The 72,089-nt window shown below is 39.9% G+C and overlaps 1 protein-coding gene across 2 annotated transcripts; it reads left to right on the top strand.

The window, feature by feature from the left end:
* Positions 1-480: 480 nt before the first annotated feature.
* On the top strand, positions 481-55,169 carry LOC111230274 (alpha-1,6-mannosylglycoprotein 6-beta-N-acetylglucosaminyltransferase B-like). Of its 2 annotated transcripts, XM_022756956.1 has the most exons (19): positions 481-548; positions 1,977-2,089; positions 12,292-12,436; positions 16,390-16,478; positions 17,527-17,550; positions 18,130-18,203; positions 19,922-20,089; positions 21,454-21,618; positions 29,927-30,096; positions 40,867-40,998; positions 42,855-42,988; positions 44,103-44,233; positions 44,961-44,966; positions 46,917-47,072; positions 47,265-47,411; positions 47,623-47,739; positions 50,136-50,210; positions 53,616-53,887; positions 54,521-55,169. In XM_022756956.1, the coding sequence occupies exons 1-19, from the start codon at positions 481-483 to the stop codon at positions 54,717-54,719; spliced, it is 2,385 nt and encodes a 794-aa protein (XP_022612677.1). In that variant the 3' UTR covers positions 54,720-55,169. The 2 variants fall into 2 exon arrangements, with proteins under 2 accessions (XP_022612677.1, XP_022612678.1); XM_022756957.1 differs by lacking the exon at positions 44,961-44,966.
* Positions 55,170-72,089: the final 16,920 nt, after the last annotated feature.

Consider the following 72,089-nt stretch of genomic DNA (forward strand, 5'->3'; position numbering starts at 1 on the left):
TGGCTGCACACAGAGAATAATTCAACTTTCGTATTCCAGTATGAATCAATAGATGGCGCTATCAGTAAACGCGCCACAACTAAAGAGCTGCTCATAAAGGCTAATGAGAAGAGAGAGTCCGTCAGTGCTCCGTCCACTCGGAGTAATTCAAGAACTCAGCTCTCCGTTTCCAAGACAGTCAACCGTATCAGCGATACAGTGAGAGCCGATTAAAGGACAGTCTTCAAATAGTTTTTTCCCCCGTTTGTTCCTCTGCAGAATCGGACTAACCGAGCCGCCGCTGCAGGACGCACCGGCGAGGTGCCAGCTGAAGTTGTTCACAGCTCAGCACGGGCAGCAGTCGGGGCTGAGAAGTTGCTCCCTCCATCGCACCCTCATCCAATCTTAGGGACTCTGGCTGAAAGTTATGCTTCTGACGCCGGTTGTCGCACAGACTTGCACAATGATAAGGAGACCCGGAGCTTTCTACGTGTGTGGAAAATGATCGCAACCAGCAGCGACCTTTCCATTATGGTGAGGAGATGTCTTCTCACTTTCAAACCATTCAGGTAAGAACATGCTCCTTCCGATCTGACGCCGGTTGAAACCATTTTAGTGTTCACTTACATTCAAAATGATGACAGCAGACTTACATTTTTACTTCTCTACACTGTTTTACTTTTTACTAATACTTTTTGTTATTATTATTGCTGCAACATCATGAAAAATTTGATTAAAAGGAATACAGCAAAAACTGCTAAACTGTCGCAGTGTAAACATTTTTTGTAGAACATATGAGATGGGGTTCCTACATAGGAATACAGTGCTGGTCGTTTCCCTTAGTGGAACAAGTCTTCCAAGCTCAGAGCATTGACTTTAATTGGAACAACTGGATACAGGCTGTACAACAATTGCTTATGCAGCTAAAAGTTTCACCACCAGCAGCTGGAGAAACAGTGAAAGCAAATCAAGCAGCTACAAACTCATTAAAAAGTTTCAAGTTTGACCTGATAGCTCAAGGACTCATTAGCATTAAGGAATTAGTCATCACAAGGGCAGCGATGGTGTCCATGCCAGCACAGGCAGTCAGTCTTTCAGGCGTAAGGTTCCCTGATGTTTAACAGCTTTCTGAGTGAATGTAACGGAGTGCATGCCCTGCCAGGGCTCCAGACCTGATTTAACATGCCAGTGAGCAACTCACATGCTCATACTGCACTTGAGTGGCTGGCACAGTGAGAAGAGGTCTCACCTTAGAATTATACGTACAATACTTGTGTTTCCTCACAAAGCACACATGCTTCCTTGCACAGCAAATCCCTGTTTGTCACCATTACTGCACATTTTGGATAGTAATGCATTCCTATCACTCACTCAGGCTCTAGCTGAGTGACTGCAGCCTCTCTGCTGTCAGTTTTCTGCCTTAAACATTCAAGAAAGAGAGCTGAGGTCTGCAGAAGTGTGACAATCTGTCTCGCAGTTCCACTCCATGAAAAGCTTGTTTCCAAACATTTCCTAACATTTTCCCAGCATGGCATTTGGTGTTTGTTTAAGAGCTGGAGAGCTGGAGAAATGTTTGCTGTGTGTTTACTGTTCTCTCCAAAGCGTAGCCATTCACCTGTAATTTAATGCTTTTATTTTGGATGTTTTGCTCACTGAGTACATCGTGATGTAGAAAAGCCACCCATGTTATGGTTCATTTGAGATGACACAGTCAAGCGACTACACAGTTCTTTTCTGTGAGTTGATTAATACAATATGAACTGAAAAATGTTGTATGTCCACGCTCCATAGAGCTCCACACAGACTTTGAGGGATGTTATCTCAAAGAGCTTGATGTGAAGTCAATTCTCTTGTGCCTATACTGTGAAATTTCCTCCTCTACTTTCTTGTCCTTCTCTGTTCTTTTTACTCTTTTTCTTTCTGTCTCACAAGCTTTAACCCTGTCTCTTGCTCTTTTGTCACTTATTTATCCTCTTGTTTCTGTCCCTCTCATGCAGGATCTTTGTGGTGGGGATTGGCTTCTTCAGCCTTTGCTTTCTAATGACCTCTCTCGGGGGCCAGCTCTCGGCGAAGCGACCCGGAGATTCCCCCTTCACCGTTCGAGCAGAAGGTAAGCCTGTGGTTGCACGTCAGTGCTGCTTGGTAGCCTGTGACTACAGTGGCTGTGCCCTGCGCTGGTAATGAACAGGCTGGAAACATGCTGAGAGCTCTGTGGGGCTTCCTTGATTGCCGCCAGCGGGCTGACAGACCTGCTCACTTTGCTCATCAGGAGTGCGTCAGAGGGTGCTGTCGCCTGCAGAGGCTGCTCTCTTCTCTCATCTACACCTCCATCTTTTTGTTACACCTACTTTCATCTCTGGTCAGTGCCCACATGACCTTGTTCTGACCTGCATGAATTAATTTTTCTTGTAGTTGGCTACTAGTAGTTAAAACTTGTGGAAGCTGTTGGGATTTTATGTTGCTGTTTTGTGCATATTTATATGTTGGTTATGTTGACCCTGTATACACACTACCGGTCAAAACACCCAGTTAGAACACCCCCATTTCTTCAAGTTTTTTTTATTTTTTTATTTCAGCTGCTCAAGTCCAGTGAATAACATTAACTGGTCCAAAGGTAAGTGGTAAACTGTCCAAGGTAATAAAAACAACAATGTCACCAAAACTGAAAAGTTCCCGCAGCAAAGGAAGTAAGTGAATCCTTGAAAGTTAATCCAAACAATTCCTATAGGTGATGACTTACTTGTACTGTTTGTACAAAGGCAGTGCTGGAACAAATTGTGTTACTACACTCTTTGATGCATTATTAGGACAATACTGTACTGCAGGAAGTAGTACTGTAAATTGCTAACTGCATAGTGAGAAAACAGTAACAATGGAAGACAGACTGGTTGGTCAGGGTTCATCCTACAGCAAGATAATGACCCAAAACATTAGAAGAAAAGAACCAGACAATGACTTCACATGATGGAACAGACTCCAGACTTAAACCCCATGGAGCTGGTTTGGGATGAACTGGAAGATGAAAGCAAAGCAGAAGTTTATCTTTTATCTTCTTTTTTTTTTTAATCTTTAATATTTACACTGAGACATTGCACTATGTAACTGTCTCAGCAACAACTGGAAAAATTGAGGTGTTGTAACACTTTTGACAGCAAGTGTAGGCGAATGTGTTGATATACCAAATTTATCTGTTTCTCTGGTATGCTATATGGTTCAGCGTGATGTTTATCACAAAGCACAACTGATCATGTGTTGGTGTCTCTTTAAGAACAAGCTGATTGACAAATTTAGATAAAAATCTTATCTTTAAAAATGTTAAATGTCGGTTCAGAAATAGCAGCACTGACCAAATCAAAGCTATGCCCGAAAGAAATCAACTTTTTTTCTGAGCCACCATCCCTAGAGAAACTTATCTTTCTCAGCACGTTTTCTGTGTTTGCGCAATGTGCCTCTGCATATCAACCACTATAGCACAATCTATGTGGGAGAGTTGGTGTTAGCTTTTGGACTATTGTCTCTCACCTTTTTTTATCGCTGCCTGACACAATGTTGACACTGCGTGTCATCCTTTGTGACTGATACCAGCTGGCACGGGAGAAAGCAAAGTGTCTATCTATCACAAACCATCCAAGGACACCAGTTGTTTGTAGTTTGTATTTGTAAAATATTACACTGATCTCAATTTATTTCTATTCAAATGAGGCAACAGTAATCGTTTCATCCCTGTTGAATCATGCAGTCTGTTTCTGAGCCAATCAGTAAACAGCATGACACCCTGTGGTTGTTTGTTTGTTTGTGTGAGATGTAAAGATACTGTTGAGTTGAATGATTGTACTCAGTTATTAAAAGCTTTAATATTGACTCATATTCGGAGCGCGTCCTTGGGAAAATCAGTGTAATTCTGAAACTGTAGTGATGCAGGAAATGTTGTAGTGAGGTGCATCAGGTGTCATCATCGGAGACAATTACAAGGATCTTACTCATTTATGAAATAGTATATGCAAAGCTGGTTCAGGGTAAGGGGGGAGATGGGGGGGGTAGAAGACAGGAGAGCTGTCTGATTAATTAACCACTCACAGGCTGCAGTCAAGGGAGGGCATCCAGCCTCTAGCTCATTAAACCCTGCAATACCGCCAAACAGGGAGAGTCAGGCTATGTAAATTCTTGTCCACTGTGTGCTTGTGTACACGTGCATGTTTGGGAATGAGGATTAGCGGCACGGGGAGTTAGCATAATGAATGAGCTGGGGTGAATTGTTCAGTGGAGCAACACCTTGATAATGTTTAGCACACACACCCATCCAGCTAATGCTGCTGGACACTGTGATAACTGCAAGCATGCACCTGCTCATGCATTGTCCCCCTTTACACTGACATGTGTGCATCATGCATCCGTGCAGAAAATGTGACAAAAATCACATACAAGCAGCAGAGGCACCTTAAAACTCACAGTATTTTCAATCCAAAACAGTAAATAAAATGGCCAGGCTGTGCTGACAGCAACCGTTACCCTTTCTTTTACTCACCTTGTGAATGGCAACTACCTGAAGAGCAAATGCCGTGAGGAAAAATGTGTAATTATTGTCCTGCTACCTTCTGTTTCTCTCTCCCTTCTCTGCTTTTCTGTCTCCCTCATTTTCTCTTTATGTTTTGCTCTCTCTGTCTCTCTCACTACTTTTTGTATTATTTTGGTCAAAAACCTAACCTAAGATGCACCAAGCCTGTCAAACGTTCTTTTCAGATGCTTTTCAGTCAAAAATAGGCTCCATTTTCTGCATAGTTATAGATTCCTGTGTACTGTGTATAATGTAATGTTGCTCTCCTTGACGTTTGAGAGCCAGAGACCCAGAATAACAGAGTTGCATTTGGATACCAAGCTATATCCAGATTTAATGTGCATGCATTTCCTTCATTACTTTCCTTTGAAGGTACAAGAAACTAATGATGTGGAAAAGAAGTAAGAGGGGGGACAGAGGGGCACTATTTCTAGTGGAGTGGGAAGCATGAAAGGCGGAGGCGTTTGATCCTAGATATCTTAAAGGCTCCAGAGGTGTACTGTAGCTTTCTAATAAGCTGTTTGAAGACCACCTTCACAGGGTGTCCTTTTACCACAGGGGTCTGAGTGCAGCTTAGTCACAAAGGGGGAAATAGGCCTAGGATACTTTCAGGTTTTAGCCTGGTCAGAGCAAGACTAAATGGTTCAGATGTAAAGGTTCTCTATTCCTACCTGCAAGCCCCATTACCCATCATTCTCTAAGTGCTGGAAAATATGTTTTGCTGCAGGCAACTGGACTGTTGCATCTCTCAATGAAGGCAGACATTTTCTTAAATCTTTATGCATGTATTAGACCCCTTACATTTACCCCTTTATATTTGCTGTGCTGAATGCATGCTGCCAAAAAATATGTTTGAACTGCTCTTGAATGAATAATAAAGCAACTACTTACACTTTGGTGGCTGCAACATTGAAAGTTTTCAGGGTTAAATCTAAAAGAAAACCTGCCTTTTCCACACAGTTTTAATCCCTCACTGAGTCAGAGCATCAGGTGTGCAAGGAGCATCGTGTTCAACATCCAGTTCGCTGCGATCCTTTCACAGACACTGACGGAACTTTTTTATTTCATGGCTCAGCAATCTTCACTACGTGATGCATGAAAATGAGTCTTTCCTGACATCGCTCATAGTAAGGGTGTGGCATTTGCAGGTTTATCAAAAGCTGTGAATTCGAGTACTTGGTTTGAATAAAAAATGGGATAAGTAATCTGCTTGAAATAGAAGTGCTCTCTCTCCACTGTGTGTAGATGTTATGAATAAAATAAAACTGACCTTTGCTGGTGATGGAACTTCACCTGTAGTTAAGAGTAACTGGAAATGAATGTGCGGCGGACTGCTTGGCTGTATGCCTGACAAAGGAGAGGTGTGAATAAAAGATGAATGCTCATTGTTCACCCTTTCGTTAGCTTCTGTCACCTGGTGCAAAGACCAGTGATTTGCTTGGCTTTTGATTTGCTTTTTGTGTATGTGTGATGTGTGTAGAAGTGCTGGTGTAGACCGTGCAGTATTAGTAGATTAAATTGTCTCCTGGGGGAAGCAGTTGGAAAGGAAGCACTACAGTTTTGTTTGCAACTGTGTCTATAAATTAGGTCCTGTAACATTACTACCTTTAGTAAAGAGTGTTGCCGTGAAGCATGTGCATCCAGTTGGACATATCGGTGCTCATATATGCTGAACATACAGAAACAGGATAGTTTTCAAAGTAGTGAATGCACAAGCAACATTGCTACTAATTTAGTGACAAGGTCTTGTGCTGTAATATTATATAGCAGAGAATGAATATGATAGGCTGCTTGATTTCAGCCTCATTTGGAGCATGTGTTTTGTTGATCAGGCATTGTTGGCTCTGTAGGATGAGCTGCAAACTGGGTCAGGAAGTTCACTTCCAGACTTGGGTTAGGTAGCATTTTCTATTCTTGTTGTTTCTTTTGCACTCACGCAAGAGTTTTCTGTGTGAAAACAGGAAATATGTTTATGCAAATGCTCATCATATTTTTATGGTTCGGCACAATCTGAGTAGTGAAAGGATAAAAGAGAATAAAACTACTAAAGTCCCATTCTGGAAAAAGGTTGTATGCTGTGACACTCACACTTATGCATTGCAGGGTAAACTGAGAGCTGATTGTTTGACTGGAAAAAACAAACTCCACACACTAAATGACGGTATGGTTTATCACTGTGGGGAATTGATAAAAAATGTTGGTCTACATCTGCATAGTGTGGGGAAGAGGGGAGATAGCCAAAGGAAGACACGGATTCAGGTTTTAATTGAAGCCACAGAAAGCCACGCTTTTGATGAAATAAATAAATAAATAGTGCAGGTAGTTTCCCCTTTTTCCAGGCTGTCAGGCACAATAAGATGCCGGAGCCACACAGTGGATAAGTCGCAGAGGTTTTCTGCTCTAATAGCTCCTGGCAGCTTCCCCAAAGGTGACAAAAAGAAAAGAGAAACTCAATCTCAATCAGCCTTTTCTGTAATGAATATTTGAATTAGGAGTGAGGAGACAGGCAGAGGGTTAGTTGTGCATGTGTGAAGGTAAAAGAGTTCAGAGCGGGAGGGAATATATGAATAGGTCCTGGTGACAGATGAGATGGAGAGGTCTGACCCCGGGCTCCCTCACTAAGAACACTAGGCAGCCAGCATGCATATCAGGGATGACAGCATTTATTTATTTAGCTTTCAATGGCCCCAGTGGGGAGGAGAAAGAATCGCTGCATATAAATCAAACATGACACACAGCTACAATCAATAGTTTTGGTGATGCATAAATTACCAAATGTCAAAACACTGTATTTCCATTTTAGAAAGCTCAATGTAAAATAAGGTTTTATACAAGGTGTTACAGAGCTCTAGTTTATCTCTGACTTGATTCTGTTGATGTTTACATTGCTGCCAAGATATCTTATCAACATTCAGCCTGTGGTAGGGAAAAAGGAAGAATAAAGAAAAATGTAGTTTAATCAATAGTGTTCAGTTTGTATAATCCACCTGCGTACAGTTCTAATGACCATATATTGATACCATACCTTCCACATACCAGTGACGCTCAACACCTGCATTACACCTGAGCCACCAACTGAAATGTGTTTTTTTTTTTTTTTTTTCTTTTTTTTTTATGAGCCTTCACAAGTTACATCTCAAAATATGTGATAACACATTGGCAGTGACAGCTCTCTGCAGCATATCATTTTTGGGCTTCTTCTCTCAAAGAGGTCTTTGTGTTACTTTTGGTGTGAGATCTTCATGTTCTTGTTAAGTTGGTCATTCCGGTGCACTTCTTTACCTGATCTCCTTGCACTTATTGAATGGAGTACTCTGTATTTACACCAAGGTCTCGTACTGCACTGAAGCTTTGGTGAAGTCCATCACTTGTAAGTTGTTTTGGATAAAAGTGTCTGCTAAATGAGTAAATGTAATTAAATGTAATTTCACGTCTGCTTGCCAAAATAATGCGTGTGGCAGTTTTGCACAGTGGTAGAATCTAATTAAGTATACAAACTCAACTGTAATTTGTATAATTTTGACTTTTGGACTGAGTATATCCACTTGGTGCGACTTTATATTTCTACTCCACTTTCAGAGGCACATATTATGCCTTTTCACTCCGCTACTTTTACCTCACAGCGATAATTCCATAGCTGCCTTACAGATTCAGATGTTACATACAAAACATATGATCAGTTTATAAAAAATGATGCATTGTGACAGATTAAGTCATTCAAAAGTCTGCAGAGCAGTTCAAATTAGCTCAACCTTGACCAGCTACAACAATAAAGTGCTGTTTACATTTTAATACATCCGTATTAGTAGTAATGATCCACTAATATAATAATAATGTAACACTGAAAGAGCCTATTCAGCCTAATGAGTACTTTGACTTTGAATTTTTTAATTAATTTTGCCGATAATACTAATTTTGAATTTAACTTGTAATTGAATATTTTCATCTTGTGCTTTTTCTGCTTATTTAAGTATATGTTTTGAATACTTCTTCTACCATTGGTTTTGCATGCATGTGTCTACATGTCTGTGTCGTTTGCTGATAACTTTCCTGGCAAGTACTGCTACATTGTCCCTATTTAAAGAAAAGCTAAGTTACTCATACTCGGCATAAGGAAACAAATCATTTTATGCACCTTCAGTTTAACTGATTTTACTTTGTGCAAAGATTATATATGTATATCATCTGATTATTAGAGGAGCTAGTGGTAGAATTAGCCCAGTGTAGTGAGAGACCATGCTCAGAGCCTCCCTGTGAGATAATGTCGAGCAGTGTCTAAATCCACACACTGCATGAGAGCCGAGGTACTGAGATGCACTGTCACTCTTTTAAAGCCTCCCAGATGGCTGCATGTTTGAAGGCAACAACAATTGGATATCACGCAAAGAGGGTGGATTGTATGATTTGTCAGTCCTGCTTTTTGTCAAGCTTGAAGAGACTTAAGGTGGATTATTGGGCAGTTTTTGTTCACACACTATACTTGACACAGTATATAAATGACTTAAACTGAAATATTGCTATGTCCAGAGTCATGCATGCACCAGGCTGTCCTTGCAAATCTGTTCTCTATAAATTGAATACCACTATTTAAACATCCAAATCATAGCCTCCAACTGAGGGACTCTCTGGTTTTGACATTGATGTTGATCTGTGAATTCAGTTTTGAGAGGCCATGTCTAAATGAACCATCAACAGACCCGATCAATAAAAGCACCACCACCTCTCCCTGTTTGACTTCAGACACTCGTAGCCGTTCACATCCTGGACATATAAACAGATAATTGGCTCAGATCAAGGGTCTTTGGAAATGCCTGAAGGATGAGCTTTATATGCCAGCAGACGTTCAGCGGGGAACTTTTGAAGCTTAAGAAAATACTAATCTTTCAGTCGTGTAAAACTCTTCGGCTGCAGTGGCTCAGTAAAACAGGGTGAGGACATAAAAGCAAGACTTGCAGACAGAATTTTATTTAGCCTTCATTTAACCAGAAAGACCTGCCCAAGATAGCACAGCCAATTATAGAATAGAGCATATCAAAAACAGACAAGGAACAGAATGGGTTTGGTAAAAGTGAAGTGAACGAAGGTCAATGATAAGAGCGGTGTTCGCCAACAAAAGAGGGCAGAGGGCCCAGACGCTAAGACTAGAATGGCACAATGGACTTTCTTGTGGAGAACTACGGCTAGCGGTCTGGTTCGTTCAGTGCTTTGTGGAGCTGATGAGAGAATTAGGGGCAGGAGTGAAGGTATGGACTTCAGGTGATGGAGAAAGGCGGGGACAAACTGAGGACAAGTGGTGAACAGAGAGGGGAATGGCAGGGTCTGAAATGACAGGAGGGTTACTGGCTTTCAGCCAAACAAGAGGTAAAAAGCTGTGGCCTTGATATAGGGAGACTGGTGTGGAAGTAGTCGATGAAAACCGCTGTTTTGATGTCGACCAAGCAACAACAATTGTTGTTCACAGTTGAAATTGATTATGAGGGACAGTAGCTGTATTCAGTGTTCATTTCTTCATTCTCATCAACAATCTTCAGCGCTGAAATTTGAGTAGCCTGTTGAGGCAGAAATTTTTTCTGCCTGGCCATGCATGTAGCCAGTGAGTCTCCATGGGCAGCTGTTTATAGCTGGCTGCCCAGTGTTTCACTGTGGACACAGCAGGCTACAGTACAAATGGTGATCTAATTGGAATTTGTTCATAACATCGATTGTGCTGTGGCTCTTCCGAAATTGAGTCGTTAAATGAGATTAGCTGCTGCTAAATCCGCCCTTGATTAACCAGCAGATGATGAATGACATTAGCACATTGATACTATCAACTCCTGGTACACACCTCTGTCGACACGCTGGACTGTCCATTGGAAAAAAACACAGGAGCCAGTGTTTCCCAAGAGGCAGCAAGAGTAAAAGCTAGCCTGATGAACAGTTGATTGTAAACACATATAAGGCTCAGTTCTAAAAATGTACTGTGTAGGAAGGGTGTTTGGTCGCAGTAATGGTGATTTATGAGCACAATGTGTGCAAGGAGCATTACAGTGAAGAAATGTGAGTTCTTCTTCCCACACTTTAGCCCAGAGGCTTTGTTTAGATTTACTGCAGAGAGTACACCACAACTGATAGAGGGTCCTCTGAACTGAAAATATTCTTCTTCATGAGCCCCCAGTCTTTTCTTCTCCACAAAAATCCTGACAAATAAATACACATTAGGATGGTAAAATAATTCTTTATTAAGGATTTTTCACTCGATTTTGGTTCACGCTAGTTTGGACCTGCATGCAACAGGTTTTGGACAGTTTGGACAGCACAGAAATAAGTTACCCTGCAGTGCTTTACTCCTTAATGGAATGGAAATTCATTTAGTCTCTTTCTTTCTGTCTGTGGAAGGAAAACTTGTTGTCTAACTGCTGAATTATTCAAAGGAAGATTGTCTTCAGGCCATTTTGACTGAAGATATTCTGGAAATGACTGGAACTGTATTAAGACAAAGAAGAAAATATTTACAGGCAATAAAGGAAAGAGATTTGGGGAAATATCTGGGCTTTCCCTAATACAATTCACTTGTAAGCTGAAGTCTACCTGCAATTTTCTTTTTTGTGATTCTTGATCCTGTTGCTGAGTGCTTCCTTCCTTTTTTTATATCTCAACAACAAATATACACACAGACTTCTCTCTCCTTCTTTTATTTACTGGTGATTTGATAAAAAAAAATTTCTATGAAAGGTGACTTTCGCTTGGGCAGTGATAAATGAACTCTGGCAGGGGAAGTGAGCCTGCACACATTGCAGTTTCTAAAGGCTAATGCAATTGATGAGAGAACACTGAGAGGTGAGGCTTTATTTTCACTTGCAGTTACCAAGAACGATATAAGGCTGTTGTTGGTTTCTACTGTTTTTCTCGGGGGTTCAGACCACAAGTTCACTCCCAAGTCCCGAGAATGGAATTATTTATCTTCATTCTTTGAATTTTCTTCATCAAAAACGACTTAAGACCTTCTGCCTGAGGCAACAAGCTAATTGTGTTTTCTTAGCAGCAAAGGCGCATGTGAAGCCTTTGGTGAATGTGAATTCTGATGCAGTTACGGGTTAATAATTACATTCTGCATTGAGTGTAGAGTTTAGTGTGATCAAAGAAAACAGCACGGGGTCAGGACCTCGACACAGCGGCAGTGCAGTCTGAGACCTGCTTTGACCTTATTGTCTGTAGCTGCAGGCTGGTTAATTGACTGGGTGTTTGTTAACAGCATCTTTACAGTTCACCACCAGTCAGGTCGTTAACAATTTGAGCCCAAGCAGGAAGACAGAAACCAATACTGTCAGGCTAATTTGCCCATCCCTGTCTTTTGCAGCAGCAGCGCCGTTTCCCGGTGAGCTGCTGGTTTAATAATGAACAAACGAAAATAGAAACTAGACTGAAGTGATGTTTTAAAGGAAACCAACAGTAAAATGGAACATGAAATAAATGTGGCCTTGACGTTCTACATTGGTGCAGTCAAACTTTTAGCAGGTACATTATTTCAGAGACGATGATTTACTGTACTGTTGTTTTGCTCCTGTGACCTTTTTTCCTACATTATATAAAGCTAAATGTTGTTATATAAAAAGTGACTATATAGAAGGACATTGTATCATGCCATAAAAATGTCAAAGTCATGAACTTATTCATTATCTTTGCTGGCTCGTCTGTTTATCCTCACTCTTTTTACCATCTGCTATATTGGTAACATAAATTGCGTACATTAACTGTCTGTCTCTGTGTTTTTTTAGTACTTGGCGGCCAAGAGTCTCGTGGGGTGCTGAGGAAAATCAGCGACATGCTGGAAGTCATTATGAAGAGGATGGACACTCTGTCTAAACTGGGTAACACTACAGACACCCACAGGCTGGATGAGCTCAGCTCTGCACTGGACAGGTACAGCACTGACTTGCTGGTTGCTTGTATTTTAAAGAAAAATTTTCCCTTTGTAGATTATTGGTCCAACAGCATTGGTTTAGTAGAAGACAGGGTTTATGCAAAAGGTCTAGGTTCCAGGATGATTGAAGGATGTTTCAGTTTTGCTTGTGCAACAAAACTACTTCTCTAGTGTTCGAGCTAGTTGCTGTGGTGTTTTCAGTAGTGATCGAAAGGTGTTTAAAAAGGCTGGGAAGGAACAGCAGCTCAAAGCTGTCAAGGTTGTACTTGAGGTGAGCCACAAAATATTCTGTCCAGCTCAACCCGTGTGCCAAAGGTGAATTTCATTGGCACAGTAATGGTGAGATAAAAACATGGAAGCTGAAGTGGACCTGAGAGATACAGAGTGAAGAAAGGAAGAAAGCCAAGTATGGAGCCCTGGGGCATCCCAGTAGAGCAGGCGTACGCAGTGAAAAGAGCCTCGTGTCGTGGAAGCCTGGTGTTGAAGATGATATGTGTTAGAACAAACTCCATCCCTCTCCCTGGGCAGCTGGAGAAAATGAAAGAGACTGTCACTTATGAAAAAAGAAAAAAAAAAGGAAGAGCAGGGGTCTTGCTGGACAAGTTGAAGCTGCCTGCACAGAGTTGTGTGTGTGTGCTCCATGGTTTCCATGGCAACAGACCTTTTCTCATGCCAGCACCTGCTCAGAGTTTGAGGAGAGGATGCTCCCTCCTGTTTCTGCCTTTACTGTCTGTTTCCCTCCTGGATACCACCTCCCTCTTCCTCACAGCCAGGAAATATCTTCTCTGAAATCCACTTCAATAGAGTCTGCACTCTAGCACACAATAATATAACCACCTCTCAGAATATTTTGTAGCAATCTTAGCAATTTTACAATACTGCTGGCCACTATGTGTCTGTTTTTGACTGCAAATAATGACAGAAGAGATGACTTGACCTGACAAACTGCTTTTCAGATGCCTGGGGGAAAATATTTATTGTACTTTGGCAAAAACTCTGCATATGATTATTTTTACCTTTGATATTACACTTACAGAATTAAATTTTCTCTACAAAATGCCCTGTGGATACACTCTGTCATATAGTTCTAACAGTCATTTAATTGGCCTCTCAGGGACTAAACTGGAAATGTTACAGTGACAAAGGCCAAATAGTTTTTAAACCAACTTGGTGGTATAAATGTATCTAATGCTGAAATGTCCTGGCTTCGGTTTACCTCACTCAGGTGATTAAAAGAAACTCTGCATGGCTCAGGGTTGACCCCGGAGATTAGTGTGAGATCTTCAGGAAGGAAAAACTTTGGCCACCTGGTACAACGTTCAAGAAGTAATTAGGTTGTCCTCTTGCTCTTCAACAGCTGATAGCCTCTCCTGGGTCAGTGTCCCAGCAGTGTGAATATGGGATGGTTCTGTGTAAGAAAACAACACTGTCTGCACAACTGAAAGCTTTTGTGCCACTGTATAATAAGTATTGGTCTGTGTGTGTACTTCACTGTATTGTGTGCCAGTGTGACTGTGTAATTAGCAATTAATTTATGCTGACCTGCCGATCTACAGGGTACAAGAAAAGGTTTGGCCACCACTTGCCTCCTGGGCACTGCATGGAAAAATTAAACTGGGGTTTAGGATTATGTTAAGTTATGCATATAAGCAGTTAGATTTGTTTTCCCTTGGCAAACACACAGAAATGCATGCTGCCTCAATGAAATCAGACTTTTACTGCTTGATCTGCATCTGGCCCAGAACCACTGTTCCATTAGTTTTTCAGAGTTTCCTGAGTTTACATATTCAGAGCTGTTTAACGAGCAACATAAATTCCAGAAATACTACTACATATTTCTGAGAGCTCATTAAAATAAGTCATTTAAGTGTTTGTTTTCATGTAAAACAGGCCGAGGCCAGCAGTTCCATCGATTCATAACAGTTGATTATAACATAGACATGATGTGCAAGTTTGAGGTTAAAATTTACATTTTTTATCTTTTGTTGTTGCATGTCAGATGTTATTCAGTAGGTTGGATTATGTGTAGAGTTGTGTAGAGACAAGAATAATGCTGCAAAGGACTTCACCAATTTAATGGGATCCACCAGCAACTACAGACATTAAGTATTTAGAAGCTTTCCTCTTGCAAAATACTCTCTGCAAAATAAAACTAAAACAAGTACAAAGCATACAGTGTGAAAATAAACTAAACTTCCCCTCTGAACACTAAACGTTTACTTAATTGTATATGGAGACTCTACGTGATAGATTATCATATACAGTATACACCAATAAAAATATATACTGTATATCTATGTGTAGGAAACTATATCTATAGTTTATGTTCAAAAATTAGTAACAAGTAAGTAAAAAGTAGTAGTCTCCACTCAGTAACAAGAGGGTTTTACAGAAACGTACACCTCTAGGTTTTAGTTCTAGTTCTTTTTGTCAGTCAATGGAAAAGTAATCATCATCATCAGTTGTCCAGACTGTTGTTTGGACAAACAAAGCACATCATATGGGGCTCTGGGAAATGGTAATGGACATTTTTCACTATTTCCTGACACAAAATAATTGACACATCAATTGACAATCAGAATAATTGTTAGCTTAGGCAAGCGCTGCTTTTTTAGATTGACAGAAAATTTAATTTCGACAATTGCTTAATTGTTTAAATTATGTTTTAAGCAAAGGCAGTAAAATTTCACTGGCTCCAAGTTCACAAATGTGAATATTTTCTGGTTTTCTTAGTCTTCTATGACAGTACACTTAATATCTTTAGGCTTTAGAGTGTTTGTCAGACAAACATGATGTTTAAAGACATCACCTTGGCATATACTGTGGGCATGTCATAGATGAAACAATTAATCAAGTACTTGAGAAATCATCTTTTGATTAGTTGGAGCCCTACAGTATTTGTGGCACTACCAGCTTCCTAAAGACAGACACTGCACACACAGTAGATATTTGACAATTCAAGTCAACCTGACTTTTAAGCAGATTTTTTTTTCTTTAGGATACCAGTAGAAACTCATATTTTTTTTTCTCAAGAATATTTATAATTGATTGCATAAATCCATTAACCATTAATGGAGGTAGTTGTGGTGCATTCCTAAGGTGCTGAAGCAAATGCTAAAACATTTGCCCTCTTTCCTTTGAAGGTTCATTTTTATCCAGAGAGATCAAATTTAGAAAGATGTCTTTTCTCCTTTGGTGTTTGCACCTTGTAGAACAGTTGATGTGTCATGGGCTTGTTTCTGGTAAGAATGCACAGTAGCAGGTCTTAGAAAATGTTTTTATAAACATAAAGCTCTAGAGTGAAATGAAACTTTTACTGAGACTGGGACTAAACAAAGGTTCAGATAATTTGCTGTTGCTCCGTTTCTCTTTGACATGGTAGACATTTCCAAAATCTCTTGTAGCTGTAACCCTGCACTATAATGTATATTGCAAACCTCCTCCTCCTCTTTTTACCCTCTCTATGTTTCATTCCTCCATATCTGCCTCTCCATTGTAAATATAGCTTCCTGATTGTTTTGCCAAAAGCTTTTAGGTCACAGAGGTCAAGTGCAGTGAAACACATTTGCCAACAATCTAATTGACTTTTGTTTTTATTTCCCCCTAGGATGCGCTTTAATATGCTGAGTCACTTTTTTTTATCTGAACAAATAAATTATCTGTCAATGTTTAAAAGCTTTTTCGATTTCACGCCTCAAGTTGTAGACAATTAGCATTTTTATCCCACTATTTCACACTCAGAACAAAGGGTGGGAAAACAACAAATACTGCTGGATGGAAGGAGGCTATAAAAGAAATATACTGTCCTCTTTCGTTTGAAGACGCCTGATTGCAGTTTATAGAGAATTCAGGTCAACAACAAGATAGTTGTTGTTGGAATATTTTTGGATATTCTCCTTCACTTTGTGTGTATGTGTGTGCGTGTGTGTGTCTGTGTGGCGTGCACAATCAGGATTCAGCCTATAGGGCTAGTGGAGCGCATCCAGGCCATAGCCCAGAACATGTCTGACATGGCAGTGAGGGTGGAGCAGATCCTGCAGCGCAGCATGGCCAGCAACAGAGGTATGATTTTAAAACACACACATGCGCACACACACTCGGTGCCCAGTCACATACCTGGAGAATACCAAATATAGCTGTAGCCCTTTAGACAATCCCCTCCGTCCATTTCAAATCCATCCAATCTAAAAACACTTTCCCACTCTGCCCACATAAGACCGACTGTCAAGCCTGAATCCAGTCAAACACTTGAATGCACAATTTCTGTGTGTAACATGCTCTTGCTGGTTGATCATATAGAACATGACAGACATTATTCACGGCACATTACGTGTCCAAATAGCAAGCCGCTGTTGTGTGTCAGGGTGAAAGAGCTCTTGTGCGCCACAGCACAGTGCTCAATTGTTGCTGCCATGTCATAACCACACAACTGCAGGATGTTGAAAGCACAGTGATGAATTACTGCCTAGTTAATGGGATCGGCGTCTGTCAGCTTTCTTTATTAGCTTTCACTCTCAATTTCTTTATTGGGCACAGAATAGAAACTGGACAGCACAATTTAATTTACAATTCAATTCCTCATTCCTGTATCCACTACGTTGCACTTTATGACTGAAAGCAGTTCAACTCACTGTCTCATTAAAATTTGTGAGATAATTTGTCTGTTGTCATAATGTCTGATATCATTTAAATGAGGCTGCTCTGAACCTGGCTAAGTTTTGACAGTGGCAGGCAGTAGCACTTTTCATCGTGAGAGGTCCACCGTTATCATGCTAATCAGACGGAATGGATAGCAATTATTTGTCTGTGATTGTGCTCTTCGATGCTTGGCAGGATGCTGTTGGAGAAGCTGCAACTACTCCTTTAATTAGGCTCACTAGCGCTGGGCTTCAAGGGGAAGAAATGAAGGGAGAGGAAAGAGAGAGGAGAGGCAGAGAAAAAAGGAAGCTGGGAGAGAGTCAACTGAGCAGCAGAAAGACACAGGAAAAATGAGAAGAGAAGTAAGGGAGTGGGGGGGGGGGGTTAGGATTTTTATGAATCACACTAATACAGTCTATCTATAGTAAATCCAGCATTTTGGTTGAAACAGATAATTTATCTGTTCATCCCAAAGGTAGGAGGATATATCCTCTAATGCCAAGACAAACACTTAATGCCCAAGGCAAACACTTCAGACTAGATCAATCAATATTAACCAGTTAGTCTTATGACCAACATGAAGGTCCATGGGGAGTGATGCTTCTATCTATTTATATCTATCAATTTTATGTTGCTGGGTTTTATGTTGCTAACTTAAACCTTACTTAAAATCTGATGTACTGATAGAATTTCTAGGTAATGGAAAGATTCAACAGTATTCATGACAGAAATACAAACCGGACGCTTTATTTTTCTCGACCAAAGATGTAAAAACACAGTAAATATACAGTATAGGATATACCTTGCCAGCATGTTTTTCTCACCTTCATCTTTGTGTGTGACTTTTGTCTCTATGCACTGTGAAAAAAGACCCAGTGTTTTTTTTTTTGTGCCAGTGTCTGATATGTGTGTTCTTTTGTCTAAATGTGTGTGTGTGTGTGTGTGTGTGTGTGTGTGTGTGTGTGTGTGTGTGTGTGTGTGTGTGTGTGTGTGTTTGTGTGTGTGTGTGTGTGTTAAAGCTTTGATAAATACCCTGCATTTTTCTTTTCTTCAGGTAGGGACGGAACATTAGGACAATGTGAGATTCCTAAAGATCCCCGTTATCCAGACTGTCCCAGCAAGATGGATGTAAGTCTTCATATCTCACTTAAGTCCAAACAGTTTCACAGACAGAACAAACATCCCCTTGTCCTCTGTTGGTGACTCACCTTGGTGCAACATGAATTTTGTATAATAAGATAAGAGGATGTTTAAAGGCTCCTTGTGGAGAACTGGGTTTTCTGAGTAAAAAAATTATATTGGGTGACAGCAAAGAAAAGCAGGACACAGAAAAACAAACAAAAACAAAATATGGTTTTATAAACAAACTGTATATAGATACATTATATGAATTATGGATTCAAAATAGCAGCAGTAGCAACAAGCAGTGTGTACAACATGAGCAATAAACTGTACAGTGTGCTTCTTTCTATTAATTGCCTAAAGAAATGCAAGGAAAGCTCATGATTTGAAGACAAAATGTGTGAAAAATATGTACATTTTGTTCAGTATTCAAAAACTGTAGCTAAGAGGTGTGTATGAGGTGTCTAGTATATAGCAGTGTTTCCCCCAGGATTGTTTTTCAGCAGTGAGGTGTAGTGCTCTTTGTTTAAGTACACGAGCATACCTATGACACAAGCGGATTCGTGCATGCACACTTTTAAGTTGTGGCTCGCTTCAAAGATTATGTAACCGCTGTTCCTAATGTGGTAGGTTTACACACATTAGTCAACTGTAACTGACAACATGATTAAATCTTAGTCTTACTAAATGAATAATTTCATCAAGTTGACAATACTACAAGCAAGCCTTTATTTCCAGTAGCATTGTGGATGCAGCACAAGCTGTCCAAGTTTAATAGGTTGTCTTTGTCATTTTTCTTTGCAAATGCATCACAGATAAAGAAACCGTCAAAAGAGTGACTGATGAATGAAAGGATGTTTTGCTTCCTTCTCATAGTTAATGATAGCTAGGTAGCAAAAATAATTTCACTCGCTGTGTCTCTCAAAGGCTACTGGCAGCTACTGGCAACTTTTAAGGTGAAATGTTTTCTTGTGTGTTAGTCAATGCATTAGTTGATGTTGGAAATCAATCAATACACCTTCAATGTCAATATGACAACTTTGATCATTCCATTAGTTTTTATGGACTCTCTTGCATGATGTACACTTTAGTTATGATTGGAAATATTCTATCTCCTCACTGGAGAAAAATCGTGGCAAAGGTCAGTCCACTGCCCAAATACTCAAGTCAGAGAAGTGAACCCAGTCATGGCACATGTACGTTGTGAGATCTCATGTGCAACCCGAATGACAGGCACACAGCAGGCCTATAGAGAGACTTACTCGTTTAATTACGACTTCATGACATTGCAGCAGTGGCAATCACTTTGGTGAAAGTATTATATGGGAAACACTGTACGGAGGTAGCATATGTGTAGAAAAATACACATCTGCAAGGTGCAAGGTGTATCACAAATAATGTTTATGGATGTCTGTTCCACACCATATGAGTATACTCTATATATTACATACACACATGCCTGTACAGGCAACCTACTTCAGTGTTTTTAAACAGTAAATGATTTAAGTTCTGTCAGCAAATAACAGAAGACCCACTTACCTGGGGGGAAAGACAGATGTTTCTTTAGTTCACTGTTAAATTTACCCAAATAAGGTGTTATCAATATAATGTCAATAATGCCAGGTTTTTGCGAGACTGCAAGCCACATTAAAGAGGCCACCAGAGAACATGTAGGAATGGCATTAAACTGAAGTTGAACAACAGTTTGGGTCTTTTCCTTCCAGTGGATGCGAGCTCGTTGGACATCAGACCCTTGCTATGCCTTTTATGGTGTGGATGGCTCCGACTGCTCCTTCCTCATCTACCTGAGCGAAGTTGAGTGGTTCTGCCCCCCACTGGCCTGGAGGAACCAGACTGCTACACCCACCTTGAAGCCTCCACCCAAGAGACAGGTAACCCACCATTTCAATTCAATTGGATTCCACAGCAACACCACTAGCTCAATAAAAAAAAAAAACATAACAGCAGAGCACAGGTTAAACAATTTCCCACTACTGCAGAGACGTTTGTCCAATACCTAGGAAGCTGCTACTGTTCTGTGGTGGGAAGCCAATAAGGGAACTTTCTCTTGTCGCTGCAGTACAGACTCTTGCTGTTTTTTTTCAGACCTGTTCAATGTGAGGAGGAGGTCTGGGGGAAAAGTATCAAACTCTCTCAAGTTAAACTCTTTGCAGGCATGTGAAACAAACGGAGACAACTTAGAACATAGAAAAATTATGACATGACCAAATTAGGAAGAAAGTGGGTGAAAGGATGAATAAAAACAAGCTTTAGAGAGACTCCTGCCATAGACTCTATTATTTTCAAAGTCCAAGGGATTCACTGGTACTTTTTGTTGATCAGTTGCTTCTAGAAGAATCTGAAGACCCTACTGTACATCATCTGTCACTGGGTGCTGCCTGTCACTCTCAGTTTTCATTGCTGTTTGCGCTCCTGCGTCATTTGATTTTTATTTTCAGCAAAAACACATTCGCCTCTGTCCCCTCCTCCCTCTTTCTCCCCTGAGTAATGTACAGCAGCCCCCGATGTGTGTTCGGTCTGCAGCTCTACCTTCTGCTTTAATTGCCAGCCTGTATTCAATGAGTCTAATCCCAAGGCATCCCTGGGGTACTCTGCATTTTGCTGTGCCATACACGAGTTGCTCCATAGAGCAATAATTCACCTGCATTATGAGAGTACAGTACAGCTCTGCATACTGATTTTGCCTTTGAGAGAATTTCAGTATCTTTTATATTGGATGTGTTTGAGAGAGACAGACAGTTTGTGTTTGAGTGTTGCAGTTTCTCTTGTGTATATTTTTAAGTCCTCTGTGCTCCTCCAATACAGTTACTCCATTGATTAATACTTGCATAATGGTATTGCGCTGTGATGCAGTGATTACAGTGGGCAGAGGAGGGGATGTAAAATGAGAAGTGACTATTTATGAGGATGATCCAGGAATCCCACAGGCAACCCGTCTGAGAGGCCTCGCCTCAGGGCACGAGCAGATAACAAGATATAACAGGCTCTCTGTGCTCTATGTAGTCTATCACCTCTAATAAAAACTAGTTCCACTTGTACAAAACAGCCTAACAATGTCTATTTTGTAGAATTTTTTCAGTATGCCTGCCCTTCTGCTTCAGGGCAAGTTATAAATCTGTGTGAATTCTTGAGGAGCTTCTGTTGCAGAACATCTGCTTAAGTTCTACATAAAGAAATCATAAGCCCTCCATACCTATGATCCTTTCCATTGATTTTTATTGCTCCTGTCATCCAGGCTGTTTTCCAGTCTGACATCGGGACTCTGCTGGAGCAGGTGGGCACCGGGAAGGAATCACTGAGCTTCATGAAGAGACGCATACGCAGGCTGGCAGCGCAGTGGGCCTCTGCTGCTAGACGGCTGGATGACAAGCTCCGCAACCTCTGGAGAGAGCAAAAAAGGGTGAATATGAGGCATTTCCACAAACAAATATGCATCCGCACACACTGGAGGATGAAAGTGTAGGACGGGTGAACAAGTTTGTGTCGTGGTTTCATCTTTTCAAAGTGCTGTGGTTAACATACTGCAGAGGATGAGCCAGTAAAAAGTGCTTTTCTTAGTTTCAACAGATTTTCTTTCTTATTTTTCTGTAAGCCTGGAAACATATTCTCTATCTCCCAATTTGATGAAAATCCATCTGTTTAGTCATTAAAGAAAATAAACTACTCTTAGCACAGGATTTTTTTTGGATCAAACGGTTCTACACAAGCTAGACAGTCCTTTATTGCCCACATGCTAGGCTACTAAGTTTCCAAGAACAGCTGTCAAAATTTGCTCGACTAACATTTTCTTCTTTTATCTTCAGCTTCTCTGTGTGAATCACAGTATGTTGAGTTACCAACATAAGTAGATAATGATGGAGAGTAGCTCCTTGCAGGCCTCAGTTGGCTTTAGTGCACTTTCACTGCTGACATTTACATGGACATTATCACAAAGTGTTAAAGACTGCTGGCTGCTGGAGCAGATGTCTGATGAAATGTCAATGACATTAGATCCCTCCTGGTGTATATATTAAATAGCTTCACAATATATTCCTTATATGTAAGTAATTAAGCCAGAAAAGTGTTTTCTTTTTTTCTTCACAAAATCTTTTTTATCCTTGTAGTGGCCAATTTGGATTCCATATTAGGAAATACACAGTAAATGTTCAATATCTATCATTAATTTTTTTATAGTCCTACATTGTGCAGAACACCCACAGCAAAGTGCCAACCCTGTGTTCCAAACTACTACACTTTCATCCTTTGATTGCAGTTATTTTTGCCTTTTTTGTGGCTGTTTTCATGCGTTAATGACACAGTGAATTGTATGGTGTTGAAATGTTCTTCTCTTGCTGCCTCTGACATGTCTTCTTTGCCTTAGGCTGCTCAGTGTTTTTTGGTCCAGAACACAGTGGTAAAAATAACCCAGTGTTAAACTCTACAAGTGATGGTTGACACAGTCAGTAATTCAACCAATCATTCAACTCACTTTGTTTCCGATCTGCAGAAAATAGGTAACTCCAGACATAAAAAATTATAAATAAATCATTATCTATTGTGTATCACAATCCCTATTTCTTATTCTAACCATAACCTTGAAGCCAAGCCTTAACATTTTGGCTCTAGTCAAGATATGGGTGTCTGCTTTTTGAATAAGATGAAGCCACTGGATGGATTTAGCAAGAAGACCGTTAAAAGGTAGTCTAGTCTTCTGGTAACAAAGGCACAGTCAAGAGTTTCTGAATCTGCCCGCAAGATGAAGTTATGGTTTTTTGAGATATTTCTGGGATAATAGTTTGGTGATGTGGCTAAAGTGTGAATGAAAATTTAGGTCAGCATCTATTGTTACTCTGAGGTTTTTGACTTGGTAAGTGATGGTAAAGGACGATTGATCAGACAGACAGAGATGGATCTCCTTGAAACAGCAAATCTAATCGTCTTTAACGAATGAGGAAAACCTTCAGTATTGAGCAAGCAGGAAACAGTGGTAAACATATCACCTGCAAGGTGGCACAAAATGGAAGCGGATCAAGTGGAGAGATGGATGATTGGATTTGACTCATAGCATCAGCAAGCTCACTGGGGTCCACCATGGAGAAATGTTTGAAGGTGATTTTGCCCAAAGTCATAAAACCAAAGTCCAAATCACACTGGTTATGGAGAATATTGTCCCTGATAAGAAAGTTTTTAATTGAAAAAAATCTCCAAAATCATTACATTTAATTGTGGAAAAGAAGTCCCTGGCAGTAACAGTAATGTGTTGAATTAGATCAAATTAATAAATTAGGTTCATGAACTGAGCTGTATTCATGGAAGCAGAGCTGCCAACATGAATATTTAAGTCACTACTTATAACGACCTTATTCTAATCTGAGCAAGTTTTAGATAATAAATCTGCAAACGCAGAAATTCACAGTCCTACCTTTTGGACCGGTACACAGATAAAACTGGCACATCACCTTCAGTAATCAAAGCAAGGTATTCAGAGCTGTGTACATCACCAAGTGAAATTTGGCGACAAATGAGGCAATTTGAGAAAATGACAGCAACAGCAAAACTCCATCTATCCTGCCTAGCTGTGTGAAAAAAATGTGTAAATGGGTGTTGAAGCTTTAGCAAGAGTAAATGCATTAGCTGCATCCAGCCATGTTTCAGTAATGAAAAGGATATCCAATTTATTATCATCTGTGAATCTTGGCCATAAATTTCTTATTTGTGTGCTCAGGTGTGCAAAATGGTAGAAAATTAGTAAGTTTAAGTAGGTTAAGATTAGGTTACAGAGGTGGCTACAGTTTGCAGCACAAGCTTTCTTTAATTGAATGTTAGAGATAGTTACAGGTACAGTATATCAGTTGGTAATAAATTTACCTGAGGGCATAAAAGTAGGATGGCTACATACAGCAGTGGAATTAACTTCAGATAAAGTATGTTCCTTAGAGGCTCAGTTATTTTCTGACAGTAGAAAGCGTATGTGTTAGGTGAGCATAGGATGATGTTTTTAAGAATTTGAGATCTGTGCATGCTTGTATCGAGGCTTTCAAATAGTTATCTACAAGGAGGTTAAAATGATCAATATATTCAATATTGTATTTGCCTTACATAGACAATATCCACGTACGCAGCCGGCACTGCAACTATAAACAGCAATGAGGCCAGCAAAAAGGATTTGGCCATCAAAACAGTCATGGAGGGCAGTGGAAAGATAAACAAACTCAGCCTTCACAGCTCCGATTGTATCATCAACAACCAGCCTTTTAGCAATAGGCTGCTTTGAAGGGATTGATGGTACCCTTTCTGTCAAATCTTAGACCTTTACACCCACAAAACAGTATGTTTGCACCAGTTTTAAGTGAACTTGCCTTATTAGTCACCAGTGATCAAAAATAGACAAATAAACTCCAATTGCCAAAATTCTGATGAATAATGCTTTTAGTGCAGTTCTCTACCTCATCCAATCTACACATGCTTAAATATAAGGTTCCTTATCACCACCTGGCATATGGGATCATTTATGCTGACAAGCAAGCTGTATGACTAACACTGTAAAAATCTTGGCGCGCTCACAATAACAACCTCACAGCATCACTATAAGTGACTCAGTATACTGCTATTTTTATTCCCACATAATAGGTAGCAGTAAATGGGGGCATATAGTGTTTTGAGAGATAGAGAGACTTTCAAATCTGTTGAACATGTGAAATATCTGTGCAGTATTATCCAGAGCACTAGTCATATTTCTTTTCATCGCCATTGATTTTTATACGTGAAGTTCAGTTTACTCGTGATAAGGAGCGCCACTCAGCCTGTGAAATCAGTTGTATAATGTTTTCTGTGACTCTAGAGGAGCTTCCCAAAGTCTGAAAAAAATATGACTGTGTTACAAACTAGAGGTGTGGGGTTTGACAGAAGTGGGCATTTAGTAAGCATGGTCTGTCTAATGAAAGATACTATCCTGTCTCTTGTGAGTCCCTCAACATTATGGAAGTGTAACACAAAATCACTGGAGTACCCCTTTAAATCATTAGCAAAATGATAACAAGATACTTGACCTCACAATATTATTTTTTTTCTTCTCTTTACATCTTACAGCATATTATGTTTATCTGCTTCTTTTTAGCATTAATTCTGATGTCAAAGTCTGCACCGTATTCAGAACATACATACATATTCATCACCTGTTAAAGACCAGAGCTGCTCTGGAAAAATATACAGTAACCAAATCATTTGCATACAATTAATTATAAAAACGAAATAAACCCAACATTCTGGCACATTTCAAGTTTTTTTTGCCTGATGCTATATTCATGTCTGACCCTTTTCGACACATTTGCATGCATGCTGTATGCAGGACTTTATGGAGCATCATATAAATATAGCACAATGTCATTATATGTGGGTTTGCGTCTCAGAGTGATGTGGGGTCAGAACGCATGGCTGGGCATTGTACTATAGATCTTGTTTTACCCAGAACATGTGCACTGCTTTTCACAATTCCTCAGTAGCTGAAAAGCATAAATGAAACATGAGCTATGGAAGAAATGAATTTGCTCAATTTTGCTCTCTGTAAACAAATCGACAGTACCCTTGCATTCTGCAGTGTGTATGTGTGTTTTTTTTTTTTTTTTTTTCTGATCAGTTTCTTTCATCGGCCAGTTTTCACTTGGATAAATCAAAGCCCGTTCTGTTAATAAAATTACACTCTTCCCAAAAGCCTGCTCTCTCCCCACTGGGGAGAGGACTTTGTTTATTGTAATGGATTGTTGACAGTAATGGTTACTGTCCATTAACCAGACCCTGCAGGCTTGGATTCCATCGCTGAAACTCTGAGTGCTTTTGAGAAACAGAAATGGAATGATTTGTAGAGAAGACAGATGTTTTATGGATCATCTCTGGCCAACCTGTCCATTTTTTCTGATCCCTTTAACTGTTTTTCTGTTCTTAGCGTGTGCTTCACTTCTAGTGTTTGCGTGAACAACTTATTTTCGGTCAGACAGCAGCCTGCTACACAATACAAGAGCCACAGACGTCGAACAACAACCTACATCAGCTTTCCTGCTAAAATTTCGTTCTTGCACACATGGACACAAATCTTGTCCTTCCTGCATCTTAGCTTGTTGAATGAGCGACCAAACAAACATTCACTGGGGAGAAGTGCTCTGCTAACATCAGTTTGCAGACTAGATAGCTAATTAGCTGCTCATTTGCGGCACATTAAACATCATGTAAATGCTGCAAATGTCACTTTGTTCCATTTAGATGCTGTTGTGGCTCTTACTCTTCAATACCAATGCTAACAACTGCTGCTAATAACAACACACTGTCTGCCTGTGGGCAGACTACTCTTATTCAACTGCTGGTGCTGGTGTTGTGTCAAAGACTGTTTCCATGTCAGAATGTGTTTCGCTTACTTAAACCTGAACTAAGCCTTATCCCTAACCCCAACCAGTCATCCTCTGAGATGCTTAACGTGACCCTAAACCCAAGTAGTTATTTCTGCAAGGGCATAGGTTTGGTTTTATCTTTGGTAGGCACAGTTTTTGCCAGATGGCCAAAATAATATTGTGAACTTGTTCTCTGTCTCTTTATTCTCATTCATATGCACACGTATGCGCACACGCATCCACGCATAGTAGCTCTGTACTTTCATTTTGTTGATTTGGGTGACACAACTCGAGTGTTTCATGACAGAGATCCAGTGATGCTCAAACCAATCTTAAAATAATACATTTTTCAAAATCTTATTATTGTATTATTTTTTATTATTACTTAAGGCAATATCTTTCACTGGGTCATCAGAGCTCACCTGAGAGCCTGCAGCTCACTGTCTGTGTGTCTGTGTTGCTCAGGCTGCTGCTGACAGAATTTTCAGAATAAAATGATGTCAAACAAATCAGTTGGGCAAGCTGTTACTTATTTACTTTATGAATAATCCTTATGTCATAATGACCCACATGTAGTAAGAACTGTGCACGTTTGGATTGATTACAGATTCTTGTTAGCTGAGCTCAGCTGTTACTTTCGCTTCAGTTCTTCTTTAAAAAGGACCTGAATTCCTACTTTGATTCGGCAGGCACTTTTGGCTCACAAATTAGCAAATATATAATATCAATTGATGTTCATTTTGTCTGGTGAAGATGTTTTAAATTCGGTGACATTTGAAACCTGTGCACTATAAATACTTACAGTTTCAGATTCACCACCAACTCATCACGAGCTCCACCACTGCTGGGCTGCTGCTGGTCAACAGTGTGTAATCATAGAATGTAGTGTGTAATGCAGTTTGAAGTTGCCTGATCATAGTCAAGTATACCCCATATCCCAGTCTTTCACTCTTTATCATAATAACTAACATTTTGCAGAAAAAACACAAACCTGGCAGCTCATAGTTGCTGCATAGATCTTCCCCACAGAGGGGAGTTAAAAGATTTTTTGAGATGGGTAAAAGTATTGGAAGGGACAATTCATCAACATTTTGACATTGGTAGGGAAATGTCCCTACTGTCCATACCCATATCTACGCCCATGCTGCTACGCCTACCCATATCTTAAACTATAAACTAACCTAAGATAACCTACCCCTAAATCCAACTGCAAAGGGGGGCACTATGGGAAAGAAGAGAGAAACACACTGAATGACTGAATGACACATCTAGTCATTCAAAAATGAACGACTGGATCTTTTCTACTGGTATTTTTCTGATTTCTTTACGTATCAAGTCTACACTTAGGTTAGGTTCTGCCTTCAGGAAATACTGTAGTCATATGCCTGCACTCTACAGCACAACATGGCAAAACTTGGTTTTTATATGTCTTCTGCCAGCCATGTCAATGAAAGTAGTACAACCCTATATCGTATTACAAGCTCACTTGAGTACAGTGTGATAAAGTTTAGCCTGTCTTAAGCAGTGCAGGTGGTGACTGACTGACACGTTTTCCCCTCAGGGCATACCAAAGCTGTGTGCACTTGATGCTGACATCGTTTAGTACTACAAACCTGTAAACTCCAATCAACTCGCCTCCTGCTTACACCAGCTCTTGTACAGACTTGCTGCTGTAGCCACTTCCCGTGCACTGAACAGCACCTGAGAGACCACTTGGGAGCTCTATGTAGCTGACAGCTTAATATAGGATAATGATTTTTTTTTTTTCTTCCACTTGATACAAACAGATCATATTAATTACACTTGTGGCCTGAAAGGGGCGCAACACCTAACACTTGAAAACTCAAAATACTAATTTTAAGGTTCACAACAACTGGACCTATATAAAATAGCACTTGAACCTTCCGGAACTAATACACTAGTTGAACAGGGAACTTCAGCACAGCTCAGCGCTCTGCCTCCCAGCTGCTGTCAATCAAACACGGACAGCGACACGCCCTCCCAGATACTGAGAGCAAATGGTGCAGGTCTAATATTTTTTACTGCAAAAAGGGATGATTAAATATGATTCTAATGGTACAAGTTTTGAGGCCTGTATTTTTCCTACTTCTATAAAATGACTTTATAATGATTATCATTATGTTGTTTTTCTTTACTTTGTTCCTTAACAATGTGTGTGCGCATCAAACGAAGTGATGTCCAAATACAAAACTTTTAAAAATTAGATTAATGAAGCCTTCCTCATTAAGGCGATTTCTGTGTTGTTGGTTAGTGATGAATTAGTGGTGAATTGGTAAATTGAGCGTAATGTCAAGACTAAAAGAGTATGTCATTTTACAAGACAATCCCAACAACATCCAAGTTGCTTGTAAATAGCTTATTACTAACTTTACAAAAAATTGGTATCAGTACCAAAACTTAAAAATTGGTATTAAGACATTTATTATGATAGCATTTAAATCCAAAACTCACCCATGTGAAAACAAATTTAGTCCAGTCAGTGAAATATGGGAAGAGTTTATATGCTAATATGACTTGACGCCTCTCAAAACCTCATTAACATCTTTTTAAACGAGTGGCTGCCTCAGGGTCTGTTAGACTCCTCAAAGATATTCAGAAATTGATTTTGGAAGATAGTAGGAGTCGAAGCAAAGCCTCACAACTAATATGTCTTTTCAAGCAGGTGTAGGAAGGGGTTCATGTTGATGGCCAAGTGAAAAAGTGTCAGTTATGACTCACTAAACAAACGGGTGAATAAATGTGTGGTCTAGTAGATAAATGAAAGTATTTTCATGACAAAAGTAGAGAAAAAAATTAAATGCTGCCATCTGTTGAAAAATCTAATTTCATTATGTATTTAACAGTCTAGAAATTCCATCCTTCGCCATCAGCAATTACAGTGCTCGTGTATCGTTCTGCATATCAATTAGCCCTCAGCAGGTCAATTTTCATTTCAACTCAATGCACAGCCGATTGTATTTCTTGAGAGTTGTGTTGGTGTGAATATGCTGTCACTTGCTTCCTCGCTTTCATTAGATGCTCAATTATATTTAAAATTTGACATCACTGATCCATACCAAATATCTGAATTTATTCATATGTGAATCTTTTGAAGCGTTTGTGAAAATCACTCTCACAAAATGTCAATTATTCACCATGTAGGACTGGAGATTGAATACAAAAATCAAAAAATGTATGAAAATAATGGCCTGGTCTCTATAATGACAGTGCAGAGATGGTTTTTTAAAAAAAAAAAAAAAAACCCTCTATACACTATAGTAATGAAACACTGTGCTGTAGCATGCACCTCTCTTCTCTTGACTTTCCTCTTTTTCCTTCTAAATTCAGATTCTCGTCCATGTGGGCTTTTTGACTGAGGAGTCTGGTGATGTCTTCAGTCCCAAGGTGCTGAAGGGGGGTCCTTTGGGTGAGATGGTGCAATGGGCCGACATCCTCACAGTGCTCCATGTGCTCGGGCACAACCTCAAGATCTCGTTTTCTCTCAAGGAACTGCACGGGTAAGTCAAAGTTTGACTTATTCCTCTCTGATCCTGTTATTTTCTCATATTGCTTTCAAGCTGGAGGCAGAACTGCAGTCAGTGTACAATACGCAGCTCTTTGAGATGATATTCCTTCCATCCAAATTTAATGTGAGATTCCGTGGGGCATCTATGCAGGAATCATCTGTTGTTTTATGAAAATGCAAACCATAAAGCATTGTCTTTAGCTTTTTTTGTTGAATGAAAATGCTCTGTTGTTCTCTCTGGATGCTCTGCAAGTGATCAGCGGTCCAATTGGAGCGCTTTTTCCCACACACTGTTTTCGATCACCTTTGGCCACACACAGATAAGCTATCTCTCCTTCCTGCAGAGTGCCATTTCAGCCTGAGGGCTTGACAGCATCTCTACAGCTTGTGTACCTCCTTCCTGCTGCAGCTCACTGACTCCAGAGTGATAACAGCCTTGTCGCTTGTCATCACGAACATAAGTCCTTATGCCAGCAGACACACACGTATATACACAACGTGCCTTCCAGTCACACAGACGAGATGGTTTCATCTAAAAATATAAGTCTATTGATTGTCACACTGGCGAGCTGTGGTAAGAGTTCAGAAGGCAGACGGGTCCAGTTCTGCCTTGGACATTTTCTGGGCGCCGTGATCTTTCAGAACTGCTCCAGCTTCACGCTGGCTGGTCAGGAAAATGACTGTACAAGACGAGATTTGCTGTCGATTCCTTTCTGCCAGTGGGTGGTGTGAAGCCGGAGCAGACAGGCTGATGATAATGTGCGCTTGTTATTGAACACTGTATCCATTGCTGTGGGGAAGAGGTGAGGGCATTGATGAGTTAGAGCTGCCCTTTGATCTTAAATTTCAGGCTGTGAAGAAAAGCTGCTTTGATAAGAACAGACTGTGGAGATCAGTGAGGTGGGAAAGATGGCGCAGTGGGAATGCTTCTGTTGACCGTGCTATTATTTACCCCACTAATTGGTGTCATGGTGTATTGAATCACTGCAGCCTGTCTCCTTTGGGTGCACCGTCAGAAATGTTTAGAAAATTGCAGAAGTTTTGACTGAGACTCAAAAAGAAATATCAGCCAAGGTTAGGGCTAACAACTGATTATAGTCTACTGTGTGTGCGTGTGCTTGCGTGCATGTGCGTGTGCGTGTGTGTGTTTATGCTACAGCAGAGAGAGACAGTTAAGATTTCATTGGTGTATGTACATTTATATAAGTGTACAGTGGCGTTCCATTAGAGCTGATATTGGTCTCTGTTCTTTAGGAAATTAAATGTTCAGCATTAGAAAAAATATAAGTAAAATATAAAATATAGCTAAGAGGATTCATCAGGCACTGACTATATTCCCTCTTTGCTTTGCAGCCACACAAGGCACAACCCAGTGTACATATCCCATTCTTTTAAATGGCCTTCGTAAATTGGCCATTTAATGGCAGATGCCGAACATCCATAAATCCCTTTTCTGTGACTATTAATGAATATAGAAAGGGAACATTTCTCTCCATCCCTTACTTTTACTCTCCCACATGCTATTAAATTGACAGATCGTTATGTGGGCTGTGCTCCCACAGATTCCCTTAGGCTTGTATCTATTTACATTTCCCACTCTTCACTTTCCCACCCAGGCTTTGGAAAGGAGCTTAATATCACTGAATGGCCTGCTGTGGTTCTGGTGTGGACAGGATTGTTGATATGTTTAGTGTTTTCTCCGATAGACAGATTAGCCACACTGGGAGCGTAGTTACAGTGGGAGTCCGACTGTTGGTTTGCATCACATAATTGACTCTAATTGGCAGCACTCATGCTCTCTGGTGGCTTCTGTGAGTAGTCACTTTGGCTGCCATCTTCCCTGTGCAAATCAGTTACGCTCACACGTTGTGTTTTCACAGTAAGATTCTAGTTTACTTCCCCTGCAGACGTCTCTGGACAAAGACGTTGGTGTCTTTTCTCTTTTCACACACTGCAAGATTTTCTCAAGGGATGCACCGATCACACCTTCATGGGTAGTTGTGATTATTCTATTGACGTAATTGTAATTATTATACATTTGCAATTATTCATTTTTTCTATCAACCTGTTGCTCCTTCAACCCCAGTCACCTCTGTAGCTGAAATTATACCGTAACTATGCAGTAGGTGAGGTTCCATCCAAATATAGCACAAATCTTAACTCAATTTCGACGAAATCTGCGAAAGAAAAAGAGAATTAATGCATGTTTCCATCCAATGCTGTCATTAGGAGTTGCTTTGTAAAGAGAAACAGCTGGTTCCAGCTCCATTTTATTATGAGCAAACCCTAAATTGCATAAAAACATGTGGCTGGAAACCCACCTAGTTATAAACTTCTTTCAGAAAATGTTTTGCATAGAAGGCAGGGAAATTCAAACATAGCACTGTGCACAACAGATGGTGTAGCTGTCCATGTAAATCATCTAGATTGTATCAGGGAACAGTGATACATGTCATTTTGATGAATGATGTCCTTACTCAACTTACTACCCCCTGGTAGTACAATAGAATTCATTGCAGTAGCATCAACTCTGCCATCCGGCCTAATATTGTTGGCTTCACATAGCTTTTAGCGCGGCTGTAGACTCACGTTAATCACCATCTAATCATAAGCTGTGAAAGTCAAAACACTACTCTGAGCGTCAGATGGATGTCCTGATGGCGCTATGAGTGCTGCAAAGTGACACAACTTTTAAGGCACGTGGTTTAACTGTAGGTCTGATTCAACAATGGAAACTAATCAATATTTAATCTTTTGAAACAGTTTGAAAATCATATTTCTTCACATAACTCCCATAAGTACATTTCACTTGATGGTAATCATTCTTTCCTTTGAAAAGGACCATTGTTGCTCTGCACATAATTCACTCTGTTTACAATCTTTCACTAAGAGCATTACGCATTAACCGTTTCTCCAAACATTGTCTTGCTCTGTTGCAGTGTTGATGTGAGAGGTGGTAGCAGTGTAGACACTGAGTCATGAAGAGAAAAGTAAAAGACAGGTCCATGTAGAAGCAGAGCGGTAGTGATAAAAGAACAAGAGAAGCTGTACAGTCTCTGTCTCTCATCTTTCCTTGATTTACTGTAAGTGAGGTGGAGACTATGACATCATTTCTGTCTGTAACACTGGCACTTTTAGCGATCTGAGGGGAGGGGAGGGGAGGGGAGGGGAGGGGAGGGTCCCACTGCAGTTTGCAGTGTGGCAAAGACAGCTGTCACTTCCGCTTTGGGATCTCCCCTCATCTCCTCCCAGAGCGACACGGGTAATTAGCCTGCGACAGAGCATGGCGTCTCAACACCTGAGGAGCAAAGAAACAGATGAGGGGTGGGGGGGTTAGGTAGCTGCAGCCTGTCAAATACAGCAAGTTCTGTCAGCAGAGTGGAGGAGTATTGTACTTACTACTGTTATCATCCAGAAATAATCAGAAGAAACCAATATTTTTGATTTGCCTCACTCTCTCACAGGATGATTCCAACTCCACTCAAAATGTCTCTGTCAGTCTTTCTCTTTATGTCTGACGCTGTTATCATCTCACTGTTTTTACATACTCTCAGGCTCTCCCACTTTGCTGTTCCCTGGTTTGACGTGCAGGATGTGAGAGCTGCTTTGCCTAGATGCTTTGCCGATGGCGTTTCTATATGAATCATGTCTAGTGGGCTTTTGTGTTGCACTTGACAGAGCATATTAACACAGCCACCAGGTAATTTCCTCTTGTTTCTTGCTGCAAACATACAGAAGTGCCAGAATTGTGTGATCAGTAACCTTAAGAAATTATTTCAAAAATGTCTAATTGGGACTCAAATGTGTCTGTAATCCTCAAACCTAGCCTGAACAGTAGAAGTAATGACAGGCGTGTGCAGGCATGCTGAAGTGTAAAATAAGAAACTTGAAATCAAAGTGTTTTTTTTTCCTCGAAGCATCAACAAAGAGCCTTGTTATGCTGCCAGTGTCAGGTTGTGCCTCTCCATAAGTGCTGATGCACTCTCACCCTGCAGCCTTCTGATTGATGAGACTGTGTTTCTGTGCTTTAAGATGAAATGCAAAAACAGCAGCACTGTTAAAAATAGCCAGTGTGGGCCGACGCCGGGATTCGTCTTCAGTACAGCAGAGTAGTATGGTAACTAATCGAGGTTAACACTGCAGTGCTTTTGTGTTGCAATATGTTGATATTCCGTAATTTTTATTACTAAAATACAACTAGCCCGTGTTTTTAAATATATAAACATACATAAATATGTCACCCTAAAGACTGTCGTTTACAGATTTTTTTACAGAAAAATACAGAATTTTTTAAAGACCAAGAAAGATTTAAAGGAGCTTTATGTAAGTTTTGCTATTGCTAAATAGCCAATGCTCTGTTATTCTGTTCTGTTTACTTGCCAGTCTTGCCAAGAGCTTCGGCCCTTAATGAATTTACAGTACAAGAGGTTATATCTCAGCCCGTTTGGAGAAGTAGGACATTACCCGGCGCCCTGTGGTCGTTTTTGCCTGTGCTGTTAACAGTCAACTTGACCAGCCATAATATAACAAGCTGGAATTAGTTGACTTCACCTGCGTTTGTCAGACCGCCGCGCCGCCTTGAATAATGGACTACAGTAATAATAATTATCCATTGCTGATGAGTGGTTAGAAAGGTGAAGAGTTCAGAAAGCAGTCACATGATTTTTGTTTAACCTCCTTTAGAGTGTGTGTGTGAGAGAGAGAGAGAGAGAGAGAGAGAGAGATGGGATTTCTGCTATGACTATATAGAACACATGTAGCCTCCACTTTCTCCTGTAATAACATGCAATCGTGAAAATTGTAAATTGAACATAATTTTTTTCCAGAATTGATGATCAGTCACAAACATTTGTATTTTGTTATCTGGATAACTTTCCTCCCAGACGAACATAGTGGCCAAATTTGTAACTAGCCTCGTCTCAGATAGAGTCTACAACATCAGCAGTCTGATGGTTTGTGAGGTTGGTCTGGGATGGTGTCAAATTCCCAGCCTGAAACATCCCTTCAGTCCGCCCCTGAATACACCCCCTGAGCAGCGCTACTTCTTCAGGACAAACTGGATGCTACAGTGACTCAGTATCAGAAAGTGACAGGATGGGCTAACTGGGCATGAGCTAGGTGGTTGACAATGTAGATATAACAAAACTTAACTAGACAGACATATTTAATGCCCATACACACCCAAAGTTGTTAGACTTTCTACAGCATAAGGACTCTGTTTACTAGAGTTTTAAGGAAATTAGGCCCTCTTGTGATGCTGACAGCTCCGAACGTACTTCCATGAAAATACACAAACAAGCTGATGATTTTTGCACTACAGTCCCTCTTAGTAAGTAAAAAAACAAAGTTAAAAATCCGATTTCTCCCCAGATGTTTGTATTATTGATTCTTTTCCCCATGAACGCAAAAATATTTGCAGTTTTTTTTTAAATAAAAACTGAAAATAATGAGCCCCAGTTACTTTTTATGCATACAAAGCTGTCCAACACAAAGGAGAGACTGTTTCTTATGTGCTGTGATAGTGCCATTTGCATGAGCTCTTTAAACATGAAATCGGAGCCAGATGCAACACAACAAAGTGGCACATCGGCTGTATCTGATCATGGCTGCGACAACGTCTGAGGTTTCGTCTCCTCTCGCTATCCTGCTGTCTCAAGTGATCGATTAGCATGCCAGACCCCGCTCCCTCTGCCAGGCCGGCTTTACACTCAGTGGCACAGCAACTCTCCTCTCTGCCCATGTCATTCACTTCACACTGTGAGCCCTTTCTCCAGCCTGCCTCCCTGCAGCCATCAGTAAACACCATGCCCCCAGCTTCAGCCCCTCATATGTACCGAGAAATCTGCCTCAGCCAATTACCTTTCCCGTTTGATATACTTTATGCTTCTTTCCTTTAAGAGGTAATGCAGTGCGAGCGTGGAGTCTCATGCGCTCATTTGTTTGTCTCACTCTCTCCTTTTCTTCAAACTGGTGAGTTGCCATGGTGCCAGTGGCCAGCTGTGAAAGAGAGAAATTGTGCCTGATGGTGGTTATCAAGTGGTTTCAGGAAATTCATGCAAGTCTTGCACCTTTGTTCTTCTCTTTGCAGTCTTTCTTTTGTGAAATTTGTCTTCCACGACTTATTTGTCCTCGTTGAAGTCTGAGCAGGTTATTAAAGCACAGATCTTTTTTTTCTGTAGAACTCAGTTTGATGCTATGTTTTCAAATATCTGATATTATTTTATTTTATTTTATTTTTTGAATAAAGTTTAATTTATCCTATTACACTCATTATGTGTGTAGCCAAAGCAAGATAGAGCTTACGCCTGTGTTGTCCAAAACCTATTAAAAACACATTTAGAAGCATAAAGTTGCGTTGGGTGACATTCCTTCATTATGATGAACTCGGCCAGAATGATTTATCCTGAAACAACTCTCTAGCTGCATTGTCATCATTTGAAGAGGAGCTCTGTGACGGGAAGATATCACTGAGTATGCTCAGGGATGTGCTGCCTCTTTATACTTCTGAGAAGATTAAACTACATTTGCTATCTTCATCACAGTGAAGCAAAATGTCACCAATATGCAACGGTATGGCTTTTGTTTAATGTGTTTTTAATAGTTTCCGGATGATAATGAAGTTATACATCACAGAGGCATGGGCTGTATCAGACTATGGCTGCACAAACAGTACTTGTTAGTAGAATAAATCCATTGTTGGTCTTGGTCTTTTCATGGGATTTGTTGGTAATGATAAAAAGATAAAATAATGCCATCCGTATCCTTTAATCTTGTGCGCGTGTGCCTCTGCGAAGGAGATAAAGAGAAAAAGATAGAGTTGTTTGTGTCTTCTTTCTATATATGTATGTGTGCTTGTGAGCTACAGTCTGTGTGTACTCCTATTTTCACAGTCTTTGCTCCATAATACACTTTAATCCTTTTACTCTTCCCTTAAAGTTTCTCTGGATTTGCATATATCCAATTAAACCTCTGAACAGCAGCACCTTCACTGAATCTGTGTGGAGTGGAGTCACGTACAGTTCTGCACTCAGTCACTGTAACACATCTTTTCTTACATTACTGCATGTCAGCATTAAACTATGAGGGTCCATAAAGACCATAATTCAAACTAAAGCTCACAAAGTGAAATCTCACACACACAGACTGATGAAAACACATGCTCATTTATACTACATACGCAGAATAGTGGCAAGTGAAACGACACACATACACACACTCAAACAACAGAAGAAATTTATTTTACGTACATTTGAATTTATTACAAAAAATGCTGTGGCAAGTGAGAGCTGTTTCAGTATAGGGTATAATGTGGAAGAGTTCATTTCACTGTTTTCCCATAATGTGTAAAATATGGAATTTCCATATTTGATCTTATAACTTTCATGTGCTTTTTCTCTATATGAATAAAGTTTATTTTCTTGCCCTCATCAAGGCCTTAATATAGTAAGATTCTGTCAGCTGGACTGTACTGTGTCCACCTGGCTGCATACTGCACACAATATAGAGAACAGAAAGCTTAAGTGAAGAGCCTTTTGTTTGTGTAAGCACTGAATTGCCTGGGTGTGTACTTTTGACTGATGAAACCGCAGCGTAAAGCACCGTTGGCTGACACACTCTTGCTCATTATCCCATCTATTGTAGGGGAACGGGCCGCCATGCCTGTTTCCACAAGGCTGCAGTGCTGACTAAATACGTTCACTGTCCAAGGGAAGATCGATAGTCTCTTGTTTTGCAGGTATTTGTGTGTGTATGTGTGTGTGTGGTTGTTGGGTCGTGCAAGATTTGTTTCCAAGCCAGGTACTGAGAGAGTGTGTAAGGTCATGGGTCTGTGACTCCTGCTGCAAAAACTTTCATGAAGTGGATGCAGTTTGACAACACTAAAAGCTATTATATTTCTCAACCAACAGTGACTGAACACAGTCTTTTCTTTAGTATTTCCTGTGCTATTTTGATCATCTCTATCTTTTACAGAGGTGCTTTCATTAACATTGGTTCACTTTTCTTTCTCATTCATATTTAAACAGAAGCTCTGACAGTGTTCCCTTTTTTTTGGATCTCCTTTGATCACAGAACATTGTTGATATTTAAGATCCAGTCCATTTCCTGTCGCAAGTAATTTGGTTGCCATATCTACTTTGTAACCCCATTAGTGTCTCAGTTACACTTTGCACGAGAAAGCTCCAGTCGATGAAGCAGGAGCATTTTTTACATTGACAAAGTCATTGGAAACTGAAATCTTAAACAAGGAAGACGACTATTAGGTTAGATGGGAGTTAGTTGGCATTAGCTGTGTCAATAGTCCCTCCACTGACTCAGAGAAATGTCATCAAATGTTGTTTCCTTACCTTAACTTTAAAATCCTTTGGCCCAGAACCAAAGAGCGATTGTAAAAAATCATATCCACCGTGCACTGCAGTTCATGTTTGTCCTTGTGTGTTCTTTTTGACATGGAAAATAGTGCACATAAAATAAAGATGTTGTGTAGTGCGTCATATACTTCACATTATAGGTGTGTAAACTATGCATAGCCAAAATGGGTCATTGATTATTTCGGGAGACAAAAACTAGATCTTGTTACATTTATAAATCAGATGATTTCACATGCAGGTTCTGTTAACAGGTGACTCTAAATTGCCTGTAGGTGTGTATGAGTGATAGCCTGGCGACCTGTCCAGGCAGGGGGTACCCCGCCTCTTACCCACTGTCAGCTAAGACTGGCTCCAGCGACACCTCCAGTGTGTTTGTGTGGTATGTACTGGTCCTACAGAACTTTATCACTGTATTTATGAAATATTTTATACTAGAGTTTGTTTAACAAACTGCCTCAAAGTGTTTAATGTCACATTATCCCGACACACAGTAAAGTACATTTAGTGCACAAAGTACATCCACTCCTCTCTTCTTCTACTGTTGTTTTGTGTGCTGCGTGGCTCTTAAGAACTGCTGAAGTTTGACAAAGCACTACTTTCTCTTGTAATGAAAACAGACACGCTTGATTGTGTTTTCCTCAAACAAAGTGTTACCTTGATCCCAACTGAAAGCAGAGCACTCTGAAGCGGCACTGTACTTTGTCATAGCAGACAACAAATTTGCATCTCCTGTCTTTCCTTTTTTTTATTTTTGGTAACAAAAGGCTCTTTTTTAACTGCTCTCGTCTGGTTTTATTTATACTGTATTTTTTCAGGCAGCAGACTCTTGATACTGAGCCTGATCAAGCCAGGCTCATTCACTGCAGAGAATAGCAAAGCAACGAGGGCAAGTTATCTCAACACAGTGCTGACTTCTAATCTCTCACATTTAATTTATGCCATAAATATACAAAGAATATAACCGTCATTCACACACATGCCCTGTGAGCAATATACAGGGCTGAATATGCAAGGCGATACGAGCCTTTTTGCAATCAGTGCTTTCCTCATTCACTTAATTGTCATTTCTTCATTATTTTTCTCAAAAAACATCTGGTAAGAGAAGTAACAATGCAAGAGATGCCAACATTTTTTCATTCATTCACCCTTCATTTTTACTCGTAAATACATTGAGGTAGAGACTTCATTTAAAATATAGCCGCGTAAAAGAACAATGCGCAAAGAAAAATCCAATGGACGAAGTAACTCAGGAAGGAAAGATAAAAAGATAAAAATGGCAATACATAGTAAAAACTGATAACAACCCAAATTATGATAGTGAATCCTAAAGAATAATTAAAGCAATTAAAATTTAAAGCCAATAAATCAGCTCAAATAAGAATTTATGTAGTGCTTTAGATGGTGTCATGACAAAGGCAGATGCTGCACAAATAAACTTGAAAGCGGCCATTTCTCTGCATCTGTCAGAGATGTTTGGTTAAATGAACATGCTGCATGTCTCATATAATATGTGTGTTTCTGCGTCTGAGTCAGAACAAGTTGTGCAGACAAACCGAGTGACCCCCCCAGTGTGAGACATCACTGACTGGTAGTGTTGAATTGTGGGTTGTTCGGTTGAATGGCTCTGCCGTCGTTTCGCTGAGAGCGCTGAGATGCTTCACGGTGCAATTGGGCTCTTTCATTCCTCCTGTCTTCTACTCCCTCTCTCTCTCTCTCTCTCTCTCTCTCTCCCAACCATTCTCAATTCTTACATGCACCCTTTTCCACACTTCAGAGAAATGGGAGAAATTGCAGCACACAGCTATGAAAAGTAGAGCTGTCCCATCAAAATCAATTACTCTCCCGATCTGTTGTTTGCGTTATGGTGAACTGACTGTATTTTAGTAGATTTTTTAGCTTTTTTAGTCCTTTTGTCCACAATGGTCTGTGAATCACAGTAATGCTCACGAAAGTTGTCAGATTCCTCTGCAAGAATTCATCCACCTGCACAGGTATGATAATACTGGAGTGACAATATTAACATGTTTTTATTAAATGAACTAACTGATCATTGACTGTTGGTCGACTACAGCCTTATAAGTATCAGTGTAAAAGTGTTGGACTGAAGGCAAGTGAACTGAGCTTTTAGATGTGCAGAACCTTAGTTGAGATTCTGTTCAAGCACTCAGTACGTTAGACCTGAGTGCCCCTGGACTGCTTCACTTTTGCCAAGACATTTTCTCTTTCCACTTATGAGATGGCCAGTCAAACTCTCTCAGGTAGTGACATTTGCTCTTTCTCTTCTTTTGTGTTCTTCATCTCTGCTATTGGATTACAGTGAGTGTTTTTATGCCACCGTGCACGTTTTTTCGACTCAGTATCACAATAAAAGCACATCTGATCCGTGTATGCAGGTTTTTGGGTGTCCCTCCAGGAAGAGGAAGCTGCCCTTTGACGGGACCTCTGCCCTTTGACCTTATCTACACCGACTACCACGGCCTGCAGCAAATGAAGCAGCACATGGGTCTGTCACTGAGGAAGCACAAGTCAGTCTTCTCTCTCTCTCTCTCTCTCTCTCTCTCTCTCTCTCTCTCTCTCTCTCTCTCTCTCTCTCTCAGGACTGTCATTTCTGTTTGTTTAACACGCTCCATTTATTTGTTGCCTCAATTTTGGTTATCACTAATTGCCTTTCTGATGAAATACTTCACTATTGGCTTATTGACTTGCTGGCATTACAGGCTGGTAGACTGGGCGGCTAATTTAGCCTCTTTCCATGCTGATCAATGAACAGGGTCAGACTTCTGGGCTGATGTCACTTCCTTTTTCTCAGACTGTTGGTTATATGCATCACATAGAGAAGCTTAAAATGAATGTGTTAGCATATACACAACACAAGTTTATAGTTATATGTATTAGAATGAAACACAGCTCATTTATTTGCAAATGGCCAAACAAAAACCAACATATTCCATCACTCTGCGTGGCTGCAGGCTCTGTTCTCTGACAATAAATACAGTTGGTAAAGTTTTTGTTACACATGAGCAAAACTGGAACAGTCACAGTACACAAGAAAATCCTCTTCTTTATCAAAACAGAGAAAAACTTTGTAAACAGCTTTTAATGCAAACTATTCCCTTAGGAGGGAAATATATTTAAGAAAAACTTCAAAATCTTCAAGTTATAGCAATGTGAAAATAATGGTAATCGATGGGGTGTAATACAGTGTTGACATTTCATCCTGTAGCTTATTGCAGGTTGTTTGCATCCTGTATTTTACTGTCAATGTATAAGAAAAGAAAGCTGCTACATTTGTTAAATGACCGAGCAGAAGGTGCACTCATTTCACAATAATTCATTCGGATTCTCCTGTGTTTTAATTGTCTAAAATGCGGCCCCCAGCAGAGCAGCAGCGAAAGCCTCTGCTGATTCCAATCAGCATCAGTCCAAGGTCAGCCGATCGACCAACACTCCTGAGCTGTCAAAGTGTGACAGACCAGTACTTTAATTTCCTCGCCAGCCCTGATGCTGATTAGAGATGCAGGGCATTGATAAATCTTCTCAGACTGGATTACATCAGTGGATTTTTTTACTTCCCACTGCGAATATTCACTGCTGATAAAGTGCTGGTTTTCTTTACGTCTTTTCTCGTGCTGCTCCTCGTAAACTAAATGTTCCACCCCTGTTTTTCTGTTCAGGTTTAATCTGGAGAGACGTCAATGCAACGTATTTCAACATGTTTAAGTGCTGATGCAGTCGAAGCGGTGCAGTCTATTCCCTGTTGCAATGTTGCCTCAACATTATCAGGAAAGATTTCAAGCATTTTTCAGTCAATCCAGAGAGACTTACACATGGCAAAAGAGTTTAACATTTCAGAGAGCAGTATTGATCCATGTGTTTGACTCAAATCCAGCTTAGCCGAGTCCAGGTGGTGTCATGCTCTGTTCCAGGAGAGGGCTCTGTGATGGCTGTGAAACAAGGCTGTGATTTAAACCTCAGCTGTCTCACCTTGAGGCCCCGTATGAGCTCTGCTCAACGAGGGGAGACTGGCAGGGGACATGGATATCCATCACGGCTGACAGCTTTACAAACCACTCTGACAACAAGACACTATTATGGCTGTGTGATAAGCTCCCATAACTCTAAATGAAGAACATTTTGTTTGTTTTTACACGACTGTCATTCGTGTCGTTACTGAGATCTAACTGTATGAGCATATTATTATGCAGACTTAATTCTTAGTGTGCCTGAACGTGCTACCTTTGGTGAAAAAAACGAAACTGATGGAATTATTTTTCACTTTTTTTGCTCTTTGTTTCACTAATTCAGCAGAGACTTCCTGATTTGAAAGCAAGACACAACTTTGTTCTAATTTTAGCTCAGCCTATTTCTTATTCTGTCCCAGGTGCCACATCCGAGTGATTGACACCTTCGGCACTGAGCCTGCTTACAACCACGAGGAGTACGCCACTCTGCACGGCTACAGAACGAACTGGGGCTACTGGAACCTTCATGGCCAACAGTACATGACCATGTTCCGTACGTGGACTTTGATTTTTCTCTAACAGATTTCCACTTTGCTCTTTCTGAGCTCGAGGCTGCACATCTGCTTATGGGAAATTATTAGATTAAATGTCTGCATAAATTTTCACAGATGATTATAAATCAGAAATACGAGGTGTTTTGATGCGTGTGCGCAGGCATGTGTGCATCTGAGTTTATGTGACTGAGGGTGCAAACAGATTGGATGAGCTTACTAAGTCCTCAGGACGACACAGGCGCAGCTTTGGGGCACAAACACTGCAGAGCTCGTTCATAACATCTGTGCCTGCACAGATGCCTGAAGCAGCCTACAGTAGCCAAGCACCACCAGGCTTACACACACAAACACAAGCACATTCACGGCACATTTGGTGAAACTTCAGCTGTCTGCACTAGTCTCCAATTAATTCAGAGACAATGGGCAACCCCCGCTGTTTCCAAAATACTTTGTGTTATCACAAAGCATGACACTGTGAAAGATGTCAGCTTTCATCTCAGGTTTGAAAATTGACTGAAAATACAGTTTCTTTTGCCTTCCCACTTTACAGCTCCCTGGTGTAGTAGATCCTTTGTGTGTGCCAACATTCATAGTGCCATTTTGTGTTCTGAGAGCTGAAAGCTTTCAGCACACATTAAAGCTGCAATCCATAATCCTGTGTTCGTCAAAACTACAACAAAGATGATTAATAAAAAGGTTCACTTCTGTAAAGATCTTTCACCTTTCTGTTGGTGTACAGTTAAAATCAACCGACCAGGTCACGTGGAGGAAAATACACTGTACGGATTATTGATGAAGTTAACACTGGCATCATCAACAAGAAATTTCTCAACATCACAATTATGGAACGCATCCTCAACCCCAGTACATGTACCATTTTTACTGTTTCACCACACTGTCCCATACAAATGAATGCAACAATACATTTTTTAAAATATTATGAAATTCAGCTTTACAGAATCGCCATTGCCTTCCTTTTATTCTGTATTCTCTAAATGCACAGCAGTCTGGATCTCCACAATAGCTACTTTAATTTAATAACTTTTTTTTTTCCCAGACATTGAATTGGACTTGTAACGTTGTATTTCCAATTGTTTTGTTTGTCCTTGGCAGCCCACACTCCAGATAACTCCTTTATGGGTTTTGTGGCAGAGGAGCTGAATGAGACGGAGAGACTGAACATTCAGAGGAACAAGGTTAACAATATGGCTGTTGTGTATGGAAAAGAAGCCAGCATGTGGAAGGTCCGTATCACACAATAACCCCCTGCAACAACTGTCAATACATGTGGTATATTTTTTTAGCATCTTTCTAATCTGTGAGTGGAGGAAATGATTTGACCCCAAGTGGGTTGTTTTTAATGTGATAAAAAAAATGCAGAACTTTTGAATATCACATTCTTTAACTGTAAAACACCCACTAGATCTAACATTTCCAAACAACTGTCTCCTCCAGGAATCTGTCCTGAAGTGTGTTGGTAGAGGAACAATTGGTTTTGTTTAGAGTAAATTTTCCCTCCGAGCTACTGGCAAGGTTTCTCTCTCGTACTGTAACTTTGAAGTGTGCTGGAGCTTCCCCCAAGGTTTGCTTCACTTGTATCTAACTGGAGCTTTGTTCCTGCACTGCCACAGCGTCCCATGTTTCTTAGAACAACTTGAGCCGCAATGTAACATTTGTGAGTCTGAAAGATTGCATTGTAAAAGCCAGTAGTGTCAGGGTCTCTCCAGACAATGAATACCCCCTCATTGAGAGCAGCTTCTTCCTCCACCTCCGTTCTGAGATTCGCATGTGAGATTTTGGGCTTGCAGAGGTCCTACGAGAGGAAAAATGACTAATTCTTCATGTCATATTCTCTCTCTTCCCCTACATCTGCGTGTCCCTACTCACTTCCCTCCTCTTCGCGCTTCTGTTCTCGTCCTGTACTACTCTGTATTCATGATACCATGATGCATCATTGATGGATCTACACAGCTTCAAGTAAGTGCACCTGCCTTACACTGGCATTATCGATTCTCCAAATGTCAAAACCCAAACTGAGTGTTCCTAGACAGTTCCCCCTCAGTTATGTTGGCATGAATTCATATATCAGAGCTTTGGTTTTGAATGTCAGTCCAGGAAGCAGTTATTCCAAAATAAATGCTAATAGACGTGATTTCAAATATCTGCCAGAATCTCCTGTGTAATGTAGCATAGAGGACCATCATGTAAGTGCATGTGTGTGTGTATGTGCGTGTGTGTGCATGTGCACATATTAGGGTGGAGTATTCATGGGCATAGACAAAATGACTAAATGAATGAGTGAAGTGAAGAAGTTCTGCCTTTTTTCCTACGGTCACAGTTATAATTCACTGTAGAAGTATCACTTTGAGTTACAGAAAGTGTGATTTCATCTCCATGTTGCTCGCAGACATTAAAATAGCCCGAGATGAAAAACGAGGAGTAACACTCGGATGACATTTATAAATGCTTTATGCCTTCAAGACATAGCATTAGTAAATAATTCATGACATTCCCCCCAGCAACACTTTTTGAGATGAACAAATTCACTTTTAGCTCAGTAACATTATTCAAGCAAAGTGTCTCCACACAGCAACACAGAAGATATACATTGATTTAATTCTTTCATCATGTCACCGGTGTTGGATAGTTACCAAGATGATGATGCTTGTGCTAACAAGAGCTGACTCAGCTCATCAGATCTGGTTGCCTCATTTCCATTGACAATTTTTGCTCAGGCTGGGGTCATTCTCCTGCCCTCCCCACAACACCTTTGGGATTTTCTCCTCTGCCTGTTATAGAGTGGTTGTGTGTAATACTGATGAATCAGTGCACCTCCATTTAACTGGTCAAAGTAATGTTGGTGCTAGAGGAGAAGTCATTGACAGTGTTTAAAGGTTCTGTAAACAGTTGTCACTGCTACTAGACAGCCATAAGCATTAGTCCACACATTGCCTGCTGGCATTAAACCAGTTAGCAATAGCAACATTTGCCAAACAAATTCAGCAAGGGTAACAGCAAGTTAGTTAACGTTATCCTGCCTAATGTAGCAGGTCATTAATGAAGACGTAACATTATGTAGCCATCAAGTTACTTAAACATCAAGGAGAAGAAAAGTCAGCTCTGAGTCAAGCTGGAGCCTTTTAGGGTTCCTAAAGCCAGACCAGTATTGGCTCTACAGTTCGACAGGGAAAGAAAGAAATTCAGCCTTGGAGTTATCTGCTGGGACCGGCTGCACATATGACACCGACAGAGCCAGTAAAAAGGGAGGAACTTACATGCACCAACACGTACACATGCCTTTGGACCGCATACCAAAACAAAGGACAGAGACACTCAGATTTACAATACACACAGAGGGGGTGTGACTTCGTTCTCTGCTCAGGACGTCATTACTCCATTATATCTTTACATAGAAAATAGTAGTTTGCTGCTATATTATTGTTTAAAATCTTGTTTACAGAACCTTTAAATTAAACATAGTACAAATCAAAAGAAGAAAAAGCTCATAAATGCATAGCTGGCATTCTCACATATAATGTACTGTCTGTGTCTCGAATGAGACATTTATCTGAAAGTTAATTCAAGAATTTCATAAAAACAGACTTTAGTATGGACAGCTTTTATTTATATATTCATCATAGAGGTCTGTGTTTTAATATGTGAGTTTTCAAAGCAACATAAGCAATATAAAAGCATCCAAACTGCAGGTCAAGTGGTCTTGAAAACCACTGCAATATATGCCAAATACAAAGTGAGAATGAGAGGCTAAAACTAACCAACAGGGATATGGTGGATTGAAAAAAAATAATAATTTGAATGCAAATGAAGCTGACCCACCTTTGTAGCAGTGCTTGCAATGATAAATCAGTTATTTTACAGTGCCCTTTTTTAAGTGTTTAACTCATTTTCTCCTGAATGTCTGAAAAGGGTAAGGAAAAGTTCCTGGCCATTCTGCATCGCTACATGGAGATCCACGGGACAGTGTACTATGAGACACAGCGTCCACCAGAGGTGCCTGCCTTTGTCAAGAACCATGGTCTGCTGCCTCAGCAGGAGCTGCAGCAGCTCCTTAGAAAGGCTAAGGTGGGGACATTATTGATGCTTTCATGAGAATGCTCAGATGTTTGCACACACAGTTTTTGGTTCATATTGAAAAGCTCTCTGAATAGCTTTGTGCTTTTGAAGAGTTAAACTAAGCCTTACGCAAGTGTTGACCTGGATATGAGCAGCTCAGTGTATATACTCACGCTATCCTCCTCCTTTTTTCCTGTCAAGCTTTTCATTGGATTTGGTTTTCCATATGAAGGTCCCGCCCCTTTGGAGGCCATAGCCAATGGCTGCATCTTCCTACAACCCAAGTTTAATCCCCCTCACAGCTCTCTCAATCATAACTTCTTCAGAGGGAAGCCCACCTCCAGGAAGGTAGATACACTTGTCTTCATCTCAGCCATGAGAATGATCGTGATTGACAATATTATTACAGAACACAGTAATTTAATTTCTGCCTGTCCTTCCACATATCCACACATCCATAACAATCAAGTGCACAACACCATTCTCTCATCTTGACTTGATTTGTAGTTAAGACTTTTATTGTTATTGTAATTATATATCCTATTTATCCCTCCCTCAGGTGTCTTCCCAGCATCCCTATGCAGAGCAGTATATTGGCAGGCCTCATGTCATCACAATCGACTTCAATAACTCTGAAGAGTTTGATGCGACCATTCGTGAGATCATGAGGATCAATGTATGTTCATTTTCGGCGTTTGTCATCCAAACTCAGCACTACCCATTCAAAATATAATAGTATTCTAATATACAGTCTACCGCAGCACACTTTGTACTGCTGCATAATAGGCTGGGTGATAGCATAATATGCTCTTGCACACTTTACATTCACACTTCACGGGGTTTGACCTACTTTTGAAGCCCTCAGCCTTTAATAGAGCTCTTAATCATGGCATCCGACATTAGAGCAAAATGCTTAGCTGGCTCCCTCTCTGCGCCCCGCACTGCTAATTGCTTGAGATATTGAGCGGCTCAGTAGGTAAACTATGCCCACACCTGGGTTTACATGGCTGCTTTCCAGAGGCCAGCGCCACAGTCAGTAAGCTTTGTCCACAGCAGATCATATTAATCAATCACGCTGTGCTCAATCTGTCACCACAACAACACTAAGCCACAGCCAAGGCTCTTGCAGTGCCAAGATGCATGTGTGCCTCTACCTACCAGGTGTGTTAAATAGACCTTGTGTTTCCTGCTGATAGAGGTAAAATAAGGTACCAGTCATGGCACTGGTAAATGCTTAAAAAGCAGTTACTTGGAGGAGGCAAAACAAAACTGGTTACTCAGACTGACTGAGCAAGTTCCACCTTCTGTTTTGTATCTTCTTAAAAAGATTAATCATTTTAATGTTCATAAATATCATGCATAAGAAATTGGTGGATATTTGTTTTAATATGGCCATGTAGTATGGACATGTAAATGTTAGGACTAGATTGAAATTAAAGAGAATTGTAAATACGGTAAAACAAAAGTATAGCATCACAAAATAATAATGTAATAATGTACAAAGCTTACAAGGTTATACTGGATCTTTCTCACCCAGAAATACAATGAGGATGCTGAATGCATAGTTTTCTTTGACTGCCACAAAAATCTAGCTCATCTCTTACTTTAACCGATCATATTTTACTTACTTGTACTTTTTACATATTTGGAAACCCTTCTTGTAGCTTATACTCATCGTTATTCTGTATTGTGAATTACACTCACTCACTCACTCACTCACTCACTACCCAGCACTATTTGTAGTTAAGGTTTGTTGGTAAAGCTGTTGCTCATGTTTTTAATGTAAGATAGCTTTTTCTGTCAGTGAGCTGTAGTGCTACCTCTGTGCCTGTCTGAAACACTGTTGCCTCCGTTTTTACTGACACCATGGCAACAATGCATGATGGAAATGAAGAAACAGACAGCTGATGAAGGCGCACTAAAATGTCTGACACCAGCTTCATCTTACTCGCAGGCAGGGCTTGTGTACGTTTTTCTGGACATGGCTGCTCCAGGCACAGCTCAGCTCGGGAAAGTGGATGAAGTTTTATTTTATGTCATCAAAGATGACGTGAAATAATGAATGTTGCTCACATATTTTTGAGGTCCAGCAATGCAGTCAGTTTTGGTATATAAACTGCACAGTCTTTTTGAAATGTTTTCCACTGCTGAATTCAAATCACCATCTATGAAGCATTTTTTTCCTCTCGCTCTCGGATTCTATTATATAAAGATGCCCAAAAGGCAAATTGCATTGCAGAATAGCTGATGAAGTGCCAGATACATTTCATTAAACTCAGATGAAATAAAGTAATAAGGGAGTGCTAAAAGGAACACAACACTAAAAGGAACCATTTATCAGTTTAAAAGCCCTTGTGCTTTAGTGGCCTGATAGTAAACAATGAGATCTCACTTCAGCTACCATGGGAGACATTCAGAGGGGATTCTGCACTGGGGATCCTAACACAATGTATCCTATCCTGTTATATTTCATAATTACTGATGTCATCAAAAAACAATAGGTTCAAAAATTCAGTACTTAATATAAAACTGTCTCATAAGACATCAGCCTGCACTAATTCAATAAGAGTGTTTCTTCCTGCCACTGCTGTGTTCTCACATCTCTCACAAGACTGTTAGCATAAAACACTAGAAAGAACTGGACAAGCTATCGATCAGTGCTCTCTCAGTGAATTTTAATCTACTGTCTGGTATCAAAATTCACACAATGAGCGGCGGGCCTTAACGACACTGATATATGCACCCGATGGACCCAGAATGCTCAAAAACATTGGCTTCTTCCACACTGGACGACCTATGCCCCGCTGTCAGTTTAATCCATTGTTTGACATATTGATATAGTCATCACTAAAAATAATGAAATCAATTTTCAAACTTGTCACCTGTGATGTATTAGGTCATTGATTTTAATGTGAGGCTTGTGGTATGATATAAGCCTTTCACAATTACACTAATGAATATGTCAGTTTTGATTAAGTATCAGATGCTCAGTTCCTATAATTACATGGACACACTCCCTCTCTCTCTTGCCCCCCACCGATTCTTCATCTGTGTTCGCATCTGTGTTTGCAGGTGGAGCCATTCCTTCCCTATGAGTACACCTGTGAGGGAATGCTTGAAAGAGTTCATGCCTACATTCAGAACCAGGTGGGTCTCAAAACAAATCCAAATCAGTAGGCATGCCAGTTAGGGTCATAATGATATAATAGAAATTGTTTGTTGGTGCATATGTTGCCTCTCAGCAACTTAGGTTGGTGACATTTTGGGGTTGTGAATCGACCATAGAAATAGAAGTGAAATGTGAGCAAGATTAATAATTCAGTGCGTGGCTCAGCTGTTGTGGCCCTTTTTTAAAAGCGTTTTGAAGGAGCTAGTTGTAAATTTTACTATCGCTACATAGCTGGCGTTAGCATTAACAGCTGTTTATTTACAAGTTTAGAAGAAACGTTGCAAGTTCAGCATTAAAACTTCATTCCTTTATCCTCCAAAAGCTGTCTCCAGCGGTGGAATTCTACGGCAATGTTAACTCTTGTCTCCATCACATCTCACCAGCTAGCCCTGGCTCGCCTTGTTACTTTGTAACAGCGACTCACTGTAGCCTCTAATCTGCCCTGAAGATGTAGCACTGCTCAGAGTGCATATTATAACCTCTTGTCTTGTAAACGCAACAATGAAGAAGCTCTTGTCAAGTAACAATCATCACTACGGGCTCCCGGAACAACGTTTGGCAGCAGAGAAAATTTACAAATGGCCCCCTTACATAAATAGTTTGACATTTTGTGAAATACACTTTCCCAAAATGTCATAGTACACTTTTAGCTATGCATATAGCTGATAAACACAGGTAATTTGCATTTAATATAATATTACCAACATATGCAGCTATATTTGTGATTAAGTTCATACTAAAGCTTACAAGTCCAACTCACCTCCATTACAGTGTTTACAGACTATTATTTTGTTACACCCAGCAAATCTGCTTCCTTGGACTTTTCCTGGTGTGGACCAGACATTGGTGGATACTTGGGTCACTCCTGGCTCTCTTAGCATTCTTACTTGCTCGCTGTTTCTGAAGCATATTTATCATTTGTCCTTCTCCTGGAACAGACACACACCATCTAAACCACACCGCTTCAGTTCGACACATTTAGCCTCCTCATTTTTTCATGCTCCAAGCTTAATATTTATTTGAATCTTTTGTTTCCCTGCTTATCTTGACAGCCGCTTTTTTCAGTCAAATTTGTGGTGATAACTGTATTAAGTATTTCAGCTTGTGTTTTGAGCTATTTAAATAAAGAGGTTTTCACTAGTTCCTAAGAAATATTGTGTGGATAAATGGCTGATAATAGATTAAAAACTAAAACGGCAATTGAATTTTCACAACTGCACAATGTCTCCTGTCCTTGCAGCAATCACATGTCCATTCAGTTGATCTGCGTTACATCAAGAGGCTGAACTTGTATTTAGACAGTTCCCTTTCTGGGATTTCTCAGTTGCTTGGCCACAGTATTTATACCTCTGCTACACTGCCTGGGTCAGCTATTAAAACCTTTGCAGGCGCCAGCTACAAGCATAATAGACAAGCACAGTGACTAATTTTTTCTCAATGATGCTCCTCAAGGACAGAGATGAAAGAGAAAGTAACGCTCATACATAGAAATGGTTATCCAATTTTTTGCACACGTGAAATTATGAATTCATCAATAATTAAAATCTGATGTTACATCGCATACTATTGTAATCAGAACAGTACAGAAGTCCTTCTACCAAAATAAACAAACAAACAAAAAAGAATACACTCATCACACACACATCCAAACTCAACATACACACATTTTTGTATTTTGTATTTGTATATTCACTCATGTTGACATCCTCTGGCACATCTATCATGTTGTGATGGTTGGTATAGAGTCTGGCAGTGGCAGGTTAAGGAAATGTGTTAGCCTCTGCTCTGCTCTGACACAATCTCTCCCCCGCTGTCAGAAACACACACACACACACTCAACATGCCGTGACTGACTGAGACTGTGACTGCCTGCCTGGCGTGCACAAGGTCAGACTCCCAATCAGACTCTCCTCCCTTTTCTTTTTCTTTCACTTTTTTTGTTTTAACCCTCCCTGACCCCCATTTCAGAATTTTCCAATTTTATTTCTAACTTCACAAATCGCTCACATTTCTCAAATTTTTCTACTTTCCTGCTGAATCTCTAATCCTCCTTATCTCCCACTGTGACTTCCTCTCACCTCCATCCACTGACAGAGTTCCAGGGCCCCCATTGTGAACTCCTCCCCAACAAAAAAGCACTGGTTATAGGACAGCATGATGGCAAATGTCCTACTATTTTTGTTCTTAAAGTATCCCAATATCTGAGAAAGCATTCAACTGAAAAATAACAGTGACAATTCTTTCAAACACACACAATTAGACTGTAAACAGAGAAAGATGTTTGTTTACTTTGTGCTAACCATAGAGGATTCAACAGTTATTTTTATTATTACAATGCATTTATGGGCTGGTGGGGGTCATCCTGTGACGTACAGCAGTGAAATCTTTAGGAGTTATAAATGTTCTAATGTTCATTGTACAAAGAATATATGCAATGTGTAAATAATAATGCAGACATTTGAATTAATGTAAGACATCAAGTTATAACCTAATATGTTTTCGCATTCAAGAAAACACTTCCCTCATTAACTGAGCTGGTGAGGGCGGCAACATTACCACATGATTCATTCCAAATCATTCCATTCAAATGATCACACAGGCTTTCAAAACAAACACCCAATTTATTCCTCATGAACCCAACAGTGAACACGCTCAAAACGTCCGTTACAGTCATCCATTGCATTGAAAAAGTACAACAACTTCTCATGTAGAGAAAAAAAAAAAACCTTTCCAGGTAATGACTTTCACCTTTCACCTGTGCACATAATATGTACATAACATGTTTAAACAAACCTGTGTGATCATCTGACTGCACAGACCAATGTGACTATCTAATCTTATTGTTTCAGATTTCTTAGTGCGCGTGTCTGTGTGTCCGTGCGTGCCTATGTGTCATGGATGATGTCTGTGTTTAAGAGTGGAGGTGCAGCAGAGATGGAGAGATTGGAAACCTGGTTATTGCCTGTGGGCACTAGGAGCCTGTTTAATAAACGGGTCTAGAGGCCAGAGGGACATGTCAGAAATGTTATTACCTGGGTCTTATGAATAGCTCCAGCTGGAGGGGGAATGTAATCAGGGCTTTCACCAGAGCCTAATTTTGCCTCCAATCCTCATTTGTTATTGGGTTGTATAACTGCATTCATATACTTCTCCTGGAAGATTGTTGAGGACTTGTCAGTTCTGATAAGCACCTTTGCATTGTAACACTTCCATTATTATTTCCCGTATCAGTTGTCCAGAAGTTGTATGTATTGCTAAGCTGAATACTTTGTCACTGCTCTGCGGTGTAGTATAGTGTTTATTTATACCTGACAGGTCAAAGTGTTTGCAATATAACACTCAAAATATTACTGATCTGGGACATTTTATCTTCGCACTTGCAGGACTTTTGCTCTCCTCAAGCTCAGTTTCCTCCAGTAAACTTGTCTAGGACGTGGCTGGGCAGCCCTCCCAGCCCTTTCATCCTCCTGCCCAACTCTAGCTTCCTAACCTGGGTGTCCAACGGCAGCTCCTACACATCCTGGCCTCCACTCAGTGCGCTGCGGCTTTTGGCTTCGCTTGAGGGTCAATCGTGTGTGAAAGCGTGCCAGAGTGCAGGACTAATCTGCGAACCCGCCCTGTATCGTTTCATCAACATTAAGGAGGCCTTCAGCGCGTAAGATGTTTCCTCATTTGGATAATTTGTTAATGACTGTGCATATTAATTTGGCCTTACACATTTTTAATCTTTTCATTTGCTCCTGTTGACACTGCATTATAACAAAATTGTCACACTTAATTTTCATTCCTTAATGTAACAGATTTAGTGTTTATCAGCATGTATCAGGGTAGTAAACAGGAAAACAGTAAGTTGAACTGCCCCCCTTTAAACACAAGAGACTGTTTCACACTATTCAGTATTTAGTGAAATGTAATGTCTTTTCAGGAAAGTCTTAAAAATGAGATGTTGCATCTTGAGGGAGATATGAATTTAACTAATTTTCCCTCCTCAAGGTGTTGTGTGTCATCTGCACTCCTAGTTTCAAAATTATGCAGCAGCACAAAGTACAAGAGAAGACACCGGCTCCCCTTTCCCTGTAATATTTCCCTTCCCCCCTTGAGGTTCTAGAGGCAACACTGTAGAATTAATATTAAATATTAGTGGAATAATCACTGGTACCCTCTGGCACTCCTGCTAACATTATTATTAAACATATTATTAGAGGAATAACAGTTAATACCCTATAAACCTGAAAACAATAAATGTTACATTGTAAGCTGGGTCCTCCTTCTCTGTCTTTGTGTCCAGGCTGGACTTCCAGTGTGAGGGACTGGAGTCAGAGATGAACCACCTCTTCCCTGCCTTCTCAGCAGAGCATGCTGAATGTGGCCTGCAGCAGGATCCGCTGCTGTTCAGCTGCGCTGGCTCCAGTGCCAAATACCAGCGCCTATGCCCCTGCAGGGACTATCGTATCGGCCAGGTGGCATTGTGCAGGGACTGCCTATGACCACAGGAGCTCCTGGTGGACGGAGACGCTTTTCTAATTCTTGGCGAGGTCCAGGCTGACCCAGGAGATGCTCCTCTCTGACAAGAGGAAAATACGGTAAAAAGCTGTAATGACTGAAAAAATAATGACTCTTTTCCCTTACCTCTGACCCAGGACTGGCTGCCAAAGTAGGTAAAGTGGTAATAACCTCTCAGGGAACTGCATGATTGTACTTTGAATCTGGTGGGTTTGAAACCTCAGTTTAAAGGTTTACATGGCACCACAGTCACTACAGAAGTCATGATGAAATGTGTCATTTGATGGATCAGTTAGTTTAGTAAAGAAATCATGAGCAATCAAAAGGAAAGAGTGATCACAAAAAAATGTTGCTAATGCTTGAATTTCATAAGTGTGTTTTTCAGTGTTGTGTGAATAGCTACAGTATCTTAGTGGAGTTTGGATATTTGTACTAGTTGCACCAAAAGCCATTTACAGCGTGCTGAGATGTACTATTTTACATGTCCTGTAATGAATATATTTGTACATAAGTGTTGTTTAATAAAATTCAGGGGGAAAACGTGTTGCCATTATTTATAAGATTATTAATAGGTTATCTGTGGAAATTATTATATTTCATCACATTTTAAAAACTAGGACTCAAAGTATAAGACATCATCAATCTTTTATGGTCAATTTCACAAAGCCAAGTGCGGGGAAATATCCTAATTACTTCTTTCAGACTGATTTATATGCAAACAGTGCTGGCTCAGGCTCATTAGTTTATAGAGCAGTCTTTGGATAAAAGATGACAATAGTGTTTGGGTTGATTCCTGCATCTTTATTTTATTTTTCTTGCTTTATTTATTTTTCTCATAAAAAAAATAAAAGCTATTAAGGAAAGCTATAGTAGAAGATATTTGTTGTAAATAATACAATGCTCTTAAGCACTGTTTATATTCAAGCCCTTACAGAAACCCATATTTGTGGTATGTTTTCTACTTAGGGAGACACTCTCTTTGATAACACAACCATTTGTGGTGAAAATTACAGAGGTTGACATCAGCCCTCTATACAGAGAGAGTAGGAGATGAGCTGCACTATGACTGTACAGTGACTGATGTATGGTAGCAGTAGATAAAATGACAGCTTTCTCCGCTTGCCAAATTATTTTGGTATAATCCTCACAGATGAAGTGCCATATTATTGTAAATTCTCATTTTCTTTGAGTATGTCTTAAAACAACAGTCACGTGCCTACACATGTGTACACTGGTGACATTCTGTGAAACAAAAAAAAAAGACTTCTAAACTTGAGCTGAAGCTAATGTGAGGTTTCAGCAGTCTAAGTTAAACAGTGTGAAGAGGAGGGATGATTACAGTGACCAGAAACTGTTTCAATGTACAGATATGAGCCTGTGAGTTTTGTATTAAGACAGAAGCCCATGGCAACTGCAGCAGAGTTAAATGACTGAAAACTGTTAGATTTAGTCGTATTGTTCTTGTACGATTGAAGTCATTTCAAACCTAAAGAGGTCAAAACTCAAACAACATTTGTAGTATAAAAGGACCCAGATGGACAAGCCGACATGCATTGGTCTGACAATACAGTTGTTTCATATACTACAAGTGTTTGTGGAGTTTTGATCTCTTTAGACTTGTAACTTTCCCCATGCACCTTGGAAGTAGGTGAATTTGTGCCAGAAAGTTCTACTCCGCTTTCGACAGCCATTTCAAAGCACAGCACGGTGTCCATCATGTGTCGCATAATGATAGGCACACTGAAAACGGCAAATGATCAAATTCTCCCTGGAATTTTCTCTCAGAAATACTTTTACTTGCTTGGGGCAAAAAAGATATATCATGAGAAAATGTTGGGACCATTTTTTTTTTTTTACCAAGACAGTACTTAAAGGCTGTAATCTACTGTTTTACCCAAAGCAGGTCCAATTTAATGTGGCTCCCATTGCCCCACTCAATGTACAATCTTTAATGAATTTCAGTTTTTCCACATGCATTTCTGTTTCATCACATAGTGGTTGTAGTGTAGTTATAATTCCTATGTTTTATTAATGTATTCACCAACAACTATACATCCTCCTATGTGCACCCAAAGGTGGAGGCTGCAGCACAAACAGATAATGGATGACAACATCATAAAACAGTTATAAATAAAATGTGTTTCCATAGGAGAGGATATAATTGTTGACAAATACTCTCCATAAGTAATCACAGATGCTTGAAAATGTCCTTATAGCTTAATATTATGATATTGTAGCGTGTTCTAAACTATTCATTAAAGCCCTAATAGCCCACTGGTTATGCAAGTTTAATTGTGGGTCTTAGCCAATTAATTTAAGGGAAAAAACATCAAACACACAACTCCAATCCTCTGGGTGCCAGTGACATCAGTATGGAGTGATTGAGTAAAATCTACAGTCGAATGAAATCTGCTGTCTACAATTTTCTTCACTTCAATCATGTTGTTTTATATTCATATCCTCAATCAAGACATGCACTCTTTCATGAGTGGGTGTGCGCTCATTTCCCAAATTGCAGTAAGACTTGAGCACCATTCGTTTTCTATGGCATTTCTTGTCAACTTCAGGCTCAACTTGAGAGCTTGAGGATCAGAAATTTTCAACGGGATTTTTTTTTTTCTCATTTATTTCAAATCACCTTTACAAATGGACATTATAATATGCACAGAAATGTTGCAATGTCACTAAAGTCATTATCATGTGAGCTGCTGCTCCACTGAAGTTGTGAAACCCTTCACTAAGATAAGAGGATTTTAATGAGACATCCTCAAAAGACAGAGTTGGAATTTGCCGGTTTTCATTTAATGATGGTGTCTCTTTGACTGATAGTAAGGACCATTTCGCAATATGCCTATTTCTCCTTTCCAATTTATAATCTCTGAACTAATGTTGAACTTTCTCTTGATTCTCAGAAACCAAAGGAAAAATAATCTATGTGTGTGTTGGCAGTAGTGAAGAGGGATTTGAATCTGTTAGGGCTTTTATGGTGAGAATTCAGGTGCTGAACAAAAGCCTCTGAGACTTAAAGCTATAAAGAAAAATATAAATATACCACTTGAGGGTTTTCTCAAATTGTTTTTTTTTTTTCTGAGCAAAACCTACTGAGCTGCATCTGTAGTTAAGCACTTTTCTATTCAGCCATACAGAAAAAAAAGCTCACCTCTATTTCTGCTTTCACCTCTTAAAAACTTTCATTAATTTGCCGGCAAGAAATAACTGACAGAGTAACACACTAAAAGATGCTGCAGCAATCACACAAAGATTTTTTTTTTTTTTCTTTTTTTTTTTTTTTTCCATCCTGCAGGTAAAATGTGCTTCTTTGACACTTCTCTTGTCCTGACAACCTGTTGATTTTGACCTCAGACAGATTCTCCACGCCCTGCTTATGGATCAGTCTGGGACTGTGTGTGCTACAAAGGCTGCCGGCAAGCTCACTCTGCGCTACCTATTTCAGGTAACAATGTGGATTGAGGTGGGAGAAGTTTATTATGGAGCTCTTTTAAATCTCGAGCTATGGAAAATCTCTGCTTGGCCTGAGGATAACGCGAATGAAAATTCACAGGACAGTCAATGTGCACACACACATGCTACATGCTTGCCTTAAGAGAGCAATCTTAATGGTTTACTGGGATATGTGCTGGAGGTATAATGGTGATGAAAGAACCTTTGATTTGCATTGTATTATTCGGGAGGATTCCTCGCTGTGAGTATATTTAATTGGGCATTTACAGCAGGTTTATGCCTGCACTGTAAGTGTTGTTACAGTACATTTAATTATACATGAAATTTAAGACGCTACAGCTATACTTACCTCATCTGTGAAATGCTCTGTGCTGTATGTGTGATAGAATACAAGCCTGCATCTCCACAGTCTGTTTATAACCAGCTACATCGTCAGGCTAGACCTACCTCGTGTTGCTGTTAACTCACCAGTCTTCAGCTGTCAAAGTTATAGGGCCGATGAAATAACACCTTCACTTTTTTGCAGCCTTCTGTTACCATTACCTCAACTTAATCATATCACACTAAATTTTGACATTTACTTCCCTTTGTGCCATATATTACCCAGACACAAGTGCAAAGAAATAAAGTGAAACTTTTTCAAGTACTGAAAGTTTGCAATGCCAGGAGCCAATTTTCTTGGTGGCAATGGATGTAACACATACTAGGAGAGATCTAAGCTGAATTCTTAAGAGAAGCCTGACAGGGCAAGAAACACCACAAGTTAGCCAAACTTTAAGGATTTGAAAAAGAAATGGAAGGCAGTTTGTAAACTTCAATTGAAAACATCCATCACAGATTGCAGACCAACTGCAGCTTTGAACTGCACAGTACGTGTGGTTACTTTTGGTTTTACCTTTATTTTTCATACCTGGTAAGACCGAGCTCCCAGGTGTCAGTACAATGTTTCATAATTGGCAGAAATAATGGTTAAAACTACAAAAAAAGACACAATTTGTAATAAAGAATTATGCTTTTATAGAACCTGATTTTAACAGAATCATTCAAAAGAATAAATTACCTTTACACAAATGAATGTATTATATTATAAGTCAAGGTTTTGACTATGTAAGTATGAATGTATGTGCTAGTTGAATAGTAGGTGCTGCAGCTCTCAAAGCAGTGTGAAAGTGTGTTTTCCTCACCAGTGAATTAGAGTGTAACCACGACACAATATGATTCATGGCATAGCAGGCCAACTTTTGCAAGGAGAGAGGTCAGACAGACTAGGATTAATCGCTTTTCTCCACACGCAGCAGGCACCTTCATTCCTCCAGCCTCACTCTCACCTCCTCACCACTGCCCTTTCCATTCCTTTATTCTCTTCAACTCCTCTATTTCCTTTGTACCTTTTTTTTCTAGTGCTTCTCAATTTATCCACATTATTTCTCATGTGACTGTTTTTAAATCTCAGCCCTCATCTCATCTCTTCTACGAGAGGGCAGCGGAGGTTGCACTGCTTGCTCACATTTAATTGAAACTCAAATATTGAAAACTTCTCCATGACCAATCACCCACCCTTTACATTTCTGCTGTGTTATATTTGATACTTCTTCCTAATGAATTCTCTTCTTGTCCTTGCTCATGTCTCTTTAGTATTGGTGACAGAGAGGAGACTAGCTGCCTTCTGCTCACGCTGCCTCCCACAAAGATAAATGCATCACACATAATGACTCTGTGCCCTGCTTTTTGTGTGTGCATACTGTATGCGGATGCCTTTCTCCATAATAATAGGATGTAGTCTGAAAAACCAACACTCTCAGACGTTACTTAATGGAGTGTGCTTGTTATGACTAAAGAATTGCAGAGTTGAGGAAATTTTAGTCAGTTTCTGTCAGAGACCTTTTAACATATATATAAATATATACAGCAGTACAGTAAGGACACATTTTATATGTTGTAGTTTTATAAATTACAATTATAGAGTTATAGCATTTTACCCATAAAGCCATCCAGTAAAATTATTTAATAGCTCAGAATTATTTGAAGGAAAAATTGATCAGCTGTCTTTTCTCTTCTCACTCTTGCCTCTAACTGTTTGCATCTTCTATCATGTCAATAAAAAAAAAGTAAAGTTCAACAGCTGTTGAAGATCCTCTGACTGAACTTAAAAAAAAAAAAAAAAAAAAAAAAAAACTTACTTGCTGATAAAACTCTACTGCACTTAACAAGTGAGTTGAATGAAAATTTGGCTCAATGTCTGTGTGTAACTGTTTTTGTAGGATCTGTAGCACCTGAGGTAACAGATTACTCACCACTCACACAGAGCTGTGCTGGTGTATAATATGGCAGTCCTGTCTACCGCAGTGAAGTCAGCTTCACAAGTGAGCCAGAGCCATTGCAGGTAGGTGTGAGGGGGCATTGCAAACAGAGCAAATATCGACTCACAACTAGGTTAGGGTTGATATTTTTTTCAGCTTAATACCCTCAGAGAAGAACTACTACACACACACACACACACACACACACACACACACACTGTTCTGAAAACACTACACATGCATTAGAATTTGATCTTCTCCATCTCCATAAATGGTATCAAAAGCTTTTTCATGGTAATGTTTGCTATAAATCACACCATTAATGTAAATAGTTACACTTAAAGGAATTGTTTCATATCATGGGAAGTAAGTTTATTTGCATTCTGGTAGAGAGTTAGATGAGAAGGACAAAATCACTCTTTTTTGTTTAGTAAGTGAAATGCAACAGCCAGCAGCTGAAGTCAGCTAAGCTTAGCATAAAGAATGGAAATAGGGAAACAACTAGCCTGGCTCTGTCAAAGGGTAATAAAATTTGCCTACCAACACTTCTAAAGCACTCTAATAAACATGTTGTATTTCTTTTGTCTGGCCAGTAAGAAATAAAAATGAAACAATTAAAGAACAACATCTGCTCACTTACTCTCTTGCCAAGAGTTGGATGAAAAGATTGATACCATTCTCATCTTAGCTGACTACAGCCAGCAGCCGGTTAATGTAGTTTAACTAATGACCAGAGACAACGTGTTAATTAGTGAACAGAGGAATTGGTAGCTGCATGGTAGAACCTAAGCTATTAGTGGCTGTTGGCTTTAACTTCATATACTATACATGCTAAGCTAACCAACAAGCTAACTTAGCATAACATAATTAAAGACTGGAAACAGGGGGAAAGACTCTGTTCAAAGGAAACAAAATCGATTTACTAATACCTCTAGAGCTTGCTAATTAACACATTATGGCTTGTTATTGTAAAAATAGCGAATATGCAGTGCTTTTTCTTAACTGGGAGGACTGACTTTGTTTTGCAGATTAAACAAACAAGATAAAACATGTAAACTTATGAGCTTTAGAGGTGCAGATAGGTAGATTTTGTTATCTAGCTGTTCCCCTTGTCTCTGGTCATTATGCTAGCGAAATTATGCTAACCAGCTGCTGGCTGTAGCCTAAGTTTAGAGTTATCAATTTTCTCATTCAACTCTTGGCAAGACAGTTAATGAGCAAATTTCCCAAATTGTTGAATTATTCCCTTGAATTTACTGGAGAGCAGGCAAGGGTATCTTTTTGTGTGAATATATTCTGCGATGGTTCCACTTGAGTTCCAAATTTTCAAATCTTCAGTCAGTAGAGAGTCAAAGTTATGAGTCTTGAGAAATAGTTTTTGATATTTCATATGCTACATTTCTAACCTCCTGCTGACAAAACTATGTCCTCCAGGCAGTGCCTCATTCTGCACGATATTCCACCCTATTACAGTAAATGGACACATTTTACATTAGACCTATGTATTTCTTCTTGAGTGGTAGTGTAGAGCACAACAAGAAGTCAAGAGGCTACTCCCCAGCTATTCTCACTACTGAGTCATCCATGTCCATGGCTCACAGTGCCAGCTGGCAGCTGCATCTACAGACATCCAGGCGGCATCTGTCACAGCTGTCTCACTGTCAGTCTTGGTACAATTGCAAAGGCCACTCCATTACTGAATCTATCGAGCTGAGTGTGAAGCTAACTAGCCATATAGGAACCAATACCCCACACCCTTCTGTGGATAAAATGTGGCAGCTTTTGACTGAAGAGAGGGGCTGGCTGTCTGTGGTGTCTTAGTTAGATTTGGGAGGCTTGGTGACTGCATACCTTCAGTCCTGACAAATAAGGTAGGCTGCAAGAGTGATGGGGGGGATAAGAGAGAGATCCTCATCCCCTATAGACAGTCCATCTGCCCTGGTGACCCGGTTGTCTGAGTGGACTGTCATGCTGTAATAGAAGTGATTGAGAAGGTTTGAGAATTGGGCGGAGGGGAGAAAAGTGGAAAAAGACTGACCATCTTGCAGAGAAATTGAACTGGAGGGAAAGAAGATATAGATGAGAAGACAAATGATTGAAAAGTGAGAATAAGAATCAAAGCTGAAGGATTAGAGGCTAGGGGCTGGGTTTAGAAGAGTTTGGAAAGAGTGAAGTGGGAGAGAGATGACAGAAAGGGAAAAAGCAGCATGTTAATATGACAATTTTTATTAGGGCTTCTCAAGGCAACTTCAAAGTGATCCTGTACAAACACCATACCAAGGATATACAGTAAAAGGCCAGAGCTCTCAAATGGGAATCATAGAAAAACATGTTTTCTTGGATCAGAGTTGTTAGGACCTTGATGTAAAAGTTTTTGGAGAGATCAAAGGTATGGTGCAGTTTTATAGCCAGCATGCTGCATGTTCTCATTAGTTATTTAGTGAACTATGGATTGATGCGGGAGGTGAGAGGGCTATGGAAGAGAGGAAGATGGAGAGACTGAATGTTTCTATGTAGGTACTCTAGAGTTATGTTCTTAGTAATCAGCTGCAGAGGGAGATAGTTAAGAAGTTGCTGTACCAGCATTAAAAGTTGTAGTTTGTTCCTGAAGCTGGAAAAGTGAGGGAGTAGTCAATGAATGCTTGTACTTAGAGGGTCACTTTGGTCAAAAAGTGCAAACACATGATAAATCCCCAAGTGTAAACAAATAAACTGTATGACCCAGCACAGAAGGAAATGTTAAGACAGCGCAGCATCGATGAAGAAAATCTGTGCACAGTGCAGTTTACAATGATAACTGCAAATTTACAACTTCTTTGAAATACTGGGTCAAATAAAGAGCAGGTAAAAGCCTTGTCATGATCTTCACTTCCGCAGGGTGAAGATGTTACCTGTAACCCTAAAAAGTAATTTTGTTAACTAAGCTCATGTGCCAGGCATGCTAACATGGAGCTTACATTATAGAGTGGATAAACATGCCATTTAATCCAGTGTTTTTGGTTTTGTTAAAGCTAAAAAAAAAAACTCAGTAGTAACTGATGCACATATCTACATTGTTCAGTTCTCATTCAATGGTAATTCTAATGAATGTAAATCTATACATGGGCACGAGTTTCTACCCCAGGCTTTTCCTGGATAGTCTTGTGTTCATCTGGAGTGTTAGTGATGCTGTAATTAGGAACTTTACTCTCTCAGCTTTGCCTGGCTTCTTTTGCGCTGGCTCTGTCACAGTTGACGCCCCTTAAGCAGCAAATGGCCCTGTGCCAAAACTCACATCCTGTGTGGTACATCATTAAGATGTTTACCCATGATTAAAGATGGTCTTTCTCCCTGAATCTCTTCAGATGAGTACCTCAGCTCACAGTTAGCGGGCAAAAGATGATGGTTGATAAATGATTCAGCATTTTGCTAATCAATTCCCATGACTTCCTGGTTGTTGCTGTGGTTTAATCCATGACTCAGTTAAGGGGTTGTACAAGTGTTGTGTTTGTTGGCATGTGTCCTTGTGGGACATCTGAGCTGACCTCCGTGAGAGATGTTCTTTGATCTCTGCAAATGAGACGACAGCAGAAACAGAGAGCAGAACACTTTGGGTCTTTTTTATTGTTTTTTTTTGACAGTTACTTTATTTTCTTTAAGTACCAATTATTTCTTTAAGGGAGAAATAATTGTCTTGTCAGTTATCTCAGAGTTGATCTGCATGGTATTTCAGCTTTTTTGAGAAATCCAATAAAAGTAGCTGCAGGAGTTACTTATTCCAATCACTTAAGCCACATGCACAAGGAAGTCATTTCATACAGGTTGACAATGTAATTACAGAGAATTGTTTCCTGAGTTGTTAGATCTTTGTAATGGCCTGATAATTATTCTCCATGGAATACAGAGTGACACTAAAATGAAGCAGTGGTGTGTGTGTGTGTGTGAGTTGTGTGTGTGATAACAGGCAGTGCTACCAGTGCTCAGTGCTTGGATGACATCAGGGCCAGCAAATAAATCAGAGTGGCATGCTACTGTCACATCTCCCCACTAAAATCTCCCGCTTTGATCGAGCTGGTTAAGGCTTCTCTCTGCACTGACGGACACAGCTGTTGCCTCGCTTGTCAGAGCTTACTAATTACATGTCACCACTGTCATGTGACACCAAGTTATCTCTTGCCACAGGGTATGGCCAAAATCCTTATCGGGGCCTCACATGAAAAGAAAAACCTAAATATATTTCACATCAATGCCTTGCAAATGTATTAGTTACACAAAAAAATGTGCATTTGATTTCAGCCATTAAATATGAGCATGGCATCCTAAAATTTCTGCAGTTCAGATACAATCTTCGCAATCACTAATCTCTTTCTCCCTACAGATTAATGAGCAGTCATGGTAAGACTTTATGATGCAGCCTGCAATTTACAATCTAATTTAGTTTAGTTACTGGGCCTCTACAAGGTACAATACTGAATACAAAACTGCTTGTTAACTGTTAGTTTCCTAACAACCTTTTTCTTGCTGTGTGATGAAAAAGTAAAAATGGGAGAACAGCCACACATTATTACAGCCCATATACCTTCTCACCGTGTAGATACCACGTTTCATGTTTTAACAAACATACTTGTTGTGGGGAGATTTCACAGGTCTGCTTTCTGCAGGCAAGCTGCAGCCACACTGTAGGGATTTATTAATATGTCTTCTACTTGATTGTATGCTTTAATATTGTGAGGGCATACTGTATATAATAACAAGGGCAAGTGGGGAAATGGGTTGCAGCAGCTCATAAGAGGTGCGCTGGAGTAGAAAACAAACATACGTTTCTCAGCTGTGGAAGGCTTCTACTGTCATCTGAGGACGAAAAACTATAAAATAAGTCATGTAGGCTAATTGTATAACATATATATGTATATATGTGCATAAAACATAGTTAATCTTTAATGTTTAATAAAGAACTTACAGCAACAGTCCGCCACATCATTCCCCATTAAACTGCAACTTGCTTTTACACTTGAATCATTACTCTAACAAAAGTAATTAACACGCTCTTTTTGCCAAATGTCTAGCTGGATGTTGGTCAATGTAAACTGACATTTCATCCGCTGTATGCTTTGCCCCAGTTATGGCGCTGCAGCATCTGAAGGATCCTGAAGACCAGACTGAACCTGTCTCTGCATTAGGGATGGAAGAGATATATATCTGTGGTTCCTTGGAGTCGCAAGAGTTGTTGTCACCATGAGGCTGCCAGAGAGGAGTGTCCAGTAAATCATTACACCAGGCCAAGAAATAGTTATATAATCCCCCCTAAAACGTGTTCAGGCTAGGTGTTTACCCCTGTTTCCATTTTTAATGGTAAGCTAAGCTAATCAGCTGCTGGCAGTAGCTTCATATTTTGTGTAGAGACATGAGAGTGTTATTGATACATTTATCTTAAATGGCATGTGCTTGTCAGCACATACAGGCTGCTAACAAGAAAAAAAAAGAATTGTCATGACTTCCATTATTAGTTAATGTGATATACTTAGCAGTAACTGATGACAGGCAGAATGCAAATTCCTGTTAAATACATGTTGACTGGTTTTTCCCGACTTAACACAATGAAAATCTCCAGTAAATTGGAAGACAGTGACGAATACGGCCTCTCCTCTGGGATGTAGCAGCAGAGCTGGGACAAGATGACTGATACGAGATGATGATCACTCGTTTAAATCTCCTGAATGGGTTCTTCTTTCCACAGCTGCCCGGTCTCTGTTCACTCCAACGTCTTCCTCATTTGAATATGAAAGGGCACTGGAAGCATATATCAAGATGACTGATTTTGAGCAGATTGTGGGAAGACTCGTTTGTCACGTTGTGCCTTAGATGTAGAGCGTTGCAATCCGTCTTGATATCAGAAGACCAACATATTATATATTTACTAATTAGCAATTCTGAAATCATCATTACACCTGAAACGGAACTGGCTGCAGCTGCAAGATATATAGATCCTGGATGTTCCTGGCAGCCACAGCTATCTGCACACCACATCTACCATTTAAGACAACACCTGCAACCCACCGCACAGCCAACTTTTAGCATTGCTCTACTAGCCACGTGCTTATTGTGCCATACTACCTTTGTGTGAAAAAACTGACAAGTATTTTTAACCTAGGCAGCTTTGACATGTGCTGAGGTCACAAAAATGTCACAGGTGTTTGAGTGATGTATGCCTCCAGGGCTAATACGCTTGTTTAGCTGAGGAAACAGGAATATGGCATCTGCTGTAGTTTTTTTTTTTTAGGGCAGTGCTTCATGTGTAGAGTGTACCACCTTCCTCATCTCGTTTCCCATCTATTTGATCTGTTTCTTTTTCTCAATATCCTCTTTAACTCAGTGTTGGTGTGTATTGCTCTCAGATGCAATTACTTCAGCCTGCTCCAGGGCCATAACATGACTTTCTGTGTTATAGTGATTTTAGATGGCTAATTTTAAGTTTTCCAGCTCTGCTTGATGTTTCTTTGAAGAGGTATGCAGTATGAGAATCTATTTTTCTTTTGAAATGAAAGGGAAGGGGTTTCATAAATCACACCTCATGTCACCACCCGGTCTCAAATTCTATCCTTAGGTGTGCACGAGCAGCTGGCACGGTTTGATGTGGGGTTTTACAGGGGGATGGATGGAACGTATTTCATTAGCCTTTGTCTGTGTGCTGTAGTGCCACGGTTATTCCAAAGTGTGACCACACTGATGTGCGGAGAGCTGGATGTCTGACACTGTGCTGAAAGAAAGCGTAAAGGTGAGAACAAGAGGTTGCAGTCACGCTGCTTTCTGCAAGATAAGAACATAACCCCTGATGGAATACATCGCTACAATAACTTTAATAATCCTGAAGAATGTCAAGACAAAAAATAACCACTTCTTTGTACACATAGGTAAATTTGTTATCTAAGTTAAGACTATATGAACTGGCTATGTCTTCAGTACATTTATCTAGAGCTGACATAAATCCACAGCATGTCCAGTCTTAATTAGGACAAAACAATAACCTATTTTTATGAGCCATGCCCAAAATCTCACCCCTTGTCTGTATGTTTTTCTTTGCCTGCTCTGTTTTCCTCACCGGCAAGCTTTAAGACTAGATTCATGAGTATACCGAGCAAAATCATGATGTTAATACACAGGGTTAGTGTGTGTGGGTGGAGGAGACCAGGAAAGGAAATCATTTCGCTGTTAAAAAAAGAAAAAAAGAAAACACAAGCAGAATATCTTAGACATTGCATTTATATTGCACCAGTTGCATTAAATAGTTACATGATTTCTTCTCTCTTCAATAAAATAACCAATAACAACAAAGTCCCTGAGGTTCACACAGCTCAGACAGAAAAAGTGGTCTTACAGAATGCATGTTACACTAACAGAGAAGATTCTGCATATGCACTATGTAGGTCCATGTGTTATCAGTTGCTGTGCTCATGCTCACACTTTTTTACTGTAAATTTGCTATATTGATGACACACTGCTTATAATGTTGGTGATATAGAAAACGTTTTCCCTGTTACGTATATTTGTGAGCCGCCATGCAAAAGTGTGTCAGCTTGTGCAAGCATGGAAACGCAATTAAAAATCTGTTTGCATGTACAGACGCTCAAACATATATTTATTTTTTTTTTATTTTGACCTTCATTTTATTGACAGACTTTACCTTACCTCAGCTGGTCTTCATTTCACCTTAAAACAGTGTTTTACTCCACATGGCACTTCAGAGACATTCTGGAAGTGCTCTGAATTTTAAAATGTATCTGACATTGGGCAGTCTGCAGGCCGTTCTTACGGATGAAGCGCAAGAGAAAATGTTTTAGTCTGATGTGTCAGTTTGATCCCAGCCCTACAGCACTGACTCCCACCTGCAGGGAGGGAACTGTCCTCCGGCACTGACAGACATGAGGTATGAAGAGTGTCCTGTTTTGTTGTCCGTGTATTTTTTACCATTAGAAATACTGTAACTCATTTTAGTTTCTAAAATCACAGTTCACTTACCTATTTTAACCCCATATTTTTAAGAAAATGAACTTATTTTCATATATAACACATTTTGGGTAATGGACTGAGGACCTCAAGTGGACAGTTAATGAACAACACCCCCATTGGTGCAAATGTGAAAGAAGAACAAGCTGCGTGTCTGACAGATCAGTCATTATGTACCATGTTAATGATGTTTAACCAGCCTGACATTATACTGCCACTGCCATCCTATCTAACCTACAACCTTCCCACTCACTTAAATCCCTCTGAGGAGCTTGCAGGAGCCGCATCACTAATAAACTGCCCACGCTTGCTCCTTGTAGTTTGACCTTTCTGCCGTCGTGTGTGATGTCTCATCTGACCAGCTCTACCACTGAACTGTTCATTACTGCAGATGACAGAGTTTTCTTTGGGGAATGTATGTTTCTGTCTCTGGATATTTGCGTGAAGATTGAGGAATACATTTTTGTTAATCTGTTTGTGTGAGTAAATCCAATCTAATAACAGCACACTATATAATCCAATGTAGCTAGAAAAAAAGGAGTGCTGCACCCATTAAACCTCATTAAAAGCTAATCAACCAGTCACCACAATGAAATTGAGTTCGTATGTGCCTGCAGCTTTTAGTTGTTGTTCAGTACATTTAATCTCAGTCATCAAACTTTCACCTTTTGCAATTGGTTGATAAATTAGTTCCTGATTTAAATACCTTCTCATCACGACAAACAGAATTTGTGTTTGCAATGCAACATCAACAATGAAATATCTGCCAGCTTTTCTTGTTGAATCCCTTCTCTCCATCAAGACTCAAGCCTAATGAAATTGCATTTTCAAATACTGATAATCTCTTATCTCATTCCTCTGAGCAGTTGGGGAATAAGTGCACAGCAAGGGGACGCTTTTAAATTTGATTTTAAAAAAGATCACCCTTTGTCTCTCTCTCCCTCAGGAAACTTTGCTATAATGAGCAGATAATCCAGAACAACATACCAGCCTCTTGAGTCAGATTAGCCTCAGGGCTACTTTCTCTCAGAACAGTGTTTCCCAACCTTTTTTATCTGACGTACCCCCACAGCCCTGTCAGATGAGCTCAAGTACCTCATCATCATCACCACCTGTCATGTTCCTAACAGGCCTGTATTATGAATGGCTGACTTGCTTTGAGGGTTTGGAAGGGCTGGAGCCAATCAGGTAAGGGTGGGGTACACAGGGCTAACATATAAAGACAAACAACCATTCCTGCTCACAGTTGCCAATTAAACTAAACTGCATGTCTTTGGACTGTTGGAGAAAGTCGAAGTATCCAGATGAAACCTATGCATGGGAGAACAAAACTCCACACAGAAAGGCTTTGGCAAACCTCGAACATTCATGCTGTCAGGCGACAGTGTTAACAGCTCCACCACTGTGCCAGTCTTGTTAGATGAATGCAAATTAAAAGTAGGAAGGAAGCTTAATTTTTTCTTCTGAATTAAGTTAGTGGGACTTAACTGAAAAACTTACAAAATAGAATTTAGGAAACCAGACAGACAAAAAAATTAAATGAGCACAACAAGAAAAATTTAGCAGGTTTCCATTTTATTTAAACAAAGTGCTATTCACAATACGAACAAACTTATACAATGAAAACATAGACACATTCTGACTGCGGGCTGTCTTCAGGTGTGATGGATAATACCCCAGGAGGAACCTGTTTGATTCTGCAATGTCATCTGCATCCTGCTGGCATAAAGGAAAGTTGTAAAGATGAGGTAAAAATTGTCCATGCAAACTCCTTTTGTGTTCACAGGGCAGGACCTTCAAAACAGCCAAAATATGCAACACTCACCAAACACACTTAAAAGAATTCACTCTGCAACACTACGGGGTCATAGGCCTAACAGGGAGGAAAAACAAATTAGGGAGAGGCATTATCTGAGCAGAAATGATGTTTTTCCTGTGTGCGAGCAGCATTTACACAACAGAGAAAAATAAAAATGCTCACAATCATTTCAGTCTGGCAAAAGATCTCTGCAAGGGTCCTGCTAACAAACCCCTCTTTTAGATTTTGAGCTCTCAAGAAATAGAAGTACAAGGTCTGACAGAAGTCTTGCCCTGGCTCCTGTGACACCCTTGTGAACTCTGCAACAATCTTCAAGGACAAAACAGAACAAAGGCATCTATTATGTATCACATTAAACAGACCACAATATTCATGTGAATTCAGTCATTTCAGTGAATTCAAGCACAACTTTTAATATGGGTGTACAGTTCTGCATATGAAATAGCATGGCCATAGATGTTTTATCTGGCTGTGACAAACTGAAATGTATTAAATTTGAATAGGTAACCCAGAGATTCAGCACGACTGCGTAGCATACTGTGCAAACGTCCTGTTACGGAGTTACAAGTTACATTTTTCAAATGAACTTAGTTTAATAACGCTTTCATCAAAAACTATTTCATCAAAAAGTACATTACTCAGATTGAAATCAACTGGACACTGAGACTCACATTTTACAATGACGTTTATTCATTTGGCAGACGCTTTTATACATAGCGACTTACAAGTGAGGGACAACACTAAAGCTTCAGTGCAGTAGGGGACCTTGGTGTAAGTACAAAGTATTACTTCCTTTAAATAAATGCAAGAAGATCAGGTAAAGAAGTGCACCGAAAGTTCAGAGTGTGTCCTTGACATGGAGACGTGGTAGGACTTCTACCTGTTACACTTTTTGGAAGATTACACTCAGCTACAGGGCTGAGTGAGGGAGGTGTTGAGCTATTGACCAGAGGAGGCAGAGAGTGACATGAGCGCGATGTGGAGAGTGGTGTGCACTTAACCAGTGGAGACTGGTTGATTCTGAAAGGTTCAGCGAGTTGGCAACTCCCTCCATCTGTACTGAAAAGGTGGTCACCATCTTTTCAGTACAAAGGGAGGCAAAGATATCAACTAAGAGGTTTGTGTCTGATCCACATTACACAATACAAGGAAAGTAGACTCATCTACTTAAACAAAGTACAGGTGTTCGCTTTTTGAGTTTGGTCATGTGCCCCTGGTTGGGAATCACTGTCCTAGAATACCTTTACCATTCTTCTCAAAATAAAGAGACACACAAATGCACACACCAGACACGCACATACTTCTCGCTGAATATTTTTCAGGGCATTAAAAGTCGAGTATGAATGTGTCAGGGGGTACTTTAATTGAATTTTAAATGATTTCATTCACAGTGCTAAACTCTGAGGCTTCTGTATAAATTCTTTGTTTGTCTGAAAATCATTTCAAATTCCTTAAAACTCTAAAAAAAAACTCTGTCTATTATTCTTTTAGAGATGGCCTCCATTTAAATTCAGATAGACCTCTTCCCCGAGGTGCCTTCAGAGGAGGAAATAAAGCAAAGTTTCAGGAGCTAAATGAAACTATAAAAACTCAGGCTGAATAGCCATAAGCAACAACACCTGCATTACTATGCTGGCATTTTACTCTTTCATTTCATTTTCAACACAATATCTCTTGATTTTGGTCAATATTTGTGTGTATTTGTTTTATAATAATCACTAAGTGGTGGTCATATAGTCCTTTCATTTATGAGTAATTACTTATAATATAGGTAACGTACAGTTTTATTT

This window comes from Seriola dumerili, unplaced genomic scaffold (assembly GCF_002260705.1).
Source record: "Seriola dumerili isolate Sdu_G_001 unplaced genomic scaffold, Sdu_1.0 BDQW01000260.1, whole genome shotgun sequence".
In the NCBI taxonomy this organism is placed as follows: Eukaryota; Metazoa; Chordata; class Actinopteri; order Carangiformes; family Carangidae; genus Seriola; species Seriola dumerili.

Coding starts and splice junctions, on each gene's coding strand:
- LOC111230274 (XM_022756956.1), top strand. CDS start 481: ATGATCGCAACCAGCAGCGACCTTTCCATTATGGTGAGGAGATGTCTT. Junction 30,097..40,866: donor TCTCTCAAGGAACTGCACGG/GTAAGTCAAAGT, acceptor CCGTGTATGCAG/GTTTTTGGGTGTCCCTCCAG. Junction 47,073..47,264: donor AGCTCCTTAGAAAGGCTAAG/GTGGGGACATTA, acceptor TTTCCTGTCAAG/CTTTTCATTGGATTTGGTTT.